Here is a 72,089-nt window from a genome sequence, read left to right as displayed (position 1 = left end):
ATGTTATGTGAGGAGCAAGTGGCAGAACAATTGTGAAATTGCGATGTATTGTGCATGGATGTTTTTGTGTCGTCTTTTCTGATGAAACGGCGTGAAACAGTCGACACATACTGTAAGGTTTATTATGTACAGTATAGACTTCCAGGCTTAGTGCCAGAGTGTAAGTGTGGTGTTATCAGCACATACGTATGCATGGCATAGGCATTCTTTTATTTATTATTATTTATTTTTTGGGCCTTTTACGCCTTTATTGATAGAGAGAGGACAGTGGATGGTGTCGGAGACAGGGGAGGAGAGAGTGGGGATGACACGTGGCAAAGGGCCGAGGGTGGGAGTTGAACCCGGGGCAGCCGCATCGTGGACTGTAGTCTCTGTATGAGCTGCGCGATTTAACAGCTGAGCTAAACCGGCATCCCGGGCAGGTTCATTCTTTTTTTCTCCAAGATGATGTTTTTTTGGCTTTTATGCCTTTATTAGGATAGGAGGACAAGGGATAGTGTTGGAAACAGGGGAGGAGAGAGTGGGGATGACATGTGGCAAAGGGGCGAGGGTGGGAGCTGAACTCAGGGCCGCCGCATCAGTGACGCTGGCCTCTGTACATGGGCCGCCGATTTAACCTCTGAGCTAAACCGGCACCCCGGGTAGGTTCACTCTAAGAGTGTGGAGGTGATAGCTGTCAGATTAGACGGACTGAGGGTTCAAAACTGAGTGGGTGAGATTGTCTCTGAATCTGTTAAACAGCATCGAAGTTGCCCAACTTTGCTAACGTCTGTATTTGACCTTACAGCTGTTGCTGCATTTACAACATAATGGATTAAAGTCTGTGTTGCTATGTGTGAATATTTTATGATTATAAATAGAAAGCCTAACAAGTTCAAATCATAAATTGCCTTGTTTAATAGTTGTCTTCGCCTCTCATGAAGAGTTGTGTTCAAATACAAGAGGAAAAAATAGATGTTCCACTGCTGCTGTTAGCTGTCAGTATGGTTTAATACAGTGTCACATATAGGTGAAAAAAAAAGAAAAGACAAGACCTATTGTTTTCTTATAGGGATCTGATGAAGGGGAAATTAATGTTATGTTGTTGTTGCATCAAATCTCTTCTTCTGATTGCTCGCATTTCACATCAGCCCTTACAACAGCGTGTTCTGCTTTTCATTCAAATGAGCTGAATGTGGAATAACACGTGATCGACATCAAAATAACATCTTAACATTTTGCAAGTATGCATGCACTTGAATGCAGCTGTACATTAAGTACACTAAGGCGGGGATCTGCCAGGTGTGCAGATGTGATTTAAAGTTCAGTGGAATAGTCCCATGCTGTCCACTGTCCATATGTCTGTTTCATTTTACACTCACACACCAGAGACAGCCACCAGATGTACACACCGCACAGGAAACCTAGCGAAGAAGCAGAATAGAAGACGTAGAAGAAATAGTCCAACCTATACAAAGTAGATCCGACAGTGCCGCCCTAACCTCACAGGCCGGATCGCATTGACATTAAAATCTACAGAATAAACACACAACAGAAACAACTGTCTGTTTTTCTGCAGTCTGAACCGCGTCTCGTCCTTCCTGCAGAGCCGCTGCCGTCACCGTCAGCAGCGTCTCTGTCTGCTGCTTTGAGGAATCAGCAGTGTGGGGTTGTAATGGACTAATGAACAGCTGTCACTGAATTTAAACACTCGCTCACACATACAGAGACGACCACAGTGTCCCGCACACGTGCAGATGCTCACAACACACACACACACACATACATATCTAAATGTTGGCCTCGACTTCGCCGCCTCCCACAGGTTTTGACTTTGTGCAGGTGTGACCTCTATGTGTGCGTTTGACCATGTGTATATTTGCGCATATGTCGCACTTGTTTCCCAGTTTATGTTGCCTTTGATCAAAATGGTGGCTTGTGCACATTCACATGTTTAACAGTCATATTTATTTTCATGGGAATACAATTTAGTTCCCGTTCACATCACTTTTTGTATTTCTTGTATTTTTCTTTTTAGACAGTCATATAAAAATCTTATTATTTAAGCCATTTATTAATAGTTTCAGCAAAATGTTTGGACTAATCATCTTATTTTTCAGCCTACTATACTTTATTTTGAAGGGCAAATGGAATGCTAAAGGCCTTCATGCAACGGTTTGCAAGCTCACCTGTAGTGCGGGAGATACAAATTAGGGTCTATTTTTATCCAAATGGCAAAATTGTGCCCAAGAACCGACTTCAGTTTGAAATGCGTTTCTTCGTATGTTGCGCTGACTTTGATGACGTCACACCCTTAGACACTATGGTTTAAAATTTAAGCTTTTCTGCACCTGAAGATACACGTCCTTAACAACACACATTCCTTTGCATTGTCAATGATAGGGAAATTATATGAGCTTATTATTAAAATCTATTTTCATGGCATTTTACTTTATATATTATACGTTTTTATTATACATTATACACGTTTAAAAGCCCCCCTCCAGTGAAAACCAAGTGTTTAACCGTGTAAACATGTCCATGTGGTGTTCTTCATGTGCTACAAGACATATCAGGGACAACATCAGCAGTCATCTCCATGGCTGGGCCTGTCTGCTTTTAAACTGCAGTGTACCAAGGACAGGCCGAACAACACGTTTTCAGATTGGCAGGTTTGAGACGTCACAAACCTAAGGAGCCAATCCCGTTAATGAACAGGGCGACGCTATGCATATCATTATGTGCAAACTATGGCAACCACTTCAGCGATGAGCGAGCCAGCTTTAACCGTCGTAGTCATTTTTGCTAACTCACTACGTTGCGACTACTTATTACTACATTTCAAGCTAGCCAAGTTTCAACAAGTTGCCACTAAACGACGGCAGAGAGGCGTTTTGTTTACAGCTGTAATTATACAAAAGGAGAAACATAGCACATAGTGGGCGGGGCCTATGCAGATTTAGGAATTTTTAATGAGGGAGAAGGAGGAGATGCCTCGGGAGGACTTTTACAAAGTTATTAAACATATTTTGCAGAAAAAACTTATCAGACACAATTTATTATTTCAAGCTGATTATTTTATATGTCTTAAAACATGACTGGAGCTGCTCTTTGTCCCTATTCTAATATGTAATGTTTTGCTCTTCCTCTCAGAGACAGATATAACTGTACAAGCTGTCAAACAGGCTCTGGCTGCAGCTAATCTTGTAAATATGTGGCTAGAAATTCTTGTTGTTTTGGTTTGAGAACGTTTTGTCTTCTGAAATGTTTATAACATTGGCACTGTCGCCGCACATCTAGAAGGTTCCTGGTTCGAATCCCAATGGACGAGGAGGACCTTTCTGTGTGGAGTTTGCATGTTCTTCCCGTGCATACACGGGTTCTCCGGCTTCCTCCCACAGACCAAAGACATGCTCATTAGCTTAATTGGTGACTAACAGTACCTGTAGGTGTGAGCGTGAGCGTGAAAAGTTGTCTGTACGCGTCAGCCCTGTGATTGACTGGCGATCAGTCCGGGGTGTAACCACGCCTCTCGCCCCAATGACAGCTGGGATTGGCTCCCCGCATGACCCTGAACAGGATAAGTGGTATAGATGACCAATTTTAAGTGTTTTGAACATGTGTGTAAATTATAATTTTCTCCATTACTGTTTTAATTACATTATCCTGTGTATAGATATAGGACAAATTAAGATAATGGCTGTTAATAATCCCCATTATTTGGATTAAAATGAGGTTGCCAGAGCTTGAAAATAGCAGTAGTAGTAGTGTGTACTAACAACTGGTTATAATGCTTTGGTAATGAGTTTGCATTGTTGTTAACACAAAGCTTCACACTCTCACGCTGTTTATCAGAAGTGCAGCTATAAGTCACTGCCTCTCTAACATCTCCCGTGGGCTACTCTCCCCTCTCTTCCTCCTTTACATCCCTCCCTCCACCTTATGCTCAACCTCTCTCTCAGTCTTCCTCTTTCTCTCCGTCTTCCTCTTTCTCTCCGCCGATCCGTCTCCCTCGACCCCTCTTTGGACGCCAAGAAGAAGTAAACAAAATGGAGTGCGCGTCCCGGCGGCAGCCTCGAGACGAGGCGTTGACATAGCAGCCTGCGCCTGCTTTCTCAGATTAACAGAGATTATCAGAAGAGGAGTGAAGAGAGGAGCTCTCACTTCACGTCACCGCAGGGGGTGAGGAGAGGATGGAGGGGGGGGGTCATCTACTGAATTAAAGAGAGAGTTGGAGGGTCGCAGAGAGACGTGTTGGTATCGAACACATGCTCATGCATATGCAAACACGGATGCATAGATGTGTATACGGACATAAATACTAGCACAGGAATTGTACCAACTTAGTTGCAGGTAATGTTAGTACACCCATAAGAGTCCTTTGCTGAGCAGCAGGAACACCTGTGGGCCTTGTAGTTTTTAGCAAATGTTACAAAGTGTAACTATATTGTGTATTTTTAGGGACTATTTTCAGCTGCGGATTTATACCATAGACTGTATAAAAGGAAGGGCGACATGACAGCTTCTTAAAAGTGAAGACAGAACATCTCTATCGCCCCCTGCTGACTGGCTGCAGTATAGGTCATAAAGCCCGCCTCCTCCATGTTAACAGATGGGACATGAGTCAAACTATAAAATCAAAATACACGCCAAATAAATGTTCTCAAACATGGTTTCTGTCATTATAGTTTGTTCTTATCATGCTGATTCACGTTCAAGTGTTCATTTTTCACAGAAGTTTAGTTTTAATTTGATGCTATAAAAAGGCTCCAACGCCATGATTGACAGCTCTGTCGACAAATACGGCTGCTGCAGCCGATCTGTTCCGGATTAGCAGAGTAGAGGAGGCGAGAGGAGACGTAACTAAAACAATAATTACAGTCACTGAAGTTTCCATATCTGTGAATATCAGCTTCAGACAAACGTAAGAAGCTGCTCTTCTGCCGACATGAGGGATCTTTGCTGTTTGGTCGGTAAATTAAATGTGTGTTTTGGTAAGCGGATGGGGCACGGCTCCACCAGCCGATCTCTACTGCACAGGCTCAAGATGGCAGCGACCGCTTCCGGGGGTGTTTTGGCTGACTAGTTGTCCATCTATATACAGTATATACAGTCATTGATTTATACACATTGGGTGTTGTAGTTAGTATTTATGGCAAAGAAGAATGACTTGTTAAACAAGCGTTTTTAGAGTGTGGCAAAGTCCTCGTACAGAGGAGGTCTGGATGGCTGGAGGTGATTAACAATTTAGTTGGCGGGAAGTTCTATTACACGTTATATCTTCGGAACACATCCTCGTACCCAAACGACATGTATGGGCGTAAGAGCAAAACGGACAAACAGGTGGAACACACAGTTCCTGTTGCGACACTGTCACAGTTTGGTTAGGTTTATACATAAAAATATTTGGTTAGGTTTAGGAAAAGACTGCCTAATGTATGCAACGTTACATACGTGTTGATACATACGAGGCGCAAATATAGAACGTTAAAAATATAATTCAATGGGTGCTGGTTTAGCTCAGCAGTTAAATGGTGTGGCCCATGAGACCAGTACTTGTTGCAGAGGCACAGGTTCAACTCCCACCCGCGGCCCTTTCCCACGTGTCATCCCCCACTCATCCCCCCACTCCCTACACAGATATATCACTATTTATACATCTTTTCACTTCCTCCTTTGCTTTTGTCATAATTACTGCTGCCATCTAAATATAAACGCAGACATTGGTGGCGACCTATACTGCCATATTTCATGAGGACAGTCTGTTTCTTTGGCATTTCTGCAACTTCAGTTTCCTTGTCATTTATCGTCCAATAATGAGTTTTTATGCGCCTTATGTTATCAAAGAAGTCAATAAGGCCTAAACCCATTTTTTGGACATAACCAAACCCAAACTGTTGTCTTGCTACTATATAAAACCGATTAATTCATCAATAGTGATCGGTTAATTTGTTGTCAGAACACACTCATGTCTGTGGTTAAAAGAGGGTGTGTATAAATGACGGTCTTTTTCGTTTAATTTTGGACGATTCGACGTAATAGCAGCAGTTTGGTGTCGTATGGGATTGACTGAAATTGAACTACAAGGCCCATTGTCTTTGTAATGAGGGAACATGTCATGTAGCGTAATGTCGAGGCTCATTGATGTGTTTTTAATAGTTTTCGGAGAACAATGGAGTTTTGTGGCGCTGAGGAGGAAGCTCTATCAGGCTTTGGGTACATACACAGCACTTGTTAGAAGAATCAATCTATTAGTGGGTCTTTGTTGACTCTAAAAGAAAGGAATACATCACCAGACATATCCTTTTACTTGACAAAGACAGAACAGCACAGCAGCGACACGGTTTGAAAAATGAAAACCAGTCGGCGAATGGGCGGCCGTCGCCGTCTAACATCAGAGCGAATGAGGAAGTGCATCAGTATCCAGCAGGATGAATAAATCAACACTTTCCCCTGAATTAATCTCTCTCAAGTTGAAATTTTATTACAGATGAGCTTGGACATCTCCATGGTAACATGAATTCCACCGCCATTCCCATGTGGATTCACAAGCGGCATGTGCAGGACTGACAGTGTGACACGCTGTGCACACTGCGTACACTGTACACCTGCGCATACGTACAAAAAGGCACACAAATACAGACGCACAGATATTCTTATCCTCCACCAAACCATATGGACATTTTAGTCATTTTTAACGCAGGAAAATCAAATGTCAGATTCTTCTTTCTTCATAAATAACAGTTCAGACGTCTGACAGAACAAGTTTCTTCAGGTACACACACATACACACACTTTCAGACACACAAAGAACAGTCCACTTTGAGTCGGCTGTTTTCTCAGTCTTTCCAGTTGGCGGCGGCCAGACGCGGCAGAGTTGGCACAGCCAGAGTCGAAGTGCCAGGGGGAATGGAGCGCCACATGGCACGTTCATGGCAGGGCCAGCTGGGGGGGAGGGATACAGCGAGGGTTTGTGTGTGCGTGTGTGTGTGTATTTAAATATATGTGTTTGTGTGTTGGATAAGGGGGGGGCGGCGGCGGAGGGGTTGCTTTTGCATCTTAAATTCCACAACATCTGTTCAATAGGCAGCACCATATATACACCGCCGAAGCTGGTGTGTTTACAGGCAGCCAGTGTAATTGGGGGTTGGTGCGTGCGCTTATGTGCATGTGTGTGAGCATGTGTGCCGTCTGTGCATACATAGGTGTTGTAGAAGAGGGGAGACAGGGGGGACAGAAGTGGGGGGGGGGGCAGCTATCTCAACAACTGGGTTACGAGTAATTTCAGCATCATCGTCACACAGTCTGTGGACGAGCTGTGAATTTGTGCACGGGCCTTCAGCATTCGGTTCTTGAATTCTGGACGTCCACAGACAGACACTGAGTGGGCACTGAACAAGGGGGCAAAGGCTTCTCACCTCACTCGATGAGAAACTCGAGTCTGAATGCGGCTCTTCCTTCACTTCACACATGCGAGCGCACACATGGAGACGCAGGCACGCTCGTACAAACACGCGATCACACACTCGTACAGCCGGTTCCCCCCTCCTCGTCATCCCTGCTGGCACTTTGGGGAAAAAGTAACCCCCCTCCCACACCCATTTATCTGCCCCCACTCCACCTCCCCCCCACCCGTGGCAGCCGACGTCCCTCGCAGCGTGGCGTACCATCTGTTGCCCCCCCCTCTACCCACCCTTCTCCCCCACCAAAACCTCCTCCGCCTTACTGCTCCATCCTTCCCATACGACACCTCTCTAGGCCGGCTTTGGGCACCACCAAACGGGAGGATTTCAAGATTCACGTACACACTTTTTCTAAAATATGCATAGTTAACCTACACTTCATTTACAATATTTCACAGGCAAACAGTTCACTAGTGCATTCTTATAGGAAATGAGAGTAAAAAACAGCGTGCATGCTATGTAAGTGCACCATTCAACAACATAAACCTACACGAACGTGACGCTCCACGCTAACTGCAGATGAAGTTGTACAGCAGGAGAGAATCGCAGAGGGTCGGCTGATTGCTCCCATGAATGTTTAATCTGCTCGGCTCTGAAAAGGGATGAAGTCTGTAAAAGCTCCTCCAACACCTCCAGGCTAAAAGTGAAGCCTTGCCAAAAGCCTAATTAAATGTTTTTTAAACCTTCCCCCTTGGAGAGGACACAGAGTAGTTTCAGCCCCGTGTGCCACGAGAGGTCGGTTGGTATGGACTGTACGTATCTAACAGGCTTCATCAGGGCAGGTTGTGGTGTTCTTGTTTAACTATGTGTGTGTGTAAGCGTTTATTCTAGATGTAAGCTCTCCAAGCTAAATTGCTGAAACATGCTCTTTATCAAGCATCAAGTGAGTGTTTCCATTTTATATTCAGACACAGTAAATCTTACATTTTTCCACTTTACACCTATTTTTGACGTTACTTCATTCCTCACGATTGAAACTCTACCACTACGACTCAATGGATTTATTCCCCTTAACTCAAACATCATAAAAAGTATCAAATTGAAATACTCAGCAGCTAATTCTTCACACTTAAAAATCTTGAAATCCATGCCTGAACATTGCATCCTGCAGCTCGGTTGTCCAAGAAGCCGTGGCCTGAACAGTATGCCAAAAGAGACGAAGTCTCTGGAAAGACGCTGGCATTCAGGCGCAGGGTCATTCTGGTTGATTCAACTGATTAAAGCAACAAATTAAAATTTATACGCTGCATTTGCCAAATTAGGAAGTGGAGTGACTCCTGACCTTGGTGACCAATCTTCCCCATTCCTGGTTTGAAAAGGCAAGTGGAAGCTGGGAACATGGACAGGAAGCTTTTGCTTGCGAGACCTTTATATGTGCATGTTTGGGCGTAGATTTAGACTGATGAATTGATTTTTGATTGGAGCCGATATTGGCCTATTATCAAATACTGTCTAGCAAAGCAGGTTTCTCCGTCTTCCCGAGTTCATAATGACAATATGTACCAATCAACAGAAATGTTGAAGTCCTTATGCATGTTGTCGGTTTTTTATTGTTGAATAAGTGAAGTTGCAAACTATCCTCTCTTTGGTTTCCAATGTTGTAAATGATTCAAGAGTTTATTTGGTAATCATTCGAGCTACAATACCGCTGAAATCTTGCCATGTTTTGGCATGAAATGGTCAAGTTACAAATGCAGTTTAATGGCACAAAATATTGGCTACCGGGCAGCCACAGTCTAAAAATAACTGCATTAGTCTTCAAAAACTCATATCTGCTCAGCGCCTTGTATGTGTGGGCGGGGGGAACAAGTGTGGACAGCAGAATGTATCTAAACAGAGGAAGATGGATCGAGAGCGAGAGGACCACTGCTGTTTGTCCATTCATCTCAGGTGTACGTGGAAGAGCTCAACAATGACAGCTCATCCATCAGCCACAGGGGGACTACTGAGCCTCCTGGAACAGAACCAAAAACCGGCTCAATCCATCATCCATCACTTCGCTTATCTCCATATTTTTGTCTTCGACTTTCTGGTAGTGTAATCTTATTTTTCTGGGTAGGTTTTGTCGTGTATCCGAGGGTGTGTTCGGCATGACATGTTGCCAAAGCTCACATCGGGGTGGGGAAAAGATAGAAGGACAGTGCTAGTAGTAGACAAAACATGATAACTAGGGTGGCCGACAAAGACTAAAAAATAAAGTGAAGGAGTGAAGCTAAAAGACGACTAGAGTGTGTGAATAACGTGTGTATACAGGGAAGGGAAGAAGAGCGAAAGCAAGGTAAGCAGCCACACAGCAGCTGTCGACCTAATTCCTTCTTAACGCTGTGCTTGTGCTCTGATTAAGAAAGCGATCTGGCCTTTAATTTCCTCCTGACACTGGCTAATGCTCTGTATCTCAATCGCCTTTCCTAGCTCTTCCTCTTACAACGGCTACAAAACAGCCAGCGTGCAGCCAATCAGCATGGCCGATGGATGACCTGAGAAGTGAAAGAGACCAATCGCAAAATGATCTCCCAAATTGGGTTCTGAGAGATGGACAATTGGGGATTTAACATGGGAATCAATGCCCAAAAATAATTGTGGAAAATATTGTCATGACAAATTTTAACCTTGATAACAAAACATGTGAAAGCCACAGCAGCCTGTTGGGATGGCAACATGAGATCTTAACCATCTCTTGGAGGGAGGACGCACAATCTGCTCTCTCTGTACACACAATCAGTTTACTTCCTGTAGTAGTGGATTGTTTCACTGGCATAGATCAAACTAAGCAAAGCCTAAGACAGATCTTTGGATTTCATGGTCATCATCTGGTTAGCAGTGTTAAACCATTAGCCGTGACCCTTTGGAAAGTCCCTTCCACCAATCCAATCCATACATAAAATCATTTAGACTCAGCCCGCCCAGGACCTCTAGATTCTCCAATGCTTGCAAATAATGGGCCACCACCACAACGCAGTTAAGATAGATACTTGGGATTGGAAGGAAGTGATTTGTGTTGGTTGTCCAAGCCCCACCTTGACCCACCAAAAGCTACGTGATACTTATTAAACACATCAGATCCCCAAGGTGAAAGACCCATCGTGCATTAAGTCACCTACTCTAAGAACTCTCCAAACAACTCTGTCCCGTTCTAAACAGTGCAATCACACTAAGTGACATCACACTCAAAGACACTTAAGATGCCACAGCTGAAGAGGAGATGCTCACCACACAAGGCTTGGTTGGCCAAAGTCCCAAGGTGAGTATAACAAGAGCATGCTTTAACTGCAGGAAAAGCCATTCAGCTACCACAATCAGACGAAATGTGTACTTGTGCACGCAAATTTAGGGCAGGAAACATGTTGGAAAGCTGAAGAACGGAAAGCTACTGACGACTACCAAATAGAAGAAATAAAACACAAGCTTTATAAGTGAACAACAAGGGAACGTTGTTCCCTTGCTTCTCCAAAGGAACTAGACGTCCATCAGGCCAATCGCCAATGTAACAGGGCAATTTTCTCAGCTCATGCCCATTATTGCTTCCTCACATGAATGCTAAGGACAGAAGATTCCCGAGCACCGCGTACCTCTAATGATGCATCAAGTCACGTCTTGGCAGATTAGAAGACAATTGACTCAAATGTGCCGGAGAAGCAAGACGTCATGTCCAAGGCTTGTTTGTTGAATGTTTGTAGCATGCCTTGTAGGGTATGCTTCTTGTCGTGTACATAAAAAAGAGGAAACTACTGTAGGTGCTATCCCAGATTATTTTCTCTTGGGTGTTGATAAGTAAAATCAGCAGCATTAGATAAGTTTGATTGAAAACCTACACACTGTCAATCCTCTGTGTACACAAATATCTGCTTCTGGAAGGAATGATGCAGTATTCATTAACGAAAATTATGACGATGACTGTTCGTCAACGGCCATTTTTCCATGACGAAGATGAGTCGTTGATGAGCTTTGAATAGATCTTTGATAACAAAAACTCTGGCGACACTGGTCACCTGACATGTTTTGTTTTTGTTAATGAGAAGAGACGGGACTAAAATGTTAGTGGTCGGCTGTCGGACATGTAGATCCATGATATTTCCCCCACTGAGCGTCTAATCTGTCTCTCAAAATACAAGCAGTGCTTTTCTGTAACTGTTGTGTGCAGATCCCCCTGAATCCGACCCAGCCATACAGAAGATGATGTCCCAAAGCGGCAGCTTGACAACAACATGACGGCATCCGCGCAAAGCGGGTTTGGTCGGGGAAAAAAGCAGATGGACACACTTTATGTCTTTAACGCAAAGCACTGTATTAACTGGAGATGGAGAGATGTCCTGTGGCTACAAACTAGGCGGGAAGAAGATTATCCAAGGAAGGAATCCAGATATTACACAAGTTAAAGTGTTAAGAGAGTGATATGGTGCTTTACAGATTCAAACACTTGGTACACTTGGACTAAGATGTTTAGAGTTGTCGTCGACTGAATCTAGACTAAAACTATAAAGGGTGAAAATTACTAAAATGTGACTAAAACGAAAAATATTTTCATCTAAAGACTAAGACTAAATCTAAAATAGCTGCCAAAATTAACACTGGAATGATGTGAGCACTTTGCAAAGATGTAGCTGAACTATCAGATTATGCAATGGAGCACAAATTGCTTGAGCAAAAGGAAGGATCCTTTTACGACGGGATACCAGCTACACCAAGCGACTTCCCAAGTCTATTTTGGTCATGTTTCCCAATTATGCAACCAAAGACAAAACTTAAAACTTAAAACGGCTGTAAAATTGTTGTGATTATGGCGCAAGAAAGGGATTAACGTGTAATGTCCGTTTCTCATTCATAGTAAATGATATTCCCCTGGCCAAGGCGAAACGAAAGTGTGCTGTACTGAGACTCAACTTTTCCAAACTGGGGCAGACAGACGTATCGACAGCATGCAGGGTTATTGTATTTGACAATTTTCTTTTGTTTTCTTTCATTTTCTTCTTAAGTGGCAGAACAAACACTCAGCTTACACGTGTGGACCGAGGATTTATCTTTAGTACAGACGCAAATACGAGAGTGACAATAAACCTACAGCAAACATGAGGTGTGTGTGCTCGGTACACACATTCGGACCGCCATGTGGAGTGTATGTGCGAGAGGTGGCGTTGCTAGGAGCACCAGGTTGTGTGCAGACAGCGGTAACAGAGTAGAGACGGCAGCAGCAGCAGCCTGGCAGTGGAGAAGAAAGGAGTGGAGCAATGCCAAGAAGATTCCCCCTGAGAGACTGTAGGACGGGGAGAGAGAGACAGACAGACACACGGAGAGAGGGCACGCTGATACCATCATGTGCTTCCCGTTGCATGCTATAGGAACAATTTACCAAGACAAACATCTGATGGGCGACTCTGACTTGGAAATAAGTCGAAAACGGTCATTAAAAAAAAGAGGGGAAAAAGGGGGAATATTATGGCATGGATGCAAGGAAATGGTGATGGAACAGCAGGAGGGGAGAGATGGTTTACAAGGTTGACTGGAGGGATGAGGACGGGAAAGAAAGAGATGGAGTCAATCTGTTGGGGCTCATGTTGGCCGTCCCATCCGTCAGATAAACTGTTACCCCATCTCCAACCAACCCCACGTCACTTCCTCACCTCTACACCTCTCCCCTTGTCTTCCCATTTGTCGTCTCCTCGTCCAATTCCTCCCGCGCTCTCCCTTCTCCCTTATTCTGTCTTTAAAAAACGGGGCGTCGTGTGAACAGCCTATGCAAATGAGATGGTTATTACCCCACTGCTCATCAAGCCGCGCAGAGGAGACATTAATAGGCTGATGAATATGCATGTGAATTTGTTAATTAAGTTAATTATTCTGCTGAAAATGCATTCGTCTTCCAAGGACATCTTCCCCAGGATTTCAACCTGCTCCGCTCATTAGTCATGCGATATTTCATACACAGAGTGAGGAAGAAGAGAGGGAGGCAGACAGTGGGAGGGAGAAGAGAGGAGAAGGGGGGGGGACAATGCTGTTTTTGGAAAGTGGGTGCAAAGAACAGTTGGGGTTGTTAAAGTGCGGGGTAAAAATAATGTATTTTAATGTCATCAGTGCTCACAATGGGATGCAAAGTAACTACCCATAATAGCAAACCACATCCTGCTTCCCAGATATGGCACATTATTCCCAAAGAGCTGCAGCTTACACTTTCAGAGTTTCCTGCGTCTTTTTTTTTTCCTGCTCGCTTCTACCTAACTGGTTACTTCCCCCTAATTGCTTATTAAAACCCTCTTAAATGAACTTTTTGTGCCAACTTTCCAACACATTAATTAATTGTTGTAGCCAATTAAGTGCCGTTGTGCAAATGAGCCTCATCACAAATGGTCCTATAGGGCCGACCCCTCCTTTCTCTCTCTCTCTCTCTCCGTCTCTCCCTCCACCACCCTCCCAGCTAGTCTTCCCAGCTGCCCTTGCACTTCAAGGCACTCGCTGCCAAAGAAGCAGAAACTGTGTCCTGATAATGCTTCACTGTTTTTCTGGACCGCTTCCAGCCTTCAGGCTCACTGATCTCAAACTTGTATTATAGGGTGAAAAGCAAAAAAAAAAAAAAGGCTCAGTCTTTTTCCTTTTGTTTGGCACGTCGGTACAAGAGTCGGCTCTATAAAAACTGCTTGTAAACCAACCGCAGAAACCTTATAGCAAATCTGTTATTTGTACTGCCTGTTTAATTCGTCGGGTTGCCCGCGATTTGCCAAGGAGGCATGTATGCATCAAATAGGCTATCTTTATTCACAGCAGGTAAAATGGGAGTTCACCTGGAGAGATGGTGAAAAAAGGAGGGTAGCCGACTTCAAAGCGCTCAATAAGGTTGCCAAGCTGTTCGCACATCTCCGTCCCCCGTGTTAAAACTGGGAACATGCAGAGGAAATCAAATACATGCGTTTATGGAGATTTTACAGAGTCATCTCCTTCAACTATAAAACATTTAAACAATAGAAGAAAGATAGGAAAAGGGATGAGTATGTTCTTTTTCACATACTTGAGTATGTACTTTATTTAAGTACCGGCAGCATCGAGGTGTTTGTAAGACTTATACTATCCACCACATTGTGTTTATATCTTTTCTTGTGGTGTATATTTCTTGCTTATCACAGATTAATTTCCCCTGCGTGTAAATATGTGACATCAGCTCCTTCAGATTAGTTTGGAATAAAAAACCCACAGACTGTCAGTCCTCCGTAGTCATGTACACAAACGTTTATCTCTGGTGCTGCGAGGAAGAATCTGAACACTTTGTACGTAGCCGTGTAGACGCAGCCTAACTTTAGGATTACACAAAGACTAAGGGGCAAATCATCGTCCTGGCAAATATATCAAGCCAAAAGAAAAAGCACACGATGAGTAGCTGCAAAATTGGACCACAAAAAAAAGACAAATAAAGTCCATATTGAGAGCTAAAACATGAAGGAATTGTAGAATAGACATTTAATACACATCTGTTTAAATCATAAAACAATATTCTGAATGTATTTTCTAATATAAGATGTAAAAACATCTTCATTATGCCGGTTTAGCTCAGCGGTTACATCACACGTCCCATATACAGAGGCTACAGTCCTCAATGAGGCGGCCCCAGGTTCGACTCCCACCCTCTGCCCTGTGCCGCCCCACTCTCTCTTCCCCTGTTTCCGACACTGTCAACTGTCCTCTCTCTTTAAATAAAGACATAAAGGCCTTAAAAAAAAAAACACTTTAAAGATGCCGTGATAATGGCGGAAAAATGAGGAATAACGTGTAAATAATTGTCCAACATAGTTTACTAGCGTACGTTTATCGTATTTTATTTGGTATGTATTTTTAGTCTGTTATTTTCTTTCAAAAGGGGCAAAATAAACATTTGACCTTTAAGTTTGTAGGCTCGAAAAAAGATTGGAAAGGGACGAGTATAAGCGCTTTTTTGTCGTATACCCGAGTATGTACTGTATTTATGTATCGACAGCATTGTGGTGTGTGTATAAGGTGTGTATACTGACTGTGCAGGTGTATATAAAAGTGAAAATGAACACCATGTTGTAAAAAAACCCAAAACATTTTGTCAGACTTTAAATATGCAAACGAATCGTGCAAGGCGCAAAGTAAAACTACTTAATCACAGAATTTATACAACATATTATTTGAAAATTTGATTGACAGGTTGGTCGATTTTCGTTGAAGTCTTCCAAAAGAGAATAAGGTTGTCTGGGTCACAGAGTGGGCAAGCTGGCCTTTCAAGTTAATGCGATGAAGCTGTGGTACTTTCCAGCCCTTATAGCTGAAATAACATTTATAGGTTATATCGCAATGTGAACAACACACAACTCTTCCAGAACAGGGGCCGAACTTTCCTTTCTTTCCCCCGCGCCTGGCTCCGTCCACTCTGCTGCCATTCGGACGTGGCACTGATACACCCACCAGGAGGATTAGGAAAGGTTTAGCAAGTGTGCCAGCCTCGCTCCCCGTGCCACCCCTTCCCTCGGCACAGAGGGGGGTCCCGCTTGGCATGGCAAGGTGAACTAGCCTCTGATTGATGGGCACGGTTTCAGCCCCGCTACTGTGCTCCCCAAGGCCCGTGCCTCCCTTTCCTTTCTCCGACTGCTGTCTTGGCAGCGGTGCCCACCTCCTCTTCCATGCCAGGCAGCCAGCTAAAGCTCCTGGTGGGCACATCAATTACATAGCGGCACCTCCCCTCTTTTCTCATGTCTATCTGTGGGTCTGTCTACTGTCTCAGACGATGCCAATCTGGTCCCTCTCCATCTCCACTGCTGTCTATAGCTATCTCCTGTGTGTTTATGCTGTGTGTGTGTGTGTGGTTTTATGCACCATGTTCTCAAATATATTTTTGCATATGCACAAATGCACATGTATTCATGCACACACTCCTGCTCCCTCTCTCGGGCAGGTCATAATGGTTGGTGGGAAAATCCTCCCCAGAGAGCCCTCATTGCCACAGGCTCAGCTGTACAAAAGGCTCAGGTGTGTGTTTGAATGTGCACGCGTGTGTGTGTGTGGTTGCTTGTGCAGGCGCATGATGCTTTTCCTGTTTAAAATGTCTCAATCTACAGCTCCATTACGTATTGTTTCGTTAATAAATAAAGGCATTGAAAGTACAAATAGTGGGTAAAAAACAATAGTCATGTTAAAACTTTGCATTAATCTATTTTTGAAGTCGATTAACATGAATATTTCATCCTTCCTTTGGATTTTGGCTGGTTGTTGCTCTTGGCAAAACATGAATCATTTACTCGCGGCGATTGTACGCCATCTGGAGTCTTCATCAGACATTGTCTTTCCTTTTTAGCATTCATGTCCAGTGATTTGAGTTGATTTTAAAGAAATAAATACACGTGCATGATTATCCTTAAATTATTATGAAATTTTAAAAAAACAGAAGGAACACTGAAAACTGACAAATCAAACCTGTATTAAAGCTCCTGTGAGGAGTTTTTCAATGGCATTGAAACAGACTGAAATTAATTCTGATTATTCTTTATGACCTACAAAAGCAAATCAGACCATCAGCGACGAGAATGATTTTCAGTGTTTCCGCTACATACATTCTGCAACGGCGGCCCGACGCAGGTGCTTCAGGTGTGTTGAGGGGACTGAAGCTAAGCAAAATGATCAGATTAAAGTAGATTGTGAATTAAAACGAAATAAGGAGTAGAAAGTACAATTAAAGTAAGGAAGTGAAAGTCTACATGTGATGTGTCATTGATCTATGCGATTAATTGAAAATAAAGGTTCCTCAAAGGAGCTTTAAAATAATTTCCTGCTAAACGTTTTACACAGCTCAATCGGTAGGCTATATAAAATATATTATTATGGAGCAAAGTACTACTCAACTACCTTTAGCAGGAATAAAACTGTGAAATGGGGGAAAACAAATCCCAAAGAAGAAAAGTGTTCACTCTTAGGCTCAGTGGGGCGCTGCGCCCGCTGCCGGCTAAACGCCTCAGATGGGTGAACCGAGGAAGTCGTAGCGGGGAGACTCAATCGAGTCCACGACCGAGGGACAATGGCGGCGGGGCCTGGTGTTGCTATGCAGAGCGGCAGCCCTGCGAGAGAACTTTCTCTCTCGGTTCAACAAGCAGGGAACCAGAATCATGGAGAACGACTCAAACCCGAAGAGGTAACAGGTAAGAATATACCCCGGGATTTAATTTATTTGCTTTCTTGCTTTTATTGTTGTACTGATCTGGCTTCACATGCGAGGCTAACTACGGCTAACCGCTAACTCAGCCGACTGGATAGCCTTAAATGTATCTTTTGTATGTTTTGACATGGTGATTCGGTTATTTTAAACCTCTCTGATATGAAATGTAATGTCCTTTATTGACATGCACTGTGTTGGGTGGTTTTGTTTGGTGAGGTAGCAGCTAACTAGCTCCTTGCAGTGAGCAAATAGCTAACGTTAGCATCTCGCTAACTTTAAAGAAACACTAATCAAAAGTAACTTTAGCGGCTAAACAAAGGGCTCTGAAAGGAATTTAAGTGGCACTGCTCAGGTTTGCCTAACGTGAATAGGAGTGTTTCACAAAAATGCGAGTTGGACAACTTACCCAATAGGAACTAACAAGTTGTAGCACTGTAGATGCTCACCATGACAGATTGATAACAACACATCAGACAGTGTTTCGTTGACAACATCTGTCTTTTCAACTAAACCGACCCTGTTGCATGTGGGGCTGATTTTGTAGGTTTTCGGGATGTCATGTGACCAGATCGATTAACGTCTTCACGTCTTTTTTCCCCCCAATAATCCCCCCAATTTATTCTTAACAGAAACCTCTAAAAGATATTAATTCCTGTGAACTCAGGAATGCTGGTGCATTTGTTGTGTCATGATTTGTTGCACGTCTACCCTTATTTTGCAGTTAGTTTAATTTGCATTGTGTAATTATGATTCCCTTAATGTGACAGGGATTCTTGCTCCTAGTTTTGCCTGGTTTACCTCATTTTTATTTCCTCAAACTCTGTCATATCATAGGTAAAATGATGTACAAGCAAAAAGGTTTTCTGAGTTGTGTATCAGTGTTACTTGGTGGCCAGTGTTTAAGGTACACCAACCTTTTACTAACACAGTCTGATACAACTTTTAAAAATATATATAGACTACCCTTTATGAAGGTTATAATTTAGTGTACAATGTAAGAGGTGTTTACTTAATGATCATTTTGAAGATGTTGTGTGTGGTGTACCTCACAAAATGGCTACTAAAATTGTACTTTGTCTGCAGCTGAATGTACCAAGAAAAACAAAAGAATATTCTCTTTATTTAAGAACTGTTTCAATATTGCGAGAGGGGTCATGTGGTTAAAGAATGGCTGTCATTCAGTTATCATTTTGTTGTTTATAGCCTCATCTTCTGAACTGATGCTCAGAAGACATTTGAAGCCCTGCATGGGGAGTTTTCTGAGCTTTGATGGGATATGTTTTGGAGCTGTGAACATTTGTTATAATTTAAGACATGTAAAACTTTATGAATATAACATCTTTTTTCAGAGGCAGAGAAGCAGAGTCGCATGGCTGCTTTGCTGGAGAAGCTTCACGCCAAACACAACGCTTCGCGGCCATGGCTGGAGACCTCCAAGGTTGTGCGTCAGGCCATGGTGAGACACGCATCATCAGTTTGAGTTTACACAGCACCTCTTTGAGGCAGTGACAGGTTTTGGTATTGGTCTGGAACCTGTCGATGTGGGCCTGGTGATTAGATTTTGCTCCTAGTTGTGATGTGGTTTAATTCAACAACAAAACAGACAGGGTAGGATAAAAATAGGTTTTGAGAATAAGCTGCTCTTTTAACATGAAAATATTTGTAGCAATTAATCACTTACTTCCAGTTTCTTACTTTAATTACTTACCTGCAACTACAGTAGTGACCTTTATTGTCTAAACTTTTGTGCTGGCAAAGCAATTAAAAAACAAACAAACACCTGAATGTCAAATCTTGTGGAGAAAGCACTTTTATCTGTTTCCAAACTATTTTCTTATTCCTCTGTTTTTCTTCACGCTGTGTCCCAGGAGAAACGCGGCGTGATGAACGCAGCAGGTCACCAGCTCCTGCTCACCTGTTTGGAGACCCTGCAGAGAGCGCTGAAAGGTGAGACTGTCAACGCAAAGGACAGGAACACGAGGGAGAACAGTGCAGCATTTTCCATGACACAGTGTTACTTTCCTGTCATTTTGACTGAAATCAACTGTTTGAATTAATTTAAATGAAAAGTGCTGGTGGAACTGACACGCTCTCAGGGGGGGTAATGGTAATTTCCTATAAACCTGTAATTAAATTCTTTCACTTTAATGTTATGCATTCAGGTATGTTGTGTCTCAAACAGTGGGGACATCCGGCAAACATTTTCTAAAGGTCTCATTATTAGATTTTGAAATCTCCCTTCTTCTCTGCCTTTCTGTCAGTATCATCTCTGCCCTCCATGACAGACCGTCTAGAATCCATCGCTCGGCAAAACATGTGAGTTGTTTTCTCCTATGCGTGTTGTCTCTGGTCTCTCCCAAGTTTGACTGATTGTGAGAATGAAATCCTGAGTACAGGAAATAGAGGCTCATGTTGGATGTTAGGTGGTCATGTTGATGATTTCTTCCAGGTTTTTATGTTTAGCTTAAAATGGGAATAAACACACACTGCACACCTACTGCTTCACTTTTTATTGTCTGTTGTGGACTCGTAATAACCACATTCATCCAGTTAAACATGTTTTAATGTATTGAATAACAGCTTACGCTCCGTTCTTCATCCTCGTTTTCTTGACTCTATCTCGTCTGAACAGGCTGGGCTCACACCTCAGCCCATCAGGGACAGAGTGTTACATCACATCAGACATGTTTTATGTGGAGGTGCAGCTCGACACCAGTGGGCAGCTAGTGGACGTCAAGGTGGCTCATCAGGGAGAAAACCCTACGGTCAGTTTACTGTTACTTCCAAATGGCTATCATGGCTTTGTCATGAATTCTGTTCTTGTGTCGTACAATTTATCCTTGAAATGGCTCTCCAAGTAAAGCTAACTAGCCGTCCTTCCTATTTTTTTATTCTATTCATGGAGTGAGATCGTTGTCCTGAAATTGTACTAAATCTTTTCTTGTCTTGATTTGTTGGTCACAGAGTTGTCCTGAACTGATTCAGCATCTAAGGTGAGTAGAAACCACACACTCCACACTCCCATATGATAAGCTATAGTGCAGGGTTCTTATTATACAGACACTTGTGAGAACGTTTTATTTTAGTCTGAAAGCTGTTTAAACCACCTCTGTCTTACTTCACTTTAGGGAGAAGAACTTTGAGGAGTTTTCCAAACATCTGAAAGGATTGGTTGAACTTTATAAGCTGCCTGGAGACAAGTAAGGCCATAAAGATATCAGTGTTCTGTTGTTGTCGTTTTTCACAAATGCTAGATTAACTTGATATTACTGATCAATCATTAATTCTAGGGATGCACAATATTATCGGCACGTTATCGGTATCGGCCGATATCGGCTTGAAAATGAACACGCCGATATCCGCCGATATAATTAACAGATAAAATAATGGGCTGCTGCATACTTGATTAAATGCCCGACCTCGGCGCAATGTCCCCGGCACGAAGAAGGCCTGCGCGGCGCAGCGTGATGACATCACGTGTGTCTACCTGCAGCATGAGAGAGTTAGAAGCCAAAATGTCCGTGGTGTGGAAGTTTTTCAAAGTGTCCAAAATAGATAGCAAAACTGCTATTTGCAATGACTGCTCAGCTTCGGTGATGCGAGGAGGAGCCAAGGCAAAGTCTTTCAACACTACAAACTTGATTAACCATCTCGAGACCCGTCACCCCGACCGTTGTAACAAATGTGATAAGAGTATCACTATTATACTGTACGCTAATTACAATACAGAAGAGAGTTGATGATCTCTGCAATTAGGTGTGCGGGAAAAAAATATCGGTATCTGTAATCGGCTAAATGGGTTGTAAAATATCGGCATATCGGATATCGGCAAAAAATCTAATATCGTGCATCCCTAATTAATTTGTCTGTTAATTAATGTATTGTTGTGAACCCAAGCTAACTGTCTGTTATGGATGTAGAGTCCTCTGAGGTTGAATTCTGATCTGATGTATGTGAGTTGTCTCTCGTGATTTTATTTGTCTCTGTGTTCCAGTAAGCTAAAAACCAAGATGTATATTGCACTGCAGTCTTTGGAGCTCGATCTTACCAAGATGATGCACATGTTTAGGTAAGTCCCTTTGCACTCATCCGAGGTATATTTGGGCTTCTGGTGTTGGGGAGCTTTGGTGTCATCCCTGGGGCAAATGAAGCTCAGAAAAATGTAAAGAATGTTATAAACGAGAATAACCTCAAGATTCAATTCTATGGAAAAGATATTACAATAGCTGTTTTTTAATGTTTAATTATTTAGCTGCACATGTGCTATTTTAAACCTGCCTTTGTAATTTCTAGGCTAGCAACCAATGCTAACACGGTGGAGACTATACTTCATGGCGGTGTGGGCTTGCTGACAGCCAGGAGTGGTGGCCATCTTGTTACTCTTCAGTGTTACGTGTCCCCGTATGACGTATTTGAGGAGGGAATGGGCAACCAGCTCAACTTAACAGACAACAATGGTAAGTACATGGGAGCAGTGAATATATTCATTTACAGCTGATTGATCAATTGCTAAAGTATTTTGACCGTCTTTTGTCTGACCTCCGTCTCTGGTCTCCCTGTTTGGACACTTTGATGATCTTTGTAGTTCCGCGCTCTCTGGGTGTCAGTGTTTCGGTGACCATTGAGGGAACCTCTGCGGTGTACAAGCTCCCAATCGCTCCACTCATCACTGGATCCCACCCAGTGGACAACAAGGGGTAAGAAAAAATTGCTTTTACAGGGAATTTATAAAGTCCTGCAAGGTGTTACCTCTATATTTTTCTATAAGGAAAATGTCTCTTTGACAATTACCAGATTGTTAGTTGAATTGTCACAATGCAGAACTAGTTGAGATGTGTGTGTGTGTGTGTGTGTGTGTGTGTATTTCAGGACACCTTCCTTTTCCACTGTGACCAACTCCAACTGTGTGGACCTGCCAGCTTGTTTTTTCCTCAAGATGAACCGGCCCATGCCTTTCTCACTGTCCTTTATTCAGAGGCTGGGCAATGCTACTTGTAAGTTTACCTCATGAAATAATTTTAATATATATTAACCTAAAGTGCGAGCACTAAAAGGAGAGCGCTTGTTTTGTTTGATGATTTGACTTCATTTTTTTCACAGCCATCCCAGTGTTTGAGAGCTCCCCCAGCCTTTCACCTCTCTACCAGCTGATTGTCCAGAGCCAGCGACAGCTCCTGGAGGAGGGCAGCTCGACGCCACCGCCTTCACACAACATGCACTTCTACTCTGTGAGTAGACACTGTAATACCTCATCTGAAATCATTTATATGTTGGCTTTCTCTGCCTTATTACTTTTATGTCTTAGTACATCCAGTCTGGCCATGTCCTGTCATGTGCTTACAGCAATATCGTGCATATTTTGACACCTACTGTAATCTAAGCCTGCTCTATTTTTGGCTATAAAACCATCAACATTAAAACATATTTATAGAGCTATTCATACAAATGCATGCATAACCTTTCTCTCTCTGTCAGAATTATTTTTAAAATGAGTGGTTAGGTGTTGCTTTGCTGCTCATGAAATACAGCTACATTCTCCATATGTTGTTCGGAAGGGGAAAGGGAAAACATTGAATGAGTAAAAGTAAAGACACAAAATTCAGAAAATCACTGTCTTTATGCTTCTACAGGTGTTGCCGGATCAGCAGCACTGCTACTTTCTGAATGGCGATGCTCCGGTTCAAGACGGTCACTCTCTTCAAGGAGCACTGGTGTCCAAGATCCCCTTCCGCCACCCAGCACAAGTGCCAACCCTGTTGGATATCATCCGGCACCAGGCGGCTTATAACACCTTGATTGGCAGCTGTGTGAAACAAACTTCAATCAAAGAAGGTTAGTATCGGGTCTCTTATTTACTGTATTTGGTATGTCATCCACATGTACTCTGTTTTACATGTCTGAGGTCTTAAATTACAGTGTAGTAATTTTGCTTTTGTTTATTCAGACAGTGCAGGCATTCTGCAGTTTGAAGTGTGTCCTCTTACTGACTCAAGTTTCAGCGTGTCGTTCCAGCATCCAGTAAATGAGTCATTAGTCTGCGGTGAGCACTCACTTTTATAACTTATTCAGCATATGTTTACAATAATTGAACAATATACTTGAGCTATAGCAATGCAATGATGTATTAGTTGTGGAATCATTTGCAATATCAGTCCTTTGCTTACATGAGTCCTATGTCCTATCTGACCTCCTTCCTTTAGTGGTAATGGAGGTGATTGACTCCAGACAGGTATCCTGCAAGTTATATAAAGGACTGTCAGATGCTCTGATCTGCACCGATGAATTCATAACCAAAGTCGTCCAGAGGTGAGATTGTTAATTCCTCTTGAACGCATAAATGTTGAAAGCATGTTTTCTTTTACTAATTATGTCCTCCGACTTGTAGATGCATGTCCATCCCTGTAACCATGCGGGCCATTCGAAGGAAAGCAGAGACCATCCAGGCAGACACTCCAGCCCTCTCACTTATTGCACAGACAGTGGAGATCATGGTGAAGAATAACCTGCCACCCTCAGGTAGTCCCAACTACAACATTCCAACAGGCGAAGGCGCTAACCCCATGGGACTGCCTGGGATCACAGGGGGCAACACACCTACTGGAGGAGGACCCCCTGGAGGACCTAATTTTGCAGGTCCTATTACATCCTTGTTTGGAATTTCCCGAACAGAAAGGCAAGCCCAAGGAGGAGAGTGTCCAACCCAAGGAGGGGTGGCTGGGCAGCAACAGTTGCAGCAACAACATCAGCAACAACAGGCCGGTCAAGGTCACACAGATGACTACAACAAAGTTACCCAGAATCCAATACTGACAAGTCTGTTACAGATAACTGGTAGTGTTGGTTCCAGTCCCAGCTCACAGAATGCACCACCACCCCACCAAACACCACCCCCAACATCCTCACCAGCCAGCAACACCAAAAATCACCCTATGTTGATGAACTTGTTGAAAGACAACCCCACACAAGATTTTGCTACACTGTACGGTTCTAGTCCGATGGAGAGGCAGAATTCTTCATCTGGCTCCCCGCGGACAGAGGGCATGAGCGGCGCCTGCCCTGGAGGTAGCGCTAGAGGGAAGAAGAAGCGCCTAAAGGGGACAGAGAAGGGTGGTGTGTTGTCAGGAGCTACTGCAGGTGGCGGAGCTGCTGGTTTAGGCATGAAATCACAACAGGGTTCTTCTATGCCACAGCATCACCAGCACCATCAAGTCACCCACGAGGATGACTTCCACCGTGAGCTCCTTTCTATGGATGTGGATGCATCTCAAAACTCAATCTTTGATAACCTGACTGGTGACGGACTTGACACACCCCACAGCATCACTCCAGCACCTAGCCAATGTGGAACACCACCCTCTGGCCCAAACATACCTTATTCACAGTCTCATGTCCAGTCTCAGCAACAGCATGCACAAGGTACTGTACCACCCCGTATGGTCCGCCTCTCTAGCTCTGATAGCATCGGGCCTGATATCACAGAAATCTTGTCAGATTTGCCAGAGCAGACAGGCAAAGGAAGCCATGGGCAGCACCCCATGGGGAGTGGTGGTGAGGATGGAGGCCCACTAGGTACTCCTATTCGTGACTCCTCCAGCTCAGGTCAGGGCAGCACAGTGTTTGACTCTGCAGACATTTTCAATACCAACAGCAATGAGAATCCTTTTACTGATGCTGCTGACCTGATCGCTGAGGCAGCGGCAACCGCTGCCACTCCCACTAGCGATTCTTCATCAACAAACTTCTTCCCTGATGCTGCTGACTTTAACCCTGACCTCCTGACCTCAGGCCATGGCTTCTCCCAGAACTACTTTGACGACAGCTCTCCAAGTGCCGATGGAGACACGGACCTGGTAAAAGGTTTTGGGGGAAGTAGCCAGCAGAATACTCCTTCAGGAACACCTCAGAACCCAACTCCGCATGGGCAGAGCACCCCAGAGCCCTCGCTGAAGGACCCTTTTGATATGGGGATAGTCTTTGGAGGTGGTGGTGGAAAACCACTTCTCGGACAAGCTCCTGATTTGGGAGACACACATGGTGGAGGGTCTCAGAGCCCCCTCATCATGGGCCTCGGTGACTTTAAAAGTGCAGAACCCAAAGTTAAACAGCAACAGGGACTCATACGGCCAAAGGATGAGAATGGGGGTAGTGGAGGAAGCAGTTCTGGGATGGGGAGCAGTTCAACGGAGGCTAAACAGGCCAAACGTAGCAGGACCCCATCCAGTGAGGGGAAGTCCAAAGAAAAGGCTGCCAAACGCAAAAAGCTAGACCCTGATGGGAAATCCCCCTCTCACAGCTCAGGGGGGAGACCATATACACCCCCTAGTGGTGGCTCAGGTTCTGGTGGAAGCATAAGTGGAGGAGGGTCCAAGTCTCCTGGTAGTTCAGGGCGCTCACAAACTCCTCCTGGTGGTGCCACGCCTCCCATTCCAAAAATCACTATTCAGATTGCAAAAGGGACCATAACTGGGGGGAAAACATCATCCCATAGTGGATACACGTCAAGCAGCTCAGCCTCAAGCAGCACAGGAGGAGCAGGGGGAACCAGCAGCAGCAAAAGCCATCACTCTCACTCGTCTTCCTCTGGGAAGATCAAATCCAAGGAAGGCTCCACAACACAAGGCAGCAGCTCCAAGCCAGGGAGTGCAGGGATAGGAGGTGGAAGTGGGCCTTCCCAGTCTAAAGGCTCCTCCCAAGGAATGGGCGTTGGAAAACCAGGTTCCTCCCCTATCACCAAACATGGGCTGTCAGGTCCTGGAGGAAGTGGTGGTGGAATTGGAAGTAATAAAATTAAACCTCAGGGGGGCAAGCCTCCTGGGTCTCTTATGAATCCCAACATAAAACCCAACATATCCCCTTCGCACTCACGTTCCAGTAGCTCTGGAGATAAATTGTCCTCCCCTATGAAAATGCAACAGTCCCAGGTTCCAGGAACTCCTCCTTCTTCCAAGGCTAAATCTCCAATGGGCTCTGGAGGTGGCAGCTCTGGAGGGTCCAAGTCTTCTTCTGGTGGAGGCATGAGCTCCCAAAAGCCCATGGGTGGGAGCTCCTCCTCTGGTTCTGCGTCATCCTCATCGTCCTCCAGTTCCTCCTCATCCTCTGGTTCCATGACCTTTTCAGGAGGCTCCCAGTCTCAGTATGGTGGTGGAGGAGGAAGTGGAGGGGGAGGTGGGACTGGAGGAGGAAGTGGAAGTGGAGGCAGCGGTGGAGGGGGAGGAGGTGGAGGAAGTGGGGGTGGAGGTGGTGGAGGGGCTGGTCAGAACAACGCAAATAACCCTAATGCCAAAGGGAAGTCTCCCAGTCGAAACAAGAAACCCTCTCTCACGGCAGTCATAGACAAACTGAAAAGTGTAGGTGGAGGAGGAGTGGGGGAGGATGGTTGTGAAGGAGGGCCACCAGGAAGCGGATCTGGGTCCGGATCTGCTCCTGGTGGTGGCGGTCCTGGCAATGTTCCCGGCAGTGGACCTTCAAACATGGGTTCATCCAAGCATTCCTCATCCTCCCAAAGTGGGGAGTATAAGCGGGAGAAGTCAGATAAAGAAGCAAAAGCAAAAGTGTCAGTTTCAGGGGGGAGCAGCGGCGATAAAAAGATGATGGACCCTAAAACAGGAGGGGTGGGTGCAACTGGTCTGGCTAAAATTATCATAAGCAAACCTGATGGTGGATCTCCCAGCATCAAGGCCAAAGTGACCCTTCAGAAAGGAGGGGACGGATCTGGTGATTCTATGCGTCCCCAAATTTCTAGCCTCAAAGCTTCCCCCCTCTTTAGTGGCTCTACTCCCAAACATGACCGCTCCTCTCCGAGCCACAGCCGCTCGCCGGGATACACCCCGCTCAACCACGACAGCGAGAGCGAGTCGGGCAGCAGCTCCGTGGCAGAGAAGTCCCACCAGAACAGCCCCAGCTCAGACGACGACCAGGCCATTCGTCCACTTCCCCCGCAGGACTACATGAGCTCTATACCTCTCAGCTCTGGGGAGAAGCACAAGAAACACAAGAAGGAGAAGAAGAAGCAGAAAGAAAGGGAGCGGGAGAGGGACAGGGACCGAGAACGGGACCGGGACAAAGAGAAGAAGAAGTCCTCTATGTCCATGGGGCAGTCCTCGCATCCTATAAAAGCGGACAGCTGGTCCAGGTCGCCTATCTCCGCTTCGGATTCATCTTTGTCCATGCTTGGCGCAGAGCGTCCATCCAGGCCCAGTCCGATGTACATGAGAAATGAAGATGATGACCTCATGGACTCAGCCCTGACTGGCAACCTTTAATTTTATTCAGAAAATATCTTAATTTACTCCTTTCCCCCCTCACTATTTTAACCCATGCCTTTTAACATTCAAATGAAACTTCTATTTATTTAACTCAAGCTGCGAATTGGAACTGGATAAAAGCAAATTGAGGGTATTCTGATCATTGTCCTGCCTTTGTGTATTTTAATATTGTTTTACAGACTGGGTATGTTATCAGCATTATATCTGGGGATTGGGGGTGCCTCTATTTTATGACAGTGGTTACTAAACTGGCATCCAAATCCACCCTGAAATACCAACTTCTTTAAACTCTTACGGAAATGGGTAATTGCAGTATATCTTCACTATGGTGTTGGAAGGTCTCTACCGTCAGTAAAAGTCATTTCATTTTTCACACCCGCTGCTGTTCTTATGTCATTGTGTTTAAAAACATACCATTGCCTCTTAACTGTATGTTAAAATATGAATAACAGCTGTTATAAGAAGTATTGTAAAGTAAGAAGGGGACAGTGTTTAGTTGCCTTGTTTTTCAGATCCAACTGAGAGTTTTTAGATTTTGATACATTTTAAGATGCTGATGTGTAAATTTATTGAAGGTAAAAAAAAAAAAAAAGACCGCAAACAAGGATGATGATAAAGACTGGAGCGTGTAATTTTTTTAACTGTTGAAGTTTTGGAAGCTTGAAATAAACATTTCACTTCTGGCAAAATCTCATCGTATCATTTTTGTGTTTTCTTTTTTATGTAGCAACAGTTGCGTGAAGTAACATCTATGTTATTTATTTTTTAGATGTCAAGGAAAGATATACAGTAAAGTGTATTATCTGTGGGCAGGTTTCAACAGCTCTTCTTCAAAGGTACACTAGGTGGCAGCAGTGGATCAGGCTGCTCAATCACTGTTAACAGCAAAGCTTTTTGCATATTGCACGTACAGTAGTTGCTCACTTCCAGAGGTGATGTGTAGAGGTTAAATGAAATTTCACACCTTTATTCACAGGTAGCACAGAAGAAGATTTGTGAAATCATGCAACCAGGGAATTTAAAAAGCAAACAGCCAAGGATGCTTTAAAAAAACAAAACATTAAGATGGTCACAAGAATTATCGTCATCAAATACATTTAGAAAATTAATGAATAAACAATCTCGACTATTTGATGCAACACCCAGAGGACTTCTCTGTTCTCTGAGACAGAGGAAATGTCAAACTTAAAGCACAGGTACAAATACTAAAGCACCATAACAGAAGTAACATGTCATTGGCTAAAGTAGGTTTTATTTAAACTTATTCAGTATATGACAGAAAAATTGTGAAAAATCTGACAAAATAAGTATCTTGTGATTTCTCAGATTTCTGGTTTAGAGAGCGATGGTTGCTCAATTTTAATTCAGAATTGGAGATAAATTGCCAGCAAACAGCACGATAGTAAATCAGTGGAACATATTCCTGCATAGACAGAAACAAATGAATACACGCTAACCTTTGTCACCCTTATTGTCCCGAACGACTCCAGGGCCTCCAATCGGCTGACCTTCTGACCCATCGCCTCACTTTTCACCTGCTCTGCTGACTGGTGTGATTTTTTCCCCCAGAAGACCCACTCAACAGCTCAGCCAACACAGTGAGGGAGTGTCTTAATATTAAAACAATCTCTCATGTGGAGTCATTTAGAAGAAAATCGACACTCAGCTCAAACAGCACAAGCGTATCGTCAACTACACTTTAATATGCAGCAGCTTCGTTAAAGGGGGGCGGGTAGTTGCTGGTCGGCTTCGCATTCCCGCTAGGGTCCTAATGAGCCCATCTGAAGGCCCGTTAGGAAGGTCATCTAAACCATTGCAGTGTGTGTGTATAACTGGCCCTAAGGATTGATGCTGAAAAGTGGCATATTCAGCTAAAAACGGAACAGCACTGCGGGAAACTGTGTGAAAAATACATCACAAGCGTCTCCCTGCCATTGAGCTGCAACACATTCTTCTCCTCAAGCCTGATTTGTGTTTCACAAAACAATTTATATATCTTTTAAAAGGCGCTCTTTGGGACCTTAAACATGGTACCAACACGCTCACTGGTACACAAATATTTAGAACATAAAGTGACAGATGTACCTCACTGACAACATCATCAGTCACTCTAGACCTCACACACAGAGGTCGCGGGAAACAGCAAACCCTCAGTCTGTCAGCGGACAACTCAATCCTACATCAGCGCGAGCAACTGGCGGTAAGATCTTAAATGAATCCATAATTTACATGAGGGTTTTAATTTGCCAGCTTCATTCAGGCACATGAGTAGAGCTGAAAAAGCCTTAAAAGTGCTTCAAACACATCTCAGTGCATTAGCTCTCACTGCAGACACTAGTATACGGGATAGATACGGTTTGATGAAGGTATATTAAGCCTTTAAATTTTCGTCCAGCCTTTCCAACCAATTTGTTAAACTCCAGGAAAATAATAGAAACCCTGACACAAGCTCCTCTCCTCGTTTCCTCCTCTCTGCAGCTCCTCAACTCCTTTTCCCTGTCAACCTTCCTCAAACTGCTGATCCACGCCTTTTCCTTCAGCACGGCTAATTTCTCTATTGTCGACGCTGCCACTCAAACGCTCCGCCCGGCTTTACGCTCAGTCTTAAATATCCACATTATTCCTCCTTCATCATCCTTTCATCCTGTATACGCTTTCATCGATGCCCCAACACAAAGCCTGAGGTTGACTGCAGGTCTGTGATGTAACTGAGTAGTGTCAGATCTGGTTTGCTACTGCTTTTAAAATAACTTTAAGTCCTGTCGTTTTTATGGATTTTCGCATTAAAGTGCTGAAAGTTTTGACGCTGTACTCCCAGAATTTCATGTTTTATCAGCATATTTTTTAGCAATGCTAGCAGTGGGTTCTTAAGATCATAATGCTGTTCTGTCGTCAGGTCAACACTTAAATCCAGTCTGTATTTTCTTAACAGCTACTTAATGGATTTCTATTAAATGTTGCACAGACGCTGTTGACTGTTTTACAGTCAGTCAGGTCCTCAGAAAATAAACCCTTAAGACTTTGGTGAGTGTATGGCTTTCCATCCCAAGGTCCCAAGAGGACCACGTGTAAGAAAAGTGACATTGATTGATCCAGTAACACCTCACTAGCATTATAGGGTTGAAAATGTGCTGTTTTACGACAACAAACCTGCAACGCTAACAAAAACCATCTGCTTCAGTTATTTTTGCCGCTAATTAGCTAATAAAATCATGCTAACAGGCTAAAATGGTAAACATGGAAACATTTTCAACCATCAAAAAGGTTATCGTTGCTCAGATTCTTACTGTGAGCATGTTAGCATGTCGATGTTAGCATTTAGCTGAAAGCACTGCTGTGCCTTCAGGGCTGCTAGCATACTAGCATAACTCCCTTTGTGGTAACATTTCTTAAACTCTCTTCAAACCAGCCACACCCTGCCAAGAAGGTAATTATTTTAAGCTAGTTTTTACTGCTTCACTTGTCTCGCGGGCAAAAGCTTGCCAATGTGTTCGCCAAATTTCTTGCAGCTGATCCTTTTCAGCCCCATCTTGTAGTACTCAAAGGTCCAATATCTCTTTTATTTCACTGCCAATTACACTCTCTTCTGTTTTTCTTCTCCTGTTATCTCAGATTTGGCCTCACTGTCTCTCTCTCTCTCCATTGGCAGCTCCAATTTCTACCCCACAGGTTTCTTTTGAACTCCTTCTGTCCTCATGAGTTGAAAAAGACACAAGTTGCCATTCCCATCTGCTTCATTAGATGGTGTGCGTTACAATCGCATCACACTTACAGCCGTTGAGATATTGCTGTGTACAGATTCATTACATTTCAGGCACAAAAGGAGCAGACAGTGAGTCGACTTCAGCAAATTGCCGTCTCCCCGTCAGCACATCAGGATGGGCTGCAGCTCATGACGGTTGATGAGCTGTACAGCATGGAAATAACCTCCCAGCTTATCCTGTTGATAAGCATGCAAGCGAAGGCAGCCATTTGCCAGTTAGTTAAGCTTTATAGCTGCACACAGTTAGCTTTGGGAGGCAAAGGAGGGAGGGGGGAGAAAGAAGAGGAAGTAAGAATAAAGGCGAGAAGAGAGTTTAGATGTATTTTCAGCCTGAGAGTGTTACATCCTGAACTAAGGATATTATAATAGTCACAGAGAAACTTCAGCTATGCTCTCTGGAGAAAGGCAGGAGCTTACAGCACGAAGGGAGAGGAACATTTCATCTTTACTGGAAGGCTGCTGTCTCAGTTTTCCTGGTTTTACTTGACAGCCAGAGAAATTAACTGGTGTCATTGCTACTGGATGCATTGTGATACATCAGCATCACGCACCGACTAATAATTGCTCCAACACGACATAGCAACTACAGCTGAATGGCCTGAGACTGAAATTTAATTAAACCTACTTTGTCATTTACAAGTGCCTGCAAGTGAACCATGGAAAAAAGTTAATTAATTTGTTAGAGTTTAATTGAATTGTACAGTATTAAAATCATTCCTGTCTGAACTAGAACAAAACAATGAAATCATACTTTTCCTTCATGACCTCATGTGGTGTGTAGGAGCGCTTTTACGGTCAGTTTCGTGGCTCTGCAGATCGTTTTAAAATGCCGTGCTGAGGCGAGACTCCCTAACTGTTCCGAGCATTAGAGTTATGCTGAGGCAAACTGAATTATGTGGCGGTAAAACTGTACGGCTTGCAAAACATCAGCAAAACTGAAGGAAGTGAAAGATACACCTGAGTTTATAGCTATAGCGTGTAAACTGGCGATTTCACAGTCATTTCCCTTTTATTTTAAAACTCTGGGGGGAAAAATAGTTGAACCAAAATGTAGCATAAACATGACAAAAACAGAGAAGCAAACCTGGTTTTGTTAAAGTACAAAAGGGGCCTTTTTTTGTCCCTTACTTTGCTTGCTGTTTTCAGCACCATGGAGAGTTCAACACATCTCACTAACCTTGAGCTACATTCACATACATACAGAGTATTGAAAAGGCTAATAAAAATGAAACCAGACATGGTTTATTTTATGTTAAATTGTTGCTCACAATACATAAAAAATTAAAGCTACTGTGAAGAACTTTTTGTGTTGATTTCGGTGATTTCAGTCTGTTTCATTAGCATCCTCACAAGAGCTTCAGAATAGAACCAACTGACCAACTAATGTCTTTCTGCCACATGGACAGTCACGTGATAAAAAGTTGTTTCATCAATAGCTTGGAGTAGCCATGTCAGGTCATTTTATTCTGGTAGTAAAAGCATAAGGCATGAGGAAACTGCATAGGCTGTATAAAAAAGATGGCCGACATGACAGCTCCCCAGAACATCTCTATCGCCCCCTGCTGACTGGCTACAGTACAAAGCCCGCCTCATCCTCCATTCTAACAGATGGGACATGAGTCAAACTATAAAATCAAAATACACGCCAAATAGCAGATTAGAGGAGGATCGACGAGAGGAAACATAACTAAAACAATAACTACAGTCATCAAACTTGTCCATCTTTATATCCAGTCACTGGCCCATCATCATCATCAGTGCTGGGAATGAGGTTTCCCTCTGTTGTACGGATCATTATTTCTCCTGTGTCCTCCGATCATGTCTCCCATCAGTAGCTGTCTTTCTGCTTGGTGATATGTCTTTAAGGCTGTCTGCATACGCTCATTAAAAAGATATAACAGTTCATTGTCCCTTTAATCCCTGTGGGGCTGCAGTGTGAGTCAGCAATTGGCATTGCCAACCCCCTTTTGACATGTCCAACACAAACCCCAATGTCATCCTGGCCACCTGCCCATCCCTCTCCCCTTTCTGTCTCCTCCTCTTTATTTCTCTTTTAAGAATCACTGATAATATTTCATTTTAATCTAAATGTCTCTATTAAAGATATCACTGTATTGCTCCGGAAGACATGGATGTACTGAGTGTGCTGCATCGTTATAGGATAATACTTTATTGTTCTTTATGCCATGTTATCTCCTGGATATTACTCAATAGGGATTTAAGGTCTTCTGGTCAAGGCTTAACACTTTTGTATACTCCACAGTCTTTATTCATTCACTCTGCACTATAATTCTCCTGTTTTATCTCCTTGATTCTTTTATCTTCTATATTTTAATTTTAAAATCTTTTTAAATGTTTCTTCACAAGAACTTAGATAACTGGACTTTTCAAAACCAGCGTATCAGTTCGTATCAATGTTCGTATCTTCTATCTATGCTGTTTGCATGTTAGTATGCTAACATGCTAAACTAAGATTTTGAGCACCATAGCCTATAAATTAAAGCTCAAAGCGCCTCTGTTTATAAGTGCAGCCTTACAGAGACACGGAGACACACTACTTGTTAAAGCTGCTGTGAGGAACTTTCGGTTTGTGTTGATTTTGGCGCCCCCTGTGGACAAAGGCGTACCTCTTATCTCATTGATGATTTCGTCCTGTATTTCATATGTATCACTCACTTTAAATGTTTGCCCTGGAAAATGTAAACAAAGGCAGCGTGCAGTTAATAACTTCGTCTGACCCCTACCCCCCGCCAGCAGTTTCAGGCATTAAAAATAACTATATAGAAATAATCAACCTTGTCGCTGATGGTTTGGTTTGCTTTTGTAGGTCATATAGAGTCATCAGAATTAATTTCAGTCTGCTTTATAACCAGTGAAAAACTCCTCACAGGAGCTTTAAGCAACATTTTCGTAGTGTTTTCATATAAATCAGACTAAACCCAAGGCACAGTTTCTGCTGTCACACTGACCTTAACTGTGGAGGAAAAATCTGCCCTACATTATGCAAAGGTAAACTGACATAAAGCACAATGCCTCCCTTAATATGAACAATTTATTGAGTATATTTTCCTATATATACTTTCTAAATACTTTAAAGAGAAGTGTATGTGAACGTTGGTGCCATGCTGCCATATACAGAGACCACATGGCTAACTACATTATACCCATCCTTGAACTAGGACTGCTCGCTGAGCGTGTAATGATCCTTGTTATTAAGTGTGTAAGGCAGCTTGTAATATGTTTCCCTCCTATAATCAGGTCAAATTATTATAATATAATCACATTAAGGTCAGATAACTTCATTTCTTGTTATTAAGTTTCAAACTTTGTATTGTAAGGACATACAGTCTGTGTTCACCTATGTCTCACTGAGAGGCGTCTGCCACACCACACGACAGCACAGTAACCTGCATATCTATTCTTTCTTCATTCCTGATTCTGTAGCACATGACTCTCTCCTCAGATGTTTTTTTTCCCCTGACACCCTTGTTTGCAGTTCTTTTTGTGATATCTCACACCTTTATATATTTCATCATTCACAGCTAACCTGGTGGAAAAGGCCTGAAGTCAGCTGTGCAACGGGGACCCAGTTTTCACATTGTCATCAGCGTCTGACGTGGTGTGATTTCGTCCCTCTTTCCTGTAATGAAAATAAAGACGCACATGTGAAAATTAAAAAAAAAAAAAAAAAAGGCAACATAGCTCCACCACACATGTACACAACCCATCCACGCAGGGAAAAAAAGTGGGCCATGTATCCCACACGGAGCGGGCTCACGGTGAGAAAGCCTTCAAAGTGATAAATAAAAAAACAAGGCCGTCTCGCACACGAGCAAACGTTTGCTTGTTACATCATGAAAGAGATTTGTCTCCTATCAGGAATTAGTAGGTTAACGTTTGACCCAGATACAGCAGTGATCTTTGGATGTTCATTACATCAAAGAGTTTAAATTAAGCTTTCTCATTTAAATAGAAAAGGATCTTTAAAATAACATGTTTTAGGCTTTAAAAGCTCAATGACTTTATGTCATCTTGAGAAAACCAGGAGTTTTTCTGCATGTTCAGCTTCTAATTAAGGTAAATTCAATTGTCCCTTGCAGTTGACTGAGCAACACTGTGGAGCGTTTTTATGTCTGTAACTTACAGTGTGCAATGGCAAAAAGAGGAACATTATCTCAGCGTGTCAACTTTTCTTTCGGAGGATGAAAGCTCATGTTTGCCTTTGTTCACATTTCCGTCATAAGGCGGCAAAAACTGCAGGATTGCGTACAGATCTTAAACAGTTGAAATCATGTCGGCTCTGACCGCGCAGAGGTTCAGCCTGGATGTGAGAGATTTGCATCCTAAATCTCTCCTGCTCACGACAAGATAACACAGACTGTCCTCTGTGACCTACACGATTTTGCACAGAAATGCAATCAGGCCTACAATCACGATCTGAATCATGCAGCGTGTTTCAGAGTTTAGTGACATAAGGCAGAGTGTCTGACACACATGGATCAATTGGAATTCAAAAACATGCACCAATTTATCTTGTCCATTGTCTTTTATAAGATGAATGCATCAGAACCAGAGACATTGTCCTGTTTGTTGCATGCATTCTTACTTGTCAATCCCTGGTGCCTTCATTACCCACAATGCAGCTCAACAACTGAGATCCAGCTGCTAGTAGCGGCTAAGTAGCCTCTAGCTGCTAGCATAAAGCAGAGATGAGGAACGGGCTACACAGGGATAGTAAGGAGCACTTCTTTCTGGGAACACACCCCCAAGTGTTTAACTCTCTAACTTGTCGTCTCTAAATACTACTGACTCACGTGACATCACTTGAGGCAACTTCTAACACAGTCTCCACAGAGCCTCAAAAGGCTTTATGTAACATTTTTCTCAGCTATTCAGTAGCACTCCTCAAGACTTGTAAACAGACTTTGATGTGTACAGGTTTGTTAGATTTCCCCTTTAACCACCTCACCCGACTTCCTACAAAGACTGCAACTATTTGCTAAACACTCCTCTCTTTTGGTCTGTCAGTACTTACTCTATCTGTTTCACATTAAATGGCTTTGCTTGAGTGTTTAATGGATTGTTTTGTACTGAATGTAGATTAGATTATTTGAGGCTTGAGGAGGAGTCTGAAAGCCAAGATTATGTATGCATTATCCGATGTAAGAGATGATAATGAAGACTTGATCTATTGCATTAATTACGTCTTTTGTTTACTGCCCGTGTTCTGACTTGTAATGGTTTCTTTGTAATATTTTCTCTTTCATGTAAAGAAAAACATCCCTCCATTTATCTTTTCACTCATTTCAAGCTTCATATTTCACTCTGTGATACCTGTGGAGTAGCTTAGCATAATTTACAGTTAAGAAAACTCACACTGGTGCTTTGTACAGGCCCTCATACAGCCTCTGTCTGAAACGACTCAGTCAGCTCTGTCCCTTTAAGAAACCCCGCCCCCTATAAGCCCCCTTTCTTCTGATTGACCAGCCATCTGAAGCCTGCTGACGTCACAAAGTGCAGCGTTTAGAAAAAACTGTGTGAAACGTGGCGTTAACAGCAGCCTGCAGACTGAGCTGAGAAGCCTTGGGGGTTATGCCAACATACTTTTACCTACAGATTTGAAACTTCACCCACGTTAAGTCTGGACATCCAACATTGTAACATTATATATATGTCTTAAAATGTGAAACAGCATATTACCCCCTCTTTAAGTGTTGGAACTGCTTCTAGAACCATTGGTGTAGGGTGTTTTTTGTCTCAGTATATGGAAATAAGCATGTTGTGGATTTTATTCAACATTATAATTATTTCCACAGCTGTTACCTTAAAATATAACACTTTTATTTTTAACTTTCTGGGACCAACACTGTGTTCACATAGACGGCGTCAGCAGCCGACTAATGGCTTTATCACAACTTAATATTACATTAAGTTTAATGAAATCTGTTGGCACCACGCAGGCCTGGTCTCCGAGCCCTGGGTTAGATGTGTACACATCCCTGCTCTTCCTTTTGAAGTTGGGGATAAAATGATAGAGAGATAACATTTGATTTAGCAAGGTCATATTCTGGTATCATATTCTAATTATGGCCAAGATGACCCTTTCAGAGGAGTGGTAAAGCATATAATGAGGAAGACTGAAGCATTTGGATTTTTGCTGGGGAATGAGAGCAATGCACCAGTGTTCATCAGGGAGGTTATGGGTTGTTTTTAATGTTAAAGGATTATTATAATGGGGAATGAAGCAGTTTGTATGCACTGAGATAGGCAAAGATCAATTTATTGGAAGTTACACATCTAAGACAGTCAGCATTAACATACTTTATCTATTATTAAAGAATGAACTGCCAAATTTGTACAAACAGCACCTAAAGGAAACCTGTCAGACCCCATATCAACCACAAACCTAGCTGAGCCGAACTAAAGCCCCCCACTGCACAAGCAAAAAGCTTTGGCCACCCTGCGCTGAGAAACAGCTGACGTCAGCTCTCTCACTGGACGGCCTGCTGCGAGATGGCTCCTATTCCACTGGAAATAGATGAGAAACAAAGTTGGCACAGACGAGGAGTGATAACAAGCTAACAAGGGGGATAGTGAAAAGTGATGGACTTTAAAATGACAGAGGAGGAAAAAGAGGAGATGGATGGAACGGAAGAACGGAGAGAAAGGGGTTATGCTAATTTGAGCGGATGCGAAGATTAAATGGAGTCATATCAGGTCGTGTGCCTTCCAGAGACGGGACCCTAATCCTGCTCACTTGCTCCTTGCAGCAATTTTTGTTAATGCGTCTTTTGCAAATCTTGTGTGGAAAATTTGCTTCCTTTTTTTTAACAGTAAATCAAGAAATGTGTTTAAAGAAAGGCCCCAGCCAGGGAATCAAACCCAGGACCTCCAACGCTGCCGCCCGGAAGTGTTTACCTGTTTGGCTAAATCATCCCATAGTGATGATTTAAAGTGGAAAAGTTTTAAATTACTCTCCATCAAAAACAGTTTTATTTTGAAACAAGTGTCAGGGTGTGCAGGTTATAGCAATGTGTGTGTCTCTGCCTGTGTGTGTGTGTGACAGAGAGAGCAAGTGAGTAGATGGAGGATCGCGTATCGTTAGTAGAGCGAGAAAAAAAAAGTTCCCCTGAGCAGTTAATAAAAGATGATGCTGCAAAATGGACACCAGCTACAACTCCAACATGACATGAGAGAAAAGGATACAACTCATTTGGCTTGTGTTTTGCTGTGAAAGACTGATGCTGTTTGCAGATGTTGTTCAGTGGCTGGCAGTTATGAAAGATGCATACATAATACACAAGTGACCACGTGGGCACTGAGAGCCTATAAAAACCACAGATAGAAACTCAAACTTTGTGTGGTTTCTGCTTTACCGGTACAATTTGCACTTGAGGAATTGCCAAATAAGCACAAATCTGATGTGTCACATGCAGACAGAAACTGTGACATTTAACTTTAACTGCAGTAAGGACACATCTTTAAGTGCCATTTAAGATGTAAATCTGATTCCAGCCCCGTCTCTGATACACAATCACGCTGAAAAGCCCTTGAAAAGTCAAGAAGAACCGGCTTTTGCATGCATTTACGCAAAAATAACATGCTCTTTAATTTGCATAATTACCTTCTGCACCACAACACAATATGATTTCAGTGAATGAAGAAGGGCACAGGCTTTTAATGCACTGTCAAGGTGCTCAAAGCTGGCCAGGATTGTTGCAGACAACTGCCACTAAAAAAAACTGGGACACCGTGTACAGATCTACTCTGCCTGTGAGAGTATCTAGTTCAACAGATAGATAGATAGATAGATAGATAGATAGATAGATAGTGTTTTCCCCATGCTTTTCCACTTGGTTTGTATGTACATAACGCCTAAATATTAATGAAATCCAGCCCCAAAGGCTGAATTTTAATGGACCCTCACTTATCCAGCATCTGGCTTGTTAATTACCAAGCCACAATTGTCCCGCTAACTTCACATTTCTGCCCGAGTGAGAAGCAGGAATTATTAGTAGTCAGTGCCATTCCTTTGTTCTGAATTGTTTCTATTCTTAGCTCGGAGTGTTGAAAAAACGCTTCGTACTGTACACAGGCTGTTAATTCATAAGAGAAATTCTATCAGTGTCAGGATTAGAAATAGATGGTTATTTGGGGATTATAAAAATATGCAGTTTTACATGCAGAGAAGGCATTTAATTGGTGACACACACAGAAACACTGAGGCAGGCAGCGAGAGAGGGAGAGGAGCTGTCCTTGGTGCTGAATCAGCCACCCATGCTTGGCTGCTGGTGCTCTCTGTGGACTGTTGTGTCTGTCTGGTGGCCTGTGGCTCTCAAACCATTGTGCTACACCCCAGCCCTGTTAGCTTGCAATGGTTCACAGTGTGCTGCTATCTATTTTTGGATTCATTTCTGCACCAGTATGGAAGGTAATGTTTGTTCTCAGTATGTGATTTACTCCACAGTGTATTTAGCTCTCCAATAAGGCAGTACTATAGCCTCAGCATTGTAGCAGGTATAAGACCAGCAGGCAGCAGGAGCAATGATTTCTTTGTTCTATTGTTTGCTTACAAAGACGAGAAAACCAATAGAAACCAATGAAACCCATGTTAGGACAATGGATTTATTAGTCAACAATTCATCATATGCATCAGTGGCCATCTTTGAAAAATAGCCACTACAGGAGTCTAGAATTAGAAAGATTTAAGTACATTAATTTATGTTTGTACGAGTGTGCAGTTTTGAAATTAGTAAGGCAACTGATCAAATGCTTCAGATGTGTGGTAAATCCAAGGACAGATGGAATTAACAATAAAAATGTGTATGAATACTCCATTACAAGTTAATGTCATTCAAAACCCTATTTAATTAAAATTGTAAAATAACAGACACATTTCACTACTGTTACATTATGTTATTGGAGTACAGTTTCTGATTTCTCTGTGGTATATGGCTGGTTTAGAGCTGATTATATTCTGCTGCAGTAGTTTATTCCATACCAATATGTCTAATAATAAGATTATCATATGTTTAGAATGTAAAATCTTGCATTCAAATAGGCTGCTTCAAATGAATCTATGTAATACAATATTCCTCTCTTAAATGTTATAGAGGAAAGGATTGACTCAGCTCTAGGCTAACTCATACACTGTGTAAGTACAGACTGGTTTGTTCTGATGTATCCTAAATTTCAGAGGCTTGTAAAATATAAGCAAAGTTGTATCACTTCCCTTAATTTGTCGCCCATGTCCTTTTTACAAAGACATATTATAACATTAAGTTGATAAATCCAAATTAGAGACGTATACAGGCGTTTGCAAAGCCTTATCACAATAGTAGAAATCAATCTCAAATGCCTCCCACTTCTTCCAGCGTCATCATCTCTCAGCCAATCACGACGCGTCTTCCCCTCCCCGTGGCGTATTTTGAGACGGCTGGACCAATCGGTGCGGGTCGAACACTTTGTTACGGCGAAATCAAAGTTGTTGTAAGAGCGCGCGTGTGTGTGTGCGCGAGGGGAGAAAAACTGGCCGGTGGATGAGAGAGGAGCGAGGCAGCGGAGAGAAGTGGACAAACAAACCCACCAGCAGCGGCTACTGGATATTTCCATCAACCGAATATATCTTTATCGGTATTTTCTGCACCAATTTTGACCAGAAAACAAGAAGCACCTTGTCGAAGGAATACCGAGTTGTACTTCAAAGCAAATTCCCAGATGGATGTTCCCGTTGAAAGATGACTTGACAGTTAAAACTAGCTCTACCTCTCCGGATAAGACACTGTAGCGATGTTTAAACCTCTGTTAGCATAGCTACCCCCATTTTTCTTTCACCGTGGACTTTACAGTTTGTTTCAGTTTTGCCGTTAAAGGAGCATTTTGTCTGCCGAGATGACGGAAATCAGCGAAAAGGAGAATGAACCACAAAACCTACACCGACCACAGGCTACCGTACCGAGCCAACCTGAAACAAAGGTAACACCCTTGTGTAGGGATTTTTATGCCACCTTAAAACACAAAAAATGTCTAATTAAGCCTTTTTCTTTTGAAATAATTTTGAATACTCTTTTAACTGTTTTCATATTGTCTGTCTTAAGGCTAATTCTGTGAAGGCTGCGGGTCTTGCATAACTGTAAGCCGCTTTAACACTTGTAAGTACCCTCCCCTGGAAGTCAAAGGGCAGAGTTTACATTCAGGTGTGCGTGTGTGTATGCTTACTACCAGGGCATATGAGTCCACAACAATAATAGGGCCACCTTTCAAAAAGAAGTGTAACGATGAAACAAACAACAATCTTACTGAATCAGCCAGTTAAAGGAATGGGCTGCAGGTAGAGGCAGACAAGTTAAGCAGCATGCTTTGAGATGGGGTTTTTTCTCCATTTAAAGGGACAGGCTACATTCTTAGTGTTGTGTAAATGCAATAAATGTACCTAAGTTACTGGGTCCAAGTCAAGTTGATTCATTTATTCATCATCCTCACTAGCTCATCAGCAACAATAGCAATTACCTCTTCTTCTTCAAGGCATGAATGGAGACGGAAAAGCAGAGAAGTTCTTGGCCTTTTTCTTTGGGGGTCTTTCTATACTCTTTCTTGGAAGTCCAGTGGGACTAATAAAAACAGGATAGACAACCTACTATTGGCACCTTGGTCAAAAGTAATGTGCTGCTCCTATCTTCATTTAACATTCACCCCTTTCTTGGTGCAAATAAAATTTTCACAAGCATTCCCTGCAACAATACGACCTCGCCACAGACAGGCAACAGGGGTAATCTGAGTAACCACATTGAATTAGGAGTGTGCGACATCTTTCTTAAATTCACCTTGCAGATTATTGAATCTGAATTCAGGACTATTGTATATTCTTTAGTGGATAAGCATTGTTAATTAACTCTGTTGTTAGCCTACTTTAGTCTCTAATCTCTTCTTTGTATTGTTGTTGTTGTGTGGTTTTGTATCAAACATCTTGGACAAACCTTGCAAAAAGGTTGCCAACTCAAACGGGTAAAATTTCGAAAGTCGATTTTGACCCTTTTCAAGAAGTTGCCTCAAGGTTATAAAGTAAAACATGATTTAAGGCGTTGATCGTGCCCGTTTCTCAGATGTACGTCGCTTTAGACAAATGAAATTGTTACATTGTATTGGTGCAAACTCTCAAACACATTTTCTATCTGTCAACAGTTTTCATGAAGCTTTGGGCCACAGGCAGTTGCCTGGTTTGTAAGCAATCCAGAGTTCTTAAAAAGGAGGAATGTGACGGTGCTGATCTTTCTTGACAAACTGAGACTGTAAATTCTCACTTCCTGACTTGACCTAAATCTCTTCCATCACATATATTTTTCTAACATTTTCAAATCAGCCTCAAGAACAGCCTTTAATCTCGGCTGCAATCACAACAGCAAATCACTTGTGTTACGTCAAAACCACCGTGACCTGAAACAAGCCTGGCAGAACAGGCCTTTTTGTTGTTTCTATTTGACTACAGACAAACACAATGGATGGTGGGCGTTGAGGTGCTGCGTGAATTTATGAGCCAATCAGCTGGCAGATGTTTGCTGTGTCTTGCTAGGGGCTGGGCCATAATTCACACAAATGGCCATCCAGACAAAACTGAACTGGGAGGAAACAATCCTCCGAGCTGCGTCAGCCGTAGAGCTCTGTGTTTGCCAAGCCCCTGCTGGCAGCGCCGAGCGCTCAGCATCCCGCAGAAGAAGAAGAATAGAGAGGGGAGAAGGGGGGAAAGATTAAATGTGTGTTAGAACGTTGGTCTCTTTTAGTGCAGGCTGCTCTAAAGTGTCATCCTGAATCTTCACACTCCTGCGTATGTCTCTTTTCATACGTCCACCTTTTCCTCTTTCTCAGTCCCTCTCACCGCCTCTCTCTGCAGTCTTTTTCATCCCCTCATCCTTCACTCTTCGGTCCCTCTCTGTCTCCACTGTCCCTCAGCTCTCAGAGTATTTATTGCGGTGTTAAGTGGGCCCTCCAGCTTTCCAGAGTGCTTCTAATAGAGGCTGTGACAGAGAATGAATAGTTATTCCACCTCCTCCACCTACGGCCAAGGTGATGGCTCCTAAAATATTATTATTCCTCTTTAATCACTCGAAGCACACGCCATTCAAGTGTCTTGCGTGTTTAGTGAGGCGCTGTAAAGTTGATGACGTGGAGACTTAGGAGTGTGTAAAGACAGGAGTCGCGAAGCAGACTTGTACGCACTCTTGCCTGGAGTTTTCTCCCATCATGTCCATACATAAATATTAAACAACCTGTGCTGCTTGCATCAGAGTGTAAATATGTGCCTGCATGAAGGTGCGGGACACTTGAGGGTTAGTTTAGCTTAGCGTAAAGACTGGAAATAGGGGGACAAACGCAAGGTAACAATAATCTGCCTGCTGGGACCTCAAATTGTATCTCATTTGTTTAATCCATAGCCACGGTTTTAAACAACAATCTGCCATATCCTGGGGGTTATGTGCCAGACTAATTCTTAGCACGGAGCAGCAGCCAGGGAACCAGCAGAGACTCAAGGAAGGAAATAATCCCGCACATAACCACCATTAAACAAAGAAATTTAGCCTTCAGTGTTTGTCAGATTAAATAAAAGGCACCTACAGTGGTAATTATTGAGCTGTAGAGGTTGTCGGAGGTGATTATTGTTATCCCCGGGAAGCACCAGGCTAGCTGTTTCTCTTTGTTTACAGTCTTAATGCTAAGATAAGCTAACAGGCTGACGGCTTACTTCGCTAACCTGATGGCGGTATTGATCTCCTCGTTTGGCTCTTGGAACGAGAGCAAATTTCTCAAACTTTCAGACTATTACTTTAAACTGTTTTTTTATTAGTTAAGGAAATGAGCGCCATGCGCAGGATCAGCAGCTACATTAAGTTTATATTAACAAAAGCCAGTGGGTGTACATGCTGATAATGCAAAGGTCCGCAGGGCTCCACACGGCCCATTGCCTCCTCAGCAAACACAAAGACGTTTTTATGAGGTGAAATGATGGCAACAGTTTCTCCCCGACTTTGCCCTTCACACTCACTTTCTCAGCTATCTCCTCTTTTCTCCTCTTCTTCTTCCTAACTTCCTTATCAGACTTTTTCCTCCTCTTTTAACCTAATTAATTTCTTGCTCTCCACTTCGAGTATGTATCTCCTTTCTCCTCTCTCTTCTTCTATTGATTGAAGCCCATTAAAATGAAACTCAAAACCTTGTATTCGTCCACCTTCACCTCCTCCTTATCTCTCTCCTCTCCCATTTTTCTTCCCTTTCCTACATTGTCATCTTTATCCATATTTCTAAATGGCTTGCGGATGATGGTTGCTTGAGTGCCTCTGAGGATAAGAATAGGACAGCCGGCCAGACGTGCTACCAGTAATGAGAGAACAAGGAGAAAGTAGACATGTTTTCTTTACCTGTCTGTGCACGATGCAAGACTAGGCTGTCTAGTTCAGTCAGATTAAATAAATTACAGTCAATTTTTTGCCTTTTTTTGTTCAGGACTTTTCCATTTCACACCTTTCTTATCATGAAACAAATCTTTTAACACCAGTGTTTTGCGTTAAATTGGAAAACAGGGTTTTATTTAATTAGTTTTGGATGAGTTTTGACAGTGCTCACATTTCCTCTTGGTTAAAGTAATTTTCATTTCAATAAATGTCTGTTAAGTCACTATCTATCTGAATGAGGTAACACAATGGTGATTGAGCCTATGGCCCACTGATGAAAGCCTTTGCATTTTCAGTATTACAGACTGGGTGTCTGGCGACTTTCGCGGAACAAATCACGAGTGCCGCCCAGTTAGTGACGCGTTTTCCATAAGCCAGCAGTGGTTGGTCTGCCAGAGAGGGTAGGCGGAGCTAAGCGGCTGCTTTTCCGCTCTCTGCAAGTGTTGCGAGTAAACAGTAATCTACTATGGCTGAACAAACAAAGAAAAGATCGAAGACTACAGATACAACTTCAACAATAAGTGAAATAGCAACAAATTTGACGCTCAGATGAAGGCAAACAGTCTAAAAAGGAAAGCGACCGTCAGCGAGGAAAATCAAGAGTTACAACCAGAGCCGACCGTGGACGTCACACATGCAACACTGTTTAGATACCTGGGAATTATGCTCCCGCAATTACCATTTATCGCCATCAGTGCCACCAAAGAAAACAAAACTGTGATCTTTGAGATTACCACTTTAACTTTTGAGTTCCAGTGCCAGCCGCTAACTTCACTTCCTTCATGAGGTTTCCTGCAGCATGTTTCCACGCACCATTTCTATGATTGTATCGTGCAGGAGACATTTCTGAACAAAACATGATCTGTCTTCTGTTTGTTTCATCTCTGTTGCTGTTAGCAGGACGGTGCATCACTCACTCGCCTAACTTCTGACAGGCCATGATATGTTTGTGTGTCTGCTGCCAGAATGATGGACATGTGCTGCTGACCTTTGAAACCAAACAACAGTCTGCGCAGAAAACAGATGACAGGGTTACAGAGAGAGATGGAGAAAGAATAGGACTTAAAGAATGGATGCAGACAGTGTTCATGTCTTCAGTGTTGACCCAGCTCTGGTTTGATTCATGAAGAAGACATTGAATTACTGTCCTTGATTGAGTTCTGAACTGCCGCTGACTCAGCAGAGTCCCATGTGCAGTGTCAGGGTGAGAGCGGAGTCAGTTGGGAATAGATAGGGACTTTGTTTAGTTTGTTGTTCAGTTCTGACCTTAGGCTCACTCTTTACAGACAGTGAACTTCTGAGGTTATTCTGTCCCTGAAAGGCAGAGCTGTTAAAGTAATGGTGTGGTAGGAAAAAGCAGAAGTTTTATAAATAATGGATAGTTCTGCTTTTCAGCTCTGAATGGAGGACTCTCTGAAGGCAGCAACTATGATGAAACTCTTTTATCGACTCTTCAAAAGAGTACTCCTTATAAGTCTCTGGCATTGAAGTAAGATTAAATTATTTAAAAGATATATATTTGACGACAAGTTTAAGACTTTGTTTTATCAACTGATTAATTCATCCCCTCATAGATTTATTTCTTCATTCATGTTTGTTTCTCATTCTTCAGAAGTAAAGATTTCAGAACGTACGTAGAAGTCAATAAAGAAGCTTTGAATACAAAGAGATGATGTTTCTGCAACTTTTTTTATTTTATTAGACTCACAAAAGCTTTTAAAAAACAGTCAAATAAGTTACCTGACTCATTTAGTTGTACACCACAAACACAGGAACAGGAAAGATGTATTGTACCAGGTTTTAGCAAATTGCCGCCTGTAGTCCATGGGCAGGTGTACAAAATACATTCCCCACCCCCTAAACACACCCGATATTACACACAAAACATTAACATTTAAAAAAGCACCCTGACCCATACCCACACAGAAAATGACATTTTATCCAAACAGTGTTTCATGTGTGACGTCCACGGTTGGCTCCGGTTGTAATTCTTGATTTTCCTCGCTGACGGTCGCTTTCCTTTTTAGACTGTTTGCTTCATCTGAGCGTCCAATTTGTTTCTTCTTCTTTGGATTTTCACTTATTTTTGAAGATGTATCTGTAGTCATCGATCTTTTCTTTGTTTGTTCAGCCATAGTAGATTACTGTTTACTCGCAACACTTGCAGAGAGCAGAAAAGCAGCCGCTTAGCTCCGCCTACCCTCTCTGGCAGACCAACCACTGCTGGGTGATGGAAAACGCGTCACTAACTGGGCGCCGCTTGTGATGTTTTTCCCCAAAAGTCCCCACCAACACCCAGTCTGTAATACTGCAAATGCAAAGGCGTTCATCAGTGGGCCATAGGCTCAATCACCATTGTGTTACCTCATTCTGCGATAGATAGAGACTTAACAGACATTTATTTAAATGAAAATCTTAAAGATTATGACTTTAAAGGGCTGATATGTAGACTCAAATTATAAATGGCTGCCAATACATAGAATTCCCAAGTGTTTAATCTAGAAGACTGCAGTTTAATCTCTGCATCTTTGGTAAGCGTAAGATGATTAAGCCCTAATGGCTAATCAAAGGTTAACCAACTTTAATGAGCGCCCCAGTGAGTGTTCTCGATTAACCATTGCGTGAAAATCAAAGAGCCGCCGCGGCAGTCACCTAATGCTAACTGCATAAGCCTCTTGTGCCGTTAAGCCTTTTAAATGTCTGGATTTGGAAATACAAGCAGCTTTCGCTGCACACTCGGTCTGGCAGTCGCGAGCTGGTCGAGGCTTGCAAACAAGAGGCTCATGGTTACTAAGAACAACAGCCTTTGAAACAACAGCCAGGTACTTGGGAACCACACGCAGAGCTTAATATTAACATATACTACAGGTCAGACTGTGGTTCTTAAGGTTGCACGTCTAGCCTTTATGTTAGCTTATATTGTTTTGTTATAGCTCCAGGTTATAGCAGTAGTTAAAGAGTTAGAAATGCATCATGACCGTAGTAATTGAGTGGAAATCAATGGCGCCATATGATTTTTGCTAACCATGTTATTATATCTGCATAAGTTCTTCAATATTAGCAAACAAAATGACCAAGAAGAAGTGATAAAACTAATATTTGCATGGTGTTTATTTCTTAGAAAGCTTCTTAAAATCCTCAAAATCCTCGTATTAATACTTGGCAATGGAGGGAGACACTGCTGCAGCTCTTGTAAGTTTTCAATTTGTTCCCAGCCCTGTGGCCACCGAGGCAGCTTGTGCAGCGAGGCATTACAACTTTCCCTTTAGCACAAAAGGTCGCTTCAGTAGGTGCACTTTTACCGAAACAGGGTCCAGCTGGAGAATTGCCTAATGAGGTCATCTTTAATTCAAAGCTCAGGTTCCTGCAAGACGCATGCCAAACTTAATCAGGTTCCTGTGTGTAAAACTTTGAATATCACAAGCAGCTAGAGATGTCCGGAGAGAGACGCTGCAGTGGGCATGCTATGTGTGGAACTTGGAGTAAATTTGGAGGTGAGTACCTCGAGCATATTCCTCCTGCAGATAAAGAAAAAAAGGTGTTAAATGGAAAACTGCAGAGCTACATTTTGGCATACAGGCTTCTAAACTGTTAGGTAGTAATAAGAGTTGGAAGCACTGGACACAAATGAACAAACATTGTATTTTATTATTGCGGGAGTCAGCTGTGCACCCAACAGCAGCTTTGGCCATTGATTAAATATAACAGATGTATCTGTTTCTAAGGCTTTGGCACTGCTCAAGGACATTACTTGCTCTGTACTTAGGATACAACAAGCGCTTCTTTTCCAAACTAGGCTTATAAATCTGAAGTATAAAGTGCTAATGTAGGCTATCTTTTTATGACTTTTTATGGCAATGCATTTTATGTATCTGCACCCAGCGCACCCAGGACTGAGACTTATGAGAATACCTTTTGGTTTAATAATGTTTCAATGTATTTCATCTTTTCTCCGATCACTCTCATCACATTTCCGTCAGGTACTTCTTTTTTGCCCTTTCACGATTGCTTCCAGTATACCTTTAAAAGCCAGTCCTGTGTTCACCCTTTAGCGGAAGAGTTTTTTTTTAGCTCAATGCATAGCTCTGCAGTGACACGCACATGAAGGCAAAAGACCGAGATGGAGAACATTGTGTTCAGAGTTTAATCCTCTTTCCTGAAGATTGCATGTTACCATGCCTCTTATACAGTCAGTCCCTTAAGAGTGGACGTACTTCAAGGTATAACCTCACAATATTTTTAAACTTTATTATATGTTTATGCAGATATTAGCTGAGAGATTTTATTTATGATCCAGTCTCTTGTAGGGCTGGGTTTAAATAAAAAGTTTGATTGATTCTCATTTGAATGACCCAATGTTGATGAAAAAAATCCCTAGATTGATCTGTAAAATATTGTGTAAAAACGTGTCTGACCACTCACGTTTATTAGCGCTCCTGAACGCAGCACGACTCAACGCTTCCCCCTGAAACACAGCAGGGAGGGAGACATGCCCGGACTTGTTTACTGCACCTACTACGGAGACATCAGCGATCGCTGACGGACCCTTTTTATTGCGTGTGCGTCCATGAATATGTAAGTTAGTTTTGGACTGATGTTAATGTTACTCTTTGTTAGCATCAGCTATTTTCGGTGTGTTGTTATACAGTATGCCTTTCCTCATAAGTCTCGTGTGGTTTTGTTCCAAGCGCTGTGAGATCCCGTGGCCAAATCTCGTGCAAGTTGGAGCCCAGTTCGTTTAATCAAAACCACGAGCCAGATGTTCAGACTGAAAATCTGAAACTAGAAAAAAGTTCATGAGCTGTCTCATTCATGAAATTGTTAATGTGTGTTTGTCATGTTAAATAAATATTACATAATATAACTTCTTTGGGGGTCAATCCTTATTGTAAACATTAAACATTTTGATAATGCACCAGGTTAGAGGTGCACTGATATTGTAACTGAAATAGCCCTTAAAACAAATTGATATCAAATCGAATCGGGAACCTTGTGAATCACAATTTAATCAAATTGAGAAAATCGATACCCAGCTCTAGTCTCTTGCCAGTCGCACCGTTGCCTTACTTCTGTGCTGTAAAAAAAGAAGGCGTTGAAAAACATGGCGGATGCATCACACAGGGATTTTACAGGCATCTCTCGTGTGAACCCCACCCCCCATCTTTTTAATCATTAATTTATCCGAGCGTACCTCACAACAGTCTATTTTTAGAAACATCCACCGAACATCCCTGTGCTCATTTTTAAATGGTCGAAGAACAAGACCGTGAAGTCTGCTCCGTCTCTCCACCTCGTGTCTGTCTGTGAAAGAGAAACATCTTTGTGGGTCATGATGTTTCATTTTCAATCCATCTCTTCTCTTACCGTGCTCTTTTCTTCCTCACTGCCCTCATACTTAACTTTCATTCTTCACTTCTTCCTTCTCAAACCACAGTCTGTTCTAGTACACTACACTACTGGCACTGTGATGAGCTAATTGCTGTCAGTAGTTCAGAGTGTGATGGGTCCCCAGTTCTGTGATCTATAAATAGACTTTTCAAAACGTTACGCAGAGACACAAGAGTGCCACGGAGAGACACAGAGATTTGCATTCATTAGAACTGTGCTGTTCACTTCTGCTCTGTTTTCAGGGTAGTATGTTAGGGGATGTAAGGAAACACAAGACACTCTTCGTCTCATACCAGCTGTTATACAAGAAAACACTTTAGCACTTGCATATAAATTAGGTTGAACGATAAAAGACATGAGGTTATCAAGATGGTAGTGAGTGTCCAGTGTGATACCCTGCAGCTCCAAAATTTGAGATGCTCAAATTGAGTTGCATAATGTTTTCTGGTGCTAATACTTGTACTGTGCGTTGCTAATGGATTAGATAGGAGTAACTGGATCATGTAGTGTTCAAACTTGACAAAATCTGGTTAAACTTAAATATGTTAAAGAAAACCAAATCCAAATCCTTGTTCTATGATCAGAAGCCTCTAACAGGCATTACAGGTTCTGTAGGCACATACATTTGTTTAGCCAATGAGAATTACCCCACAGTATCTCTTATGATATGATGTATATTAGAGATAGACCAATATGGTTTTTTCAGGCCTGATACCGATTATTAGTAGTCAAGGAGGCCGATAACCAATATTTGAAGCCGATATTCATTTGCAGTAAAAGTGAAAATATTGGCGTCAAAACACTTAACACTTAACTTTGTTTAAATGCCTTTAAGTATATGCATCAGAGCCAAAATAACCCAGTTTTAAATTGATTTCTTATCGGCCGTCGGATTAAAAAAAAAAGAAAAAAAAAGGCCGATAATCGGTCTATCCCTAATGTATATCCACTTCCTTTGAGCTACAGTGCACGGTGCGCTAGGTTAGAGGATAAACCATTTTTGAAACAGAACTGATTTTGGTCCTGAATGTGAAACTGCCAGAGTCAGATACACTACTGTGCAAGTATGTGGAGAACAGAATATTAGAGCTGTTTTGTTTGATTGTTGAATTATTAATTAAAAAGCTAACAGCCCCTACTTCTATGCGATGGCTTTTGGATTTAGCAACCTAGCGTCAGGGCTTTGCTCCATTTCAGCTGAGGTTGACTGGTCTGAAATGGCCAAACAAGTCACTTATGGTATTTAGTCTGAAACCGCTCAGCTCATTTTCAATTTCCAATAGGTGCCCACCAAACTGCCTCTGGAGGCAATCCGATACACCTTAAACTTATTACAGCAACCAAATGTAATGCATAGCGGTAGCTTGCTAGATTACGTAGCTACTTCTAACATTAAATTCATAAGCCTTCTTGTTTAACCTAACACACAGCAGTTCGCATGACATGATTTAGTAGCCAAATTGCCATCCAAGTTGTTCCACATCAGCAGCAGCCATCTTTGTTGGTTACTTACACCTCAATGACACTACTCCTTACAATCACAGTATTAAACCAAATTAAAACCACCCCATATCGGATTAACAGGCCTTGTTGGCCCAACCGCGGTCAGGTTGGCTGGACATTGGTCTGAGAGTAAGGAGGATCAGATGTATTTGCTAGAGCAAAGTCAAACATGAGCTTGTAGATTCATCGGGCTAAATGTTGACCACTGTTGTTGGGCTGTAACTCCTGACTTACAGTCAGAGTTTCAGGTCATTCAAGAAGTGTTGGATGGGGGGTTGGGGTCATGTCTCTGTGCAGACCTCATCTTGTAAATGCGGCCATTGGCATTAGAAAGAGAAAGGGCCTTTCCCAATCTGAAAGCAGGTATGTCTAAAATATCACTATAGTCTTGGCACTAATATAGCCTAATGGAGCTCTCAAAGACCTGATGAAAGTACACACATGAACATGGATGTCCAAATTTCTCTGGCCATTCAGTGTGCTTCAGCTTTGCCTAATGATGGACTGTAAAAGTGCCCAGAGTTGGTTGCCAAGCAGCAAAAGCTATATTGTATCTTAATAAATTTTATGAACAGTCATAAAACACTATCTGGACTGTGTAGGAGAGGATAAATGGGATAGTGTCGACACGGAGGCTGCTTGAATATATAGATCCACCAGTAAATTGTGTAAAACCATCCACTTAAATTCGAGTAGTTCAAGTAATTATTTATTGCTCTCATCATTGGAGGTCTAATGGAGATATGGGTTTAAATGTTCGACCGTGTAAGTATGAAACCAGCGTTTATTCTTTTATCTTCAGTTGAGTCCTGTTTATAACTTTACTGAGTCCTTACTCTTTGTTGAAGCTCCTGGAGGTATTTTAAGCTATTGATTATCCGTCTTTTGTTGCCTTCTTTGTACCTAAAAGAAATGACTTCTTGTTCCCCTGGAACTTGGGCAAACACCTGCTTTCACCAACGAGAAGATTAACAAAGTCAGACAAGTTAAATATCTAATAGAAAGGAACATCCATTACCGAATGGGCCACCAGTCGAGCCAAGAAAAGGCCATTAAGGAAAGCATGGACTCAGCTCCCTGTAGAAAACATTTACGAGCGGCACTCACTAATGAGTCAATGGAGAGGACTCTTTTCATCACTCAAACTAATTGGCATCTGTGAATCTGTAGCTTAAAGAAGAAAAAGAGGAACCTGCTCGATGCTATTGATCGAATTTTCCTGCGCAGGAGTGAGATGGCCGATGCGTCGACTAACAAAGCTCAGAGGTGCTGCAGACATGATAAGGACGGGACCATCTCACCAAAAACATACAGAAAAACTTTTGATGTAAAAGGAAAGTTTGTGGGTTTCGGAAGCAAATTAAAATCTGGTCAACTTTTAAGTTAGAGGAAGGCTGTTAAAAACAATGTCCTCAATCCAATCACTAACGTGGACAGCTAATGAGCTCAGTGTAAATTGAATCGGTACTCCTCACTAACAGGAACCTATTAACACCCTTGCCCTCATCCTCCAGGCCATTCTCTTGAATTATGGATCCACAGCAGTTATTATTTCCATACATTGGATACCATCACTCCCAAGACTCCGTAATTGATTGTCATTATCAGCTCCTCCTTTGGTGTAGCCAAAAGCACTGGCTTGTAAGCACGCAGGAAATGGAGGCAGACGGAGTCAAAGATAAACACTGTTTGCCGTGCACCACTGACTGCGTGAAATGCAAAGACGCAGGGCCGCTCAATAAAACTAATCAAACGTGAATTTTAAGGGGTATTGACGAGCGGGGATTAGCGAGGGGATGGCAAATTTGTTGAACTAAGGAAAAAGGTGAAAAAAAAAAGCCAAAGATGGGAGATCAGAGGCTGGGCTGGCGGAGCAAGGGCAGTCAGAGGGGAGAGCTAACAGACTGCTGCTTAACAGACTGATTCGTCGAACACGGCACAGCCCCTCCAGCTGGATATTTTTCTTTGCCATTTTAAAGGTCACTTTAAAATTCTTACGTTAAAATTGCACCTACTGCTGTATTTAGTGTCACAGTTAAAAGAAATAGTTAGTCATTTAGGTGCCCAGGAAGTAATCAATCATCCCTTGTAGTACTTGTAGTATTGAAGTATGTGTAGTCATGCTACTTTAACTACTCATAGCTAGAAAGGCAACATCAAAGTTGGTTATTATTTAAGAGTTATTTAGAGTTAAACGGCCCCATCAGGACTCTTTTGGTGTGGTCAAGTGGCATTTAATTGGAAGTGTACTGGAGGTTTGCTTTTACTTCCCTAGGTGGGTTTGTCGATGTATCCCTTGAACAGAAACACAATTCTCTTGGAGTTGCTTTTAATTTTAAATATAACTTTTTTTTCTCTTTCAGTTGCAGCGGCTGAAGCGCTCCCTGTCCTTCAAATCTGTCATGCGTAGCAAAAGTGTGGACAACTTTTTCCAGCGCAGCAACGGCGATTCCCGCACTCCCTCTGCCCTCATCTCCGTACCTCCACCTCCACCGTCTCCTCCCCCCTTCTCCGAATCCCCCCTGGCCTACGAACGCTCTCCCCCGCATTCGCCTTCAGTCAGCCCCAACGCCTCACTTTCATCGCACTCGCCGTCCATCAGTCCGTCGCTGTCAGTGACCTCCAAAAGCCAGCCAAAGTCTCAGGCCCAGCCGGTCAAGACCCACTGTTTCCAGGAGCACGTCTTCCGTAGGCCGACCACCTGCCAGAGATGCAAACACATGATCCAAGGTAGGTCAGTCACGCCGAACACAATGCATTCATGGGATTTCTGCAGCCATGCAAAAAGTTTAGAAGTTAAATCAACTTTAGAGTGTTGCTTCCCCTAAATCATCAATTTCTCCTCGACCTCTTGTGTTAAGGTTGTTGTTTGTTCTTCTGCCGGGGTTAAAGATCAATACTCAGGGTAATCCACAAATCTCACAGTGATGTTTGTAATGGGTCTATTTCTTTACCAGGGAATGGTCTTAATTCAAACTATTGACAGCAAGCTCTGTGGTCCAATCTTGTTTACATGCCTCCTCTGGGAGCTGTATAGACTTGCCTCCTTGCAGTTGGTATGCTAAATTCTCTCAGCTTCACCTTCCACGTGAACTAAGTCAATTGGACAGGTCAGCTGTCTTACTAGATTAGCACATAGAGTAAAAGTGCAATGGCCTGAATCCTGTTCCAAACAGCTATTAAGAAGAATTTCCATTAAAAATATGCAACCAAGCCTTCGCTGGTCAGGAGCTTAACAGTTCATTAATCAGTTTTACCACCAGATAATGAACTTTGAACAGACGCACCAACTCACGGCGAAGACATAGTTCCAAAATACAGAATTTTTGTTATTTCCAGGCTGATTTCTCTCTTCTGTAACTCTCTTTTACCTGCTTTATCAAACTAACACCACAGAGCAAAGTGTAGGATCTGGTATAGACGACAGATCGGCCGGCTGCCTGCAAATCAGAATCAATTCAGGATTGTGATGATTGAGTGCGGGGGACCTACTTGTGATCTCTGAATGCTTGATTACTGGCAAAGCTGTTATCTGGCCTTCTGACCTGGTCTTCAGAGCAGATTGATCAGTCGAAAAATCAAGGCCAGGGCTAACTGTGCTCTAATGTTGTGGCTCATGTGATTTACATGAGACTTTTTAATAGGGATAGACCGATTATCGGCCGGGCCAATTATCAGCGCCGATATTCGGCATTTTGACGCATATCGGCATCTGCCTTTTTTTTTTTTTTTTTTTAATTTAATTTAATTAATTTTGTTATTTATTTATTTACTTAAATTTTTTTATCCGACGGCCGATAATAGTTCATTTCTATGCAAATGTTATTTAACTTGGTTTTATTTTCTTAATAAAACTTCAGGAAGTTATTTATTTATTTATTTAAATTTTCAGTTAACTTTATAAGAGATGCTGCTGACCCTGGGAACTCCCTGCACTTTTTGTTTGTTTGTTTAATAAACATATGCTTAAAGGCATTTAAACAAAGTTAAGTGTTGGAGTTTGTATTATTCAAAATTTTGACGCCAATATTTTCACTTTTACTGCAAATGAATATTGGCTCCAAATATCGGTTATCGGCCTCCTTGACTACTAATAATCGGTATCGGTATCGGCCCTGAAAAAACCATATCGGTCTATCTCTACTTTTTAATAACATTTGGATTGTCACCAATATGGAGCGTTTTGAAGCGACTTACATGTATAAATATAGATTTGTTTCTTCCCATTATTCCCATTACGCTTGTCATTCACACTGCTCATAGCCTGTTTCTGATAACAGAATATTGACAGCAGGGTTTCGTGTCTACGCAGGGAACTCCAAGCAGGGCCTGCGTTGTAAAGCGTGTAAGCTGGCAGCCCACCTCTGGTGCTCGTCAGAGCTCTCCCAGCAGCCCTGTAATGGCAAGGTAAGATCACTCCATCAGAAAGTCTCACTGATACACACTTTGCACCTTCCTATGAACCTAACAGTCACACCTTACAGCCCACATGAAATATAATGTAACACAAAGTTTCTTTACAAGAGTCTGGCACTAGTCTGGCAGAGATATAACACCTTAGAGATAAGTGGTCATCTGGTGTTAACAGCGGTGTGAAACCCTGAGATGCTCTTCCAAAATGTTACAAAAGTAGCATGAATCAACACCTGTTCAGTGAGAGAGCAGGACATTAATAATTAAAGGGGAAGCTTATATTATTTAAACTTTATTTGTCCTTTTAGTTTTTTAATATTTGATGCATCATAAGTTTTTACCTAAAGTGCATCACATTTATCTCCTCCTCTCTTTGTTTTTCTCATGATTCTCAAGTTAAATTTTATTTTCTGATTCTTTTGACACCTGTCAATGACATGTGAAAGGGCACAAACCTCATGAGAAGCAACACAGGATACAGTTTAATTTCCCTGTGTTGCTTCCCGTATTTACTGCGGTGATCTCTCAGTAGCCTGGCTTGCCATTGGCAACAAGCTTCCTAACGTAGCTAATTACATTTTCACAGTTTATGTATTTGTTTGTAACTGGAAATGAATGTGCCAGAGACTAACCCAGAATGCTTTGTGTCAGCAGAATTAAACAGCATCTGGATGCTGTAATTGTCTCCCTCAGTTAGTTGGCATAACGTCTACAGCTGGTAATATGCTTAGCCTCCAAGCCCCACGCCTTGTTTAAAGAGGATAAAGCCGTTTTCAAAGCAGCAGAGACAAAAAGGTGGAGGTTATAAATGGAATGGGGATTGACCGGCAAAGTAGTCTAAGTCGCTTGGAAACGTGCGAAAGGGTTGAAGCAGGATGAAATTATCTCCAAACTCTAAATGCCATGAGAGGAACAAAAGCTGATGAGGGTGGCGCTGATGTTACAGTGGCCAGGTCCCAACATTTTTCCACTCACTTTTTGTCCTTCCTCCCTGCATGTGCAGCTCCTCTCTCATAACGCCATCCGCTCCTCCTCTCTCTTGTCTGGATGCTACATTTCCTTCCTCCCCTCTCGACGCTGTTGGAAAATCAATATCTCCCTGTACCAGCTGGTCTGGCTAATTCACTGTGAAATTCAGTGTTTTTGAGGCGCACACAATCCCTTGAGGATATGACATGGCAGGCTCTCGCTGAGCCTTCAGCAGTGTCCTTTTCGATCACTGCACACTCATCAGAGCATGGATTGGGCATTTTACTGTAACAGGATGGAGTTAGAGGCAACTTCTTATACATCTATGTTACTTAACATCTAGGGTTCACTGACTGTCAATGCTCTAATGTCTTTCCTTGGCAAATGTTCGTGTATTTATTAATTATGTTTTAGTACTCACACATTTGAATGGAGTGGAAGCATTGGAAAGATGGGAATATAGAGCTAATTTTGGGCAACAATGTTCTCTTTTTAAATGTTAAAATTAGACAGACATCATGATATTTCAATTGCCTGGTGGGGAAACTGGACTGTCAGAGTATAAATAGCAGCCACACTCTCGGGATGTCTTGAGGCCAGACAGAGTAGAGATGTAGTTGCTGCAGGGACTGCAGAGCAAAGTGTCCGTTAGCAGCAGGAGGAGCAGGCCGCCCGAGTGTGACTAATAATGAATATATCAGTGCAGTACTGCATAGGATTTACACATTCACAGCGATGAACGTTAACCAAGTGTACTTGAGTAATGTACCTTACTGTACCCACTTCAGGTGTTTGTGCTTTTTTAAAGTATTTCTAGTTTACCTTACCGTATGTTTAAAAAAAAAACCTGTACGTAAGTTATTTCAACACTTTTTTCAACGTATTTTCATTTGAAACACATTCAAAACATACCTGAATTATAGCCTACCATCTGATTTTGCCATGTCGAGTTTGCAACCCTGCTAGCTACCGGTGCGGTAGTTGAGCTCAGTCCTGCAGGATGCGCGGCGGCTGCACTGGCGATCATGACGGCGCATGTACATGAGGAAGCTGGGTAAAATACAGCAACACAATAAAATACCTCTCTCTGCATTTCATACTGGTATATTGGTCGCACCAGTAGAAAGGACAGCCCACTTTTTAGATGAAAAAATTAATTAGAAGTGCATCTTATACACTGAATTTGACGGTAATTTATACTTGCATTACATTTATTTATCTGTGGCTTTTATCCAGCAGAACCCACAACAAAATGCTTTCAACCATGTACATTGACTTCTTCAAATAAGCTGACTGATCCAAGTGCTGTAATTACAAACAAAAACAGAAAAAGAACAATTCTTTAACATATATTCATGGACCGAGGTGTCGTCTTTACACAAGATTTTTTAGTCTGTGGTCTCTGAAACCTCTATTCCACTACATTTTAGGGGAAACTAAAAGGGCACTCAGAGACCGCGGACCTCTGCCAAAGCCAAAAGGTCGCTTCTATTGCTTGCTTGATGTCTGATCTGGTCCAAATTTTATTGGGTTATTCCTTTGCCTGTGTGTTTTCCACAATCCTACTAGCAAACAGGCAAAAGTCTACAAACATGATGACCTCCTTGGCGGTGATAAAAATTGCGTGTTCCATTAATTACTGTAACATTTTAAAAACCTCAAAAAACTGCTTAAAGATTCATATTACCAACTGATCTTTCCCTTTAAGAGTCCTATTTTTCCTTTTGTCAAGATTCTAACACACTGTCTCTCTTGAAAATTCTTGATACAAGTTGATATTAATAGGAAAGACTACATAAAACCCCATAAAAAATTTCTATGTATGATGCGTAAGAGACTTTTAGTAAAAAAAGTCAATAACTATCATATGAAATGGTTAAGATGGAGTCCACCTGAATCAGCTGCATGTATAGGTACTAATAAAAACCTGTGATTGGGGCCCTTCTGATAACGATTACTTACTGCTCACCACTGATACTTCTTAGAATTTCTAATGTAGGACTTTTACATGTAACAAAGTGTTTTCCCAGCATCGTATTTCTAGTAAGGATACTTATTCTACTACTGGTCATTCTTGACAAACAAATAAACAAAATGGAGGCAGCACAACTTGCACAATTAAGCGAGAGTTCATGTAAAGAGGTGTAATTTGAAATGAAAAAAGAAATATCGATGACTGTCATTCATCTGGCTCTCGCTCAGCCCATTTGCAGATGTCCAAACTGTAAAGCAGCTTTAAATGACTTTGGAATCCAGACAACATTTTGCTTATCAATGTTAATTGAATTTAAAGATGTATTGCAGTTTGATTAAAGAAAAAGGCCTGCTGAGCACTGCACAAAAATAATTGCTTCCGCAGGAAAGCATTACACACACACGCGCCCATCTTCAACCGAGCACAGTGTGAAATTTTAGCTTGCGTGTGCTCTTAAACTTCAATGAGTCCAAGATTGTCCAGTCATACTCCACAGTCCCCAATACTGATATGTTGATGTGTGATTGTAGAGGTAGTGTTTGGCTACTGGACTTGAAAGGGAAGATTTCAAACGCTGAGGAAGTAATTTATCCACATCCAGTTCTAAGCACGTCTGTTTGTTTCAATTTGGACCGCTGTCAGAGGAGATGAGGCCGATTGCCACTCATTAATTGGCAGAATTTGACTTTTAGTAAAGCATTCACCAAGTTTATTTACAAAGGGCTCTTTCATTTTGTTTGTGTCCTGTGTTTCCTTTGAAGCACTTTGTGAAAAACAGATTCAAACAAGGACAATGGAAACAATAGTCAGAAATACGACTAGTGCTGCATGCTGCGAGTCTGTACACTACAGCAACATTTAGGCGATTGAGAGAAAATTGTAAGGCTATATCAATTATTACCTAACTTAAAAGATAGGACGTCTCTCTGTTTGTCCTTCGCCTGTCTCAAGAACTGGTCATCTGATAGACTTCATACTTGGTGGGTGTAGTGCTGAAGGCCTAAGAGTCTGCAGGGTCAAATTTGGTGCAAATTGGCCATGTTGGTGCACTTTTATGTTCAGTCATTTTCTGGGTTTCTGTGGGTTCAGACAAATATATCTGGACAAAGCCACACCCATTTACGTCCAGAATGACTTTACGCTATTATAAACTTTGTCCAAATGTTGTTTTTTTTGCTACTCCTTCTACAAATTTTGAGCAATCATCACAAAATTTGGTACAGATCATCTCTGGACCAAGCAAGATAAAAAGTAATTTTGGATATGTGATATTCAATACCGTTATGCCATAGCTGGCCCTCGAAGTCTGCTGAAATGAAGTGGACTGAGCTAGAATGGCTTAAGTCCCAAACGCCTTGTGCTATTTCAACCACATTTGGTGGGCATGTGTACATATGATAAATGAGTGAGCATTTCAAATCTGGTGTCATTTGGCCAAAAGGAGGCGATGTAGTAGCAAAATCTAACTTTCACTGTAAGCAGCACTTCCAGGGGCAAAGCTATTGCCACACTCTGAATAGACTCTGGACTAAATTCATATTACTTGAACATAATTTCTGCTTTTCTTTTGATCATATCATTAATTTATCAGTTTTAAAAAGGCTTCATCTTGTACACATTAGATAAAAATAGAAAACAACTCGAAAAAAACCTGTTCACATTCGTGTCAGCCCAGCGTTTCATGCAGTTATATCAGTGCAGAGGTGAAGTTTGTGTTCTGTAAACAAGCAGATGAGGAAGAGATTCTGGGCAAATTCTTGATTGTCAGTCCTGAAAGCAGCCGTCACACTGAGTCCCTCTGAACCTTAAAGCAATGTCTCACTGTTGGATGACTTCTGTACTTTTAAGAAGGTCGACACTCACAGGATCTGTCAAAACGTCAGGGCAGTCACTTTGACGTCTTTGACTTTTATATTATTATGTTCTTATACTTCAACTTAAGGAAGTATGCGCACCAAACGTTTTAAAAACCTGAAACCTTTCCACATCATTCACTGATTCATTTTTATTCAAACTGAATGAAAAATATATCCTATCTGAAAATGTACAAGTTTAGCATGTCGGATGTTTTGCCAGCAGAATAATTAAACGTCCTGTAACTGCAGTTTTATGTTAAATAAAAAGAGGTCAACAACATGTTATTGTCAGCATATATCACTAAGTGTAAAACAGAAAGAGATGGAGGGATTGACGAAAGCTATCTTTATAAACAGTTTCTATTTTTAGAACCGCACATCACAGCATCCGTCAGAACCAGGACTTTGTAATTGTATCCCTTCGACTGATGACTCATGTACTGTCTCGAAACATATTTCTCCTGCTAAATAAAGAAGCAACATCAGATATCAAAGCCGTACAGTAGCAGATCTGCTCTGGCTGATCATCTACAGTTTGACAGATGCAGGCCGTGATGGTGCTTCAGACCACGTGGATAGATTTTCTTAAAGGCAGAAAGGAGATAAGTCATGCTCCATTAGGTATTCAGCAGTGGTAAGAGACATACTGTATCTACAGAATGTGCCTGTTAAAGCTAATGGTGGGTGCAATATTGCCACCATCAGTGGGCAGTAATAGAGTTAGAGCAATAATGCAGTTACAGATCAACTGATCCAACCAGCATGTGTCCTGTGTTAATTTTGGCAGCTATTTTAGATTTAGTCTTCAGACAACAATGCTTCTTCGTTTTAGTTGCATTTTAGTCGACGAAAACTCGAAACACTTCAGTCGAGTTTAAGTCAATAAAAAGTCTATTACTTTAGTCAAAACGTTTTCTCACCCCCCTCCAGTCTCCCTCTTCATGTTTTTACCTGTAAGACTTTAAATTTCAGCAGATCATCCATACAGTAAATGAACATAAGGACACAGCATCTATAGATTACTTTTCATCATCACTTCACATTTAAACAGTCCGACTGAAGCAGACAGCTGGTGATCGGTTCTTTTTGTGCGGAAGAAGCGTCAAATGATGCGTAAAATGGCTCTTTTTCTGAGAGTGTGCAATAAAAAGATCGTTGACAAACATTTTTCGTCATTAATTGCCTCTCTTTTAGCACTAATATAGTTTGCATGTAGATATTTCTGTGAAACTAGTATTAAAGGGGATAAATACCGAACCACACCTGATAATTTATTTTGACAAATTTTCTTCAGTCCATAAACTGAGGGAGGAAAAACTTAAATGCAGCTAGGCATAAAAATGAGCACAATATTTTCAGTTGCACCCACAAGGAGCTACGTTTGAATGCATCTTTTCTGCATTAGTTATTTACTTTATTTTCAAGGTGCATCATTTATTTAAGTGCAGTAAAAAAAAGGTCTTGGCTCCCAGGATGGAGAAAGGGCAGATGTGTCTCATCCTACTGTTCAGCATTGAGATTTCAGTTGAGCACAGAGAGCACAATCACATGTTCAGATACTCAGATGTCATCGCAAATACTGTAGGTCCACCTTCCCCTCATGAAACCACACAGGTATTGTCTTACCAGGAAATATTACACATGCCCTTTGCCGTGTTTCAGCCTCAAGTAACGTTTCTCCTTCCCCTGTCCTTCCTCTCCCGTCTCCTCGTCTCTCTGCCGGCCTCTCAGTCGGGAGCTTTCAAGAGAAACTTCAGCTCTCCTCTGCTGACCACTGATCAGCTGGGTGTGGTCAGAGAGGCTCCAGCCGCCCAGGGTGAGTGATGGAAACGCAGCCTGATTTCAACAGGAACAAACCACTGTAATCTCAGGATGACTGATGAGCACATCTGTGGCCTTCAGTCCTTGATGCCTGACAGGTCACTGTGTATGTGTACGGGCATGTGTGTGTGAGTGTCATTCAAGTGTCAGCTATAAAACTGCACATGTGTTGCTTTGTTCCATCTTGTCTGTCCGTGTGTAGAGGCAGATAATGGCGTTGTTGACCCTGTGTACGAGGCCCTGCGCTATGGGACGTCGCTGGCTCAGATGAGTCGCTCCAGCTTCAGCAGTATCTCAGAGTCGCCGTGTCATGAGGTATAACAACACACATGAAATACACAGACAACCCCTGCCATTCACATAAATTCATGTCGACATGAATCACACCAAGAATATTGTTGACTTTGCTGCCTTCGACCTTTTCTTTCTTTACAGGCGGAAAAACAGCCGGACAAGCTAGAAAACCAGCCGATAGCTGAAGAGGAGCAAATCCCAGGAAGTAAGTCAAATCATTGACTTGATAAAAGGTTGTACAGCAGCTTAAAGGATAACTATTAAAAAAGTCTTTAAGATGTCATGCGACAGTGTGTGAAACCCAGTTCTTTCTGAGAGGTAAATTAGAAGATTGATGCCATTCTCATGACTACTTTTAATATAAAGCTAGCGGCAACAGCCCGTTAGCTTAGCTTCACGCACAGAATGGAAACAGAATGATAGCTAATAGCTAAAATGATAGCCAAGGTTTTGTAATCCACCTACTGACACTTCAAAAGATCACTTTAGCTGTAGCGGCTGTGGCTCAGTGGTAGAGTCAGTGGTAGACCCCCAATCGGAAGGTTGGTGGTTCGATCCCTGACTACTACAGTCATATGTCGAAGTGTCCCACGTGCTCCCAAAGATAAGATCTTAAGAACTTCCCGAAGGAAATTATAGTGCCAGACAGCTCCAAAAATACAGTACAAATTAGAAAAATGCAAACTTACAAACAACTTAAATGTAAGTGATAATATAAATAGAAAATGGATTAATGCAAAAGAGATAGAAAAACAATATTACAATAGTTATCTACAAGTAGGCAGGAAGTAATGGTGGCAGTGAAATTGACAGTAGTATTGACGTTATTACATAGTAAGGACTTCTATTGCACAAGATTATAAAAAGATGTACATAATAATGAAGAGAGATTATATTGCTCCTGATGCTGCACATGGTACTAATGAAATAGTGTAAGTATTGCGCAGGATTATGCATTCTATAAATATCAACATGAATACAAATATAAATGTGGCCAGAAAAGTATTATTGCACATAATAATAAACATAATATAGCCACATATAAAAAAGTGATAGCCAACAGTGTATGTATAGGAATAGATTGGCACCGAGGCCTCTGCCATCAGTGTGTGAATGTGAATGTGACATGTAGTGTAAAAGTGCTTTGAGAGGTTGGAAGACTAGAAAAGCACTTTTTAAGTACAGTCCATTTATGTAAAATTTAAAAACTAATATTTTATTTGTCCAACCCTGCTCATGGAGAGCTTCCTTCCTGCATGTCTTAGGCTTCTCCGTTCACACCTGATTTGAATGATCTGCTCGTTATCAACCAACTGAGTCTCAGGGGACTGATAACGAGCAAAACATTCGAGTCAGGTGTGTTCGAGTATGGAGAAACCTAAAACATGCAGGAAGGTAGCTCTGCAGGAGCAGGGTTGGAGACCACCAACCTAAACATATGATTAAACTAACAAGCAAGACTAGCTGTTCATATGTTTCAGGTTATATCTGTATGTTTAGTGGTTTATTTAGTCCAGTAGCATTTTCTACATTTTCTCCAACTTTTAGCAACACAAAAAAATTATTTTTTCACTGAAATCCCTTCAAATCTTCTTTGACCGAGGTAGGCGAGCAGTTTACAGACCTTGTGTAAAGTAAGCTTCATATTTATTGTACAGACATGTAAGTGCTGGTGATCCTATCAAAAACAAATCAACCAAATAAATGTGCATCTCCAAAAATGTTAAACTTTGCTTTGAAATATAATCTTAATCAAACTAACCTATAGGTAAAAATTTTTACACAGGCAAACAAACAGCATTCAATATATATATATTTTTTTACATTTGGATGCTGAGAAAAAAACAGACTGGAAATGTTTAATCTAAAAAAGAAGTAAAAAACCCTCTGGAGAGATAGATTTTATTTCTAAGGTATACAAAGTAGAAATGTTTAATACCATGTACACGGGAAAGAAACGTTGCAGATAAATGTCAGAACGTTGGAGACATACATTAGTATAAGATAGAGTACTCTATAGGGGTGGTGGTGTGTGTGTGTGTGTGTGTGTTCTCCCCGCAGTACAGTAACCTCTCTGTCTTTAGTCCCAGGAGAAGGGATCATCTCTGTTTGTACTGCTGCCACTTTACAGTAAATGACCTTGGCTTCAGCCTTCCTTCTGTTTGCTGCAAAATGACAGGACCTCTCTCTCTCTGTCTCCCTCCCTTTTTTTTCTTTCTCTTTCTCCGCATTACATTTGACCCTTCTTTCTTATACACGTATCATCTTTCCTCCTATGTTTCTTTTCCCTATCCTTCTCTCTCTTTCCCTGTATCTGTCTCCGTCTCTCCAGTGCTCACCCCTCCTGAAAGCGAGAAGGCTGATTCAGAAGACAGGGTCAGCCTGAAGGTGTGTAGTCAGCGTAGTGAAAATAGACTCTGTCAGCCCCCTTCACACTTGATATCCCTTTCTCTCAGTTTCAGACTTCCACATGAGATAAAAACCTTCATCTCTTTTTTTTTTCTCTTTCTCTTGGACTCTCCGTTTGTCAGACTCCGAAGCGGGTAGAGGTTCACTCCATCCACACCTACGTGGCGCTCTACAAGTTTCTGCCTCAAGAGAAGAACGACTTGGAACTACAGTCAGTCAATTTCCTTTGTCTACTGTACGCTGTGTGTGTAAACAAGAGTGATGGATGACAGAGGAGGGCGCGTATACCTAGCCAAATCATTACTAACGTCGCACACCATCTGCCTCCTCAGCAGGATGATGGTTGAGGGTTTCAGGGTTCTGATATGGAGGCAGGGAAGGAGAGACAGCTGTGTGACATTAAAACCAGAGTAGGTTCCATGAACCACGGAACCGGTAGGGCCCGGCCAACATTGCAGCAAACAATACGTCACCCTATTTAAAACAAAATAACTGTTAGTAACTATGTGCTTCTCTCTCCCTGTATGCGTCTGCTCTGTTGACATTCAACATGAGCTGTCGTTAAAGACGTTGTGTGTCGATACGATCAAAACTGACGAATGAGACCGACGCTACACCGCTGCTTTAAAATCTTCTAAAACAGAATAACAGGTCAATATTTAACTGAAGACGTCGCACCTCAATCAATGCATTTACGGGAGGGACGAACCACACGGACATCTCTCTCTCTCTCTCTCTGTATGTGTGTGTGTTTCTGTGACGAGCATGTGTGGAGACGCTGCTCCAGGTATGGGGGAGACAGAGCGCGAGGGGAGAGTGTCCAGTAAGGTTATCGATTGTCGATGAAGATCTTTTTGACAGATAAAAAAAAAGAAACATGATAGAATTAGTCGCCAAATTTACTTGAGGGGATGAGGGTGGGCCCTGTTAATACTAAATGCGTTCCGGGGTCCATGGTAGGTACAGAAACTAGTGTATGGCAACCACCTCTAATCTGTAGAAAGCGTCTGTACAAGAAGACAGCAGATTAGGTGTTTTTTCACCTGGACAGTGGAGCAGTTTTCTCAATAAAATAAAATGTAACAAAATGAAAAAACATAAAACAAGATAGAAGAAGTTACAAGTGACATAAAGCATGAAGTGATATCAGAGGAAAGTGGGCTAATCTTCTTGCTTCTTGCTTGTGAGACTCAAATAGGAACTTAGCTTGATAGAGAAGCAAAAATGCTCCTCGGAGGGAGCTTACTCTGACATTTGTCATCCCATTTTACTCACTTCTTGCAATGTGGCCGTAAAAGTTTTCTGCTGAGTGAATATCTTTTGGCAAAGGGCTTATTGTCCATGCAGAAGACATAGGACGCTAAGGGCAGCAGCCAGTTAGTGTAGCTCAGCATAGAGACAGAAAGTAAGGGTGACTAGCTAGCATGGCACAGACTAGCTCCCCCCCCCTGCTTACAGACACTATGCTAAGCTAGCCTAGCTTGTAATTTAGCATTCAAATATCCATCAAGAAAGCAAATAGCACACTTGAAATGGTGTCATTTGGAAATGTTGTCTTTGAATTGGATTTGGGATAAAGGGTAGAGCAGTTTATCTACTCATCATAGAGCTGAGGGTTCGATTCCCATCTCCTCCTGATCACATGTTGGGCATGTCCTTGAGCAAAAGACTGGACCCCAAATTGTGTCTGATTTTTGGCCAGCGTCTTGCTCATTGGTGTGTTTGTGAATGGGTATATGATAGCAATATATCCTCGAATGACGCACTTTTTTCCCCTCCAGGCCTGGCGACAGAGTTCAAGTCACAGATGACTCCAACGAGGACTGGTGGAAGGTGAGCTATATAAAAAATAAATCTGTTCAAATGCACTCATGCAGAGCTGTGGGAACAATGAACGCTAAAAGAATATCACATTTCTCCCCATGTTTCTACTAAAGCCAGTGCTTAGGGAGATAAAATATTATCACTGCAAATCTCCGGATAGCCTTTGAATAGATTCTACAATAACACACGGGCGTGTTCAGAGCAGAGACGGTAAGACTAAAGAGCTGGTGGATCCGTTGAAGGACAGCAGGTGTGGGTGTTAGCAGAGCTTTGTTAGCATGAAGAGAAAAAGAGGAGGAAGACAGATTGCAGTCAGTGTGTAATGAGGCAGCTGAAGATCTTAACCTTCACCTGCTGAAGGACAGATAGGCCTTTACATAATGACGCACCCAGGAAAAGTACCAGATATCAACTTTAATAAATGGCAGCAGAGTAACTGTATTTATATAACTTTTATTCTACGTGTTAAAGTCAGAGAGCTGGAAGACATACGAGAGGTTTTCTTTGCTGCAGCGCCAAAGACAATTCCAGTCTGATAACATGACAAAGCAAAAACCTGTTACTATTATTATAGTGAGACAACAAATGTGTATATTGTAATGAGAATGACTTGAATATTTAAATTAATTACTTGTTAATAGTTCTAAGATGGTACAGTCAATACAAAACACTTTATTATAGTCCATCTATCCATTAGCTATACAACAGTTGGTTCCGACCAAGTAATTTGATTGGATAAGGGCCCGATCAGACAGGACGCGTTTTAGCAGCTGGGGGCGGCTTTTTTGTCATTGTTTTCAATGAGAGGCTTTTTGGGCGCTGCTTTTGCTTTGCAGAGCGCCGCGCTTTTTTCCGCTCAGTGCGCCTCGCGTTTTTGAGGAAACGCTCCGAGCGCCTTGAGTTGAAGCAACTCAAAGCAGAAAAGCGCCCGACGTCATGGGCGTTTTTTCTCATTGTCCAATCGGATGAAAGGAGAGGCAAGCCTTCTGTCAGTCTACAATGTAACGGTTGGGTTAATGACAGCTAATGATTCGGTGGTTGCCTTAACAACAGTAGGAAAAAAGCCGCCCCCAGCTCCTAAAACGCGCTCTGTCTGATTGGATGTTTACTTCCACAAAAAAGGCAGTGCGGTGCGCCTCGTGTTTACAGCCTTCAAGGCGCGTTCTGTCTGATCGGGCCCTAAGAGGCATTCCATGAGTGCTGATATAGAGCACAGCATCATTAGGACTTTTCACTCTGTGTATCACTCCGCCTCAGCCAGGTGTTCTGAATACTGTTAATTAACATTACAGCAGACCGTGTATGTCTACATTGATCAAACTGGTACCTCTGAATCACACAGCAGACTCTTATTTCACTGGTTGATGGTAAATTAAAACAAATAAAAGTGCATGATAAAAAAAAAAACAGCTGATCTGTGGTGACCTGTACAGAGTGCAGGAGAATGTTTGGGTTGCCTGGCAACAAAAGTCCAGTTTCAGTTAAGTTGTGGAACTAGTTGAGTTGGTGGATCAAAAAATAATCTGTTGTTGATTATTAGTTTTACTACTGTTGGCCGCTTGTATAACTGTTGTATTAAAAGTGATATATATATATATTATCTGCGGCACGAGGACAGCTGGGAGCCTATCCCAGCTGTTGTTGGGTGAGAGGCAGGGTAAACGCCAGTCAATCACAGGGCTGACACATAGAGACACACAACGGTTCATGCTCGCACTCGCGGCTACGGGCAACTTAGAGTCACCAGTTAACCTAACGAGCATGTCTTTGAACTGTGGGAGGAAGCCGGAGTACCACTCATTCACGGGGAGAACACACCGGGATTCGTACAAGGAACCTTCTACTGCACCACCATGCAGCCCCTTTATTTTAGTACTAAGAGTAATTTCCATGCAAAGCGCATTGCATTTCAGAAAACTGACAATTAATTCTCCATTCTGCCCCTTCGGTGTAAACATGTCTTTGCTAAATGTCAACATCTGGACATGAGCAAAATGTCCAAGTGGGCAACTGTTTGCTCTGTACGCCTTTGTGTCAGAGTCTGATGAGAATAGTGAGGGATTAGAGCTCCACAATTAAAGATTATTTCTTTAGTGACGTATCTAATAGTCTATTTAAATTCCACAGAAAAATGATGCATAACAAAAGTGAAAACACAAAGGGATTTAATTGCGGACGCTCAGACAAGGACGGTACAGGACTGTAGTGGAGGCTGGCTGTGTTGAATTTGCTGTTTGTGTAAATTGTGGCGTCTTACATAGAGTAGAAATTTTCACTCAAAACAAGAGGAGTCAGCATCATAGATTTTTCTACTACAAGCAATGCAAGCCGCCTCAGAACAGGACATGAAATATCTATTTATATCTTTCAAAGACTAACAGACTGTTTGTGTGTGTGTGTGTGTGTTTGTGTCCGTGTTTGTGTGTGTTTACCAGGGGAAAAGCAGAGACAAGGTGGGATTGTTCCCGGCCAACTTTGTGCAGCGGGTCCGTCCTGGTGAGCGGGTGTGGAAGGTCACGGCTGGTTTCCACGGCAACCGAGACAAAGGCCAGATGACTGTGAAAGAGGCCCAGGTGAACACACACACATAAATTACGCACAATTTTCTCTCTCACGGACACACACATACACACACGCGCGGAATAAATGTATGTAAATTCATGCAGAAAACTGCTGAGATTACAGAGGACGGCATGTTATGGCTTCCAATGCAGCTCACTTTTTTTCACCTCAGTCCACAAACTCTCTCTCGCTCTCTCTCTTACTGAATGTCACTCGCCCCTCCTCCATCTCTCCCCTCCCACCCTCACCCGCTCTCCCACTGCAGATCTGTGTGGGTAAAAACGAGGAGATTGACGGTTTCCTCCGGCTCAGCAGCGGGAAGAAGAGAGGATTGGTCCCTCTGAAGTGTCTGTTAGAAATATGATGGCGGCCGCACTTCTCCTCGACCCTCAGTTGGAGAAAGGAGTTCACAATGACGGAGGAATACTCAGGAGTGTTTACCCAACACCTCACTGACCGCCAACCACCCACCTCCACCCCTCCAAAAAGTGGCAGTGAATTAGCAGCTCGAGTGGACGACTTATGACTTTGCTTTTCACTGCGGAAGATTTTGAAAGTTAAAGGAAGGACGGAGGGGGCTTCTTTTTTAGAGCTACTTTTCTTGTAGCACAACTTGACTTTGTGTGGTTTTTACACACACTCCAAACAAAAATGTAGCATCATGTTGAAGAGGATAGCGCGCAGGAAGTCTTGGCTACCTCACTAGCCATTTCCATTGGCCATCCATCTGCGAAAAAAGGGAGAGGACTACTTTACTATGATGTCAAGGCCTGTAAAGGAACTTTACGTGGAACCGTCTTCATTTTATTGTTTGTGTAGCAAAAACAAGACATAAGAGATTGTGAAAGATTGTAGCTATTTATTGTAGGCGCTCGTGAAAACACTTTCAGGTCGGTTGTTTTAAACCCAACCGCCAGATTTCGAGCGTAAACCACAACGATCCAGCTCACCGTGTGTACTTCTTTAACTCTGGACTCATGATGTGTCCTTTCGCTCTGACTAGAAAAGGATTCAGGTATTACATTGCGTCTATGTAAAAAACGGTTTAAAACAAAGTCACTCTATCCCATCTTGGTCAAATGAAAGTCATAACACACCCTCACACAAACACACACACTGGGTATTAAGGTACATTCGTGCTCTTCACAGCTCCGATGTGACAAATGCTTTGCGTGCACCTGGGGGAGCTTCTATCTCAGTGCGCCCTTCAATCCCACTCCCTTAACACACATCGATTTTATATTTATAGTCCACTTTGTTCCATGTTACTCCACTAGAATCTACTTCCTGTCTTTATATTCCCAGCGTTGTTTAGTATCAGTATGTTACATCCTGTAATATTCGCTGTCATGAGGATGGTGTGCTGTCTTGACTTTTCTGATGTGCTTGCTTTTCTCGCATGGAAGAGTAGAGTCGTAATGCTGTAATTTGGGTTGATGGGTAAAAAAAACCAAATGTGGTGAAGGTTGTCAAACTTTGAGTCTCTCAGAGGGTCATGTTCAAAACTTCAGCTGTCAAAAATGTGATGAATTTTTGATGAATGGCTAATGGTTTTTCCAGCACACGTGATTTGGTTTTAAGGAACTCTTGAGAGGCTGAAAATCACCACACACAACTTGATTTATTGCTCTGTCATTATGAACCATAAGGCAGTGACAACTGCATTTGTTGCGGCAATAACTGTAAATAAAAACACGACGGTATTTGTAAATAGCCTTATAAAGATACTGTATATACTGGCTCTGAATAGCATTCTGACCAAGAGGTTTGCAGCTGTCCAGGAGTCAACCAAGGGCATTAACTTCACAGCTATAAATAACAGGAGATTATTATTTATTATCCCACTTACCGATGTATGCATCCCTATGCTCAATTAACATCTAACCCTGTCAGCACAAATCTTTTTCGAATACTATGCACAACAGTTCTAGTCACTTCACTTTATTTTGTACTCAGCTTGTTTCCAGCGTAGCCACACACACTGACACACACACGCGTCAGTGTATACCTGTG

The 72,089-nt window shown here is 42.3% G+C and overlaps 2 protein-coding genes across 2 annotated transcripts; both read left to right on the top strand.

The window, feature by feature from the left end:
• Positions 1-17,451: 17,451 nt before the first annotated feature.
• med1 (mediator complex subunit 1) lies at positions 17,452-28,546 on the top strand. Its single transcript, XM_069664962.1, has 16 exons — positions 17,452-17,575; positions 18,942-19,048; positions 19,461-19,539; positions 19,854-19,908; positions 20,225-20,357; positions 20,557-20,585; positions 20,721-20,792; positions 21,587-21,661; positions 21,886-22,049; positions 22,178-22,289; positions 22,462-22,586; positions 22,693-22,820; positions 23,223-23,424; positions 23,537-23,632; positions 23,793-23,898; positions 23,978-28,546. Exons 1-16 carry the CDS (start codon positions 17,455-17,457, stop codon positions 27,852-27,854), a joined length of 5,481 nt encoding a protein of 1,826 aa, XP_069521063.1. The 5' UTR covers positions 17,452-17,454; the 3' UTR covers positions 27,855-28,546.
• A 12,856-nt stretch (positions 28,547-41,402) lies between these two features.
• Positions 41,403-70,811, top strand: LOC138593729 (SH3 and cysteine-rich domain-containing protein 2-like). The gene is made up of 11 exons (XM_069664819.1): positions 41,403-41,595; positions 54,317-54,683; positions 56,266-56,360; positions 62,898-62,982; positions 63,190-63,302; positions 63,423-63,486; positions 65,614-65,669; positions 65,813-65,901; positions 67,472-67,523; positions 69,950-70,087; positions 70,342-70,811. Exons 1-11 carry the CDS (start codon positions 41,512-41,514, stop codon positions 70,438-70,440), a joined length of 1,242 nt encoding a protein of 413 aa, XP_069520920.1. The 5' UTR covers positions 41,403-41,511; the 3' UTR covers positions 70,441-70,811.
• Positions 70,812-72,089: the final 1,278 nt, after the last annotated feature.

This window comes from Semicossyphus pulcher, unplaced genomic scaffold (genome assembly GCF_022749685.1).
Source record: "Semicossyphus pulcher isolate SPU_LCO1_2020_fin unplaced genomic scaffold, fSemPul1.0.p SCAF_16, whole genome shotgun sequence".
NCBI lineage: Eukaryota > Metazoa > Chordata > Actinopteri > Labriformes > Labridae > Semicossyphus > Semicossyphus pulcher.
Note: the sequence above shows the minus strand (reverse complement) of the source record. Positions and strands in the feature narration are given on the sequence as shown.

Coding starts and splice junctions, on each gene's coding strand:
- med1 (XM_069664962.1), top strand. CDS start 17,455: ATGGCGGCGGGGCCTGGTGTTGCTATGCAGAGCGGCAGCCCTGCGAGA. Junction 22,050..22,177: donor CAACTTAACAGACAACAATG/GTAAGTACATGG, acceptor TGATCTTTGTAG/TTCCGCGCTCTCTGGGTGTC. Junction 22,290..22,461: donor CACCCAGTGGACAACAAGGG/GTAAGAAAAAAT, acceptor TGTGTATTTCAG/GACACCTTCCTTTTCCACTG.
- LOC138593729 (XM_069664819.1), top strand. CDS start 41,512: ATGACGGAAATCAGCGAAAAGGAGAATGAACCACAAAACCTACACCGA. Junction 41,596..54,316: donor CGAGCCAACCTGAAACAAAG/GTAACACCCTTG, acceptor TTTCTCTTTCAG/TTGCAGCGGCTGAAGCGCTC. Junction 56,361..62,897: donor AGCAGCCCTGTAATGGCAAG/GTAAGATCACTC, acceptor CCGGCCTCTCAG/TCGGGAGCTTTCAAGAGAAA.